Source organism: Ochotona princeps, chromosome 30 (genome assembly GCF_030435755.1).
Source record: "Ochotona princeps isolate mOchPri1 chromosome 30, mOchPri1.hap1, whole genome shotgun sequence".
In the NCBI taxonomy this organism is placed as follows: Eukaryota; Metazoa; Chordata; class Mammalia; order Lagomorpha; family Ochotonidae; genus Ochotona; species Ochotona princeps.
In genome coordinates, this window is record NC_080861.1 from 7,237,608 (window position 1) to 7,309,696 (window position 72,089).

The following is a 72,089-nucleotide window of genomic DNA, read 5'->3' on the forward strand; positions in this document are numbered from 1 at the left end:
GCCCAAAGCCTACCTGCTCTGAGCCTGTGGGGAATAAACCAGCAGACGAAATCACTCTTTCTCCCTTTCTCGGTCATTTTATCTTTCAAGTGAATAAATAAATAAAATGTAGTTAAAAAGTATTTTGAATGCAATACCAGATACGCTAGGATATTATACTGGCTCAAACAGTCATCAGTGGAGAGTGATTTCACAAATTCTGTCACGTGCATAAAGTAAGATGTTTTAAAACGATTAAAAAAGAATGACATAATATATTGTTAAATTATGTAATGTATAATAATCACATACTTTCATCATATTTAAAAAGCTTTTAAAATAGACAATCTCTCCTTAATAGTAAATAATAACCCTACATTTTGGAATACAGGGACAAATGCATTTTCAGACAGAATTTCCTAATGTGTTCATTTTCTGTGAGCAATACCCAAACTTAACAAACGAAAAATGAAAGAAGGGGGGAAAGAGAAAGACAAGGAGATAGGAATTAAGAAAAGAGAGAAGACGGAAAATGGGCAGAAAGCAAGCAGAGCTAAATCAGAGAATCCTACCATCAAGTAACCTATCAATAACTAAGGGAAGTTTTCTGACAGGGACAACGCAGCCTCGGAACAGCAGCATGTGAAGCTGCCATCAGCACGAATCTGCCCTGTGCCCTTTGGATACTGCAGGAAGTCAAGAGGAATAAAAGTCCTGCCTCTTTATCAGGAACCGACCGGAACGGCCAAGAGTGCAAGTACATGTGAGCCACTAAAAACACAGGCAGCAGCCGGGCAACACCATGACCGCCGGAAACAGAAATGCTAACCGCACATCCTACTGCCATAGAGAAGTCTGCTTACAGACAGGAAAAGTAAGTCACTCCTCCTGCAAGGCTGAGAAAGTTGGGCTTATAGGTTTTGACTCTTCACCTAGAACCGTTATGCTACCTTGCAGACATGCAGATTAGCACTCAGCACTCTACTGTATAAACTACAGTACACAGTCAGGATCTCAGCCCTGTGTTACAGTCATCTCTCTGTATATATGACGCTAATTTAAAAAATTCATGGAGAATGGAATTATTACTTTGTTGTGAAGGATTTTTTAAATCCCTAAACAGTTTCTCATGATTTTCATTTCCTATTATTATTATTATTATTTTGGAAAGGCAGAGAGAGAGGAAAAACACAGACCTTCCAGCCCCTGGTTCACTCCCTAAATGGTGACAATGGCGGAAGCTGGGCCAGGCCCAAGCCAGGAGTCTGGAACTCTATGTAGGACTCCCATGTAGGTGCAGAGCCCAAACACTTGTGCCACCTTCCACTGCCTGGGAGCTGGAGTGAAATAGAGCAATTTCAATTGGTATCCATATGGGATGCCGGTCTGGCAGGCAGAGCAACCTGCACCACAATATGGGTCTCCAGCATGAGCTATTGTTTATTATTTTATTTTAAAATTTTTAAAAATTTTTCATTTTATTTGAAAGGCAGAGCAACGGAAAGCGAGAGCTCTTTCACCTACTAGCTCACTCCCTAAATCACAGTTAATAACCAGGATTGGGCTAAGGCAAAATCAGCAACTCAGAGCTCAGTTCAGACCCCCTCTGTATGTCAGAGACCCAAGAGCCTGAGCCATCATGTACTGCCTTCCAGACCCATTAGCAGGAAGCTGGATGGGAGCAGCCGGGCCTCAAACTAAAAACAGATGTTCCAAGCACCCAACTCATATGCCAAACATCTGCCCCAACAATGTAAGGCTAAGGATGTAAAAACTAAACTGCCCTTAACTCATTTAAGGTAAAAAATATTCTTTCAAAGCAATCACCTCCAAGAAGGTGAAAGGTTACCACGAGTTCGTATAAATGCTTATGATAGTTTCACACAGCCGACCTGTCAATCTACAGGATGGACTGCAGAGGGAGAGGGACGTCAGGTCTGAATTCGGCGACAAGAGGACGTCGCAGATGCCACGACAGATGCAGGTCCTGCCAACATGCAGCTGAAGAAGCGATGGATCAAGGATACCCTTTTAACACAACAGCCCCACTTCGCTTTTAAGAATGAAGAAAGGATCTCAAACAATTATTTCAAACGCTTTCTAGAAATCCGTTCCCAAAATAAAGAAACTTTCTTTCCCATTTTACTCTGCATGTCACTGTGTTTCAAGCATTTACAAATTTGACTAACAACATAACAAAAAATGAGTCAACACAGCACATGATAAATGAGAGAACCAATGGTTTAAAACACTGCTTGTATGATAAAAATAAATTCCTCATATAAGGAGACTTTGAAAAGTGAATGCAAAAGTGGAATTAAAAGATAAACATCAGTACAAAAAATTAAAATTGATACAATTTTTCATAATACATTTCTCAGAAACTTGCTGAAGACTCCTTAGAAGTATGCATTTCAAAATTCCCTACATCAAAATAAACTGATCTTTCAATTTCACTTTTCTATGAATTTGCTAAAATATGCTTGGTATGAACCGATTAACTTACCATAAATCTAAAATACACTCTACAATCACTAATTCACAAAAAAAACTGTCACTGCACAAAAATTCATTAATCAACAGGAATATAAAACTAATAAGAGAAGAACCAGAAACCTTGGGACATTATTCCTAATTCTATCACTTCTTACTCCTGTGACACTAAGAAACTCAAACAATTTGACAACTTGATGGAAGTTCCCTCTTATAATGAAACAAGAAAAATTTTAGAGGGACCAAACACAATGTATAACACAATGTATAACACAATGTATAGACTTCAATACACCACCACCACCACCCGTGCATTTTCTAATTTGAGAAACAGAGGCAGAGAGCGAGCCCCATCTATGGTTAACCCTACAAAATCCTGTAATGACTCAGAAGCTCAATTCCAAGTGTCCCCGTTGGGATGCAGGAAACCAGGGACTTAAGCCACCTCTGTTGCCTCGTGGGTACACATTATTAGAAAACAATCAGAGGGAAAGCAGTGCTTTGAACCCCGGAACTCTAGCACGCGACCCAGGAGTTCCAGTCAACATTTTAACCACCAGGCCAAACATCTGTCGCCAAAAGCTATTTTTAATAGTAACACTAACTACATGGACAATTCTGTGCGAGAATTACAGATTGTCATCGTGTTAACAGAAATTATTCTAATTTCTCTTCAACTTGGAAACATACAAATTTGTTTCAGCTTTCTGCTCCTAATCCACCACCACCCCCCACCAAATTACTTGTACCGTCGCTCCAAACAGAACAAACACAACGTATAACCAAAATGATAATGCCATGACTGAGATTAAAATAACAAAATATTATCACTGTACCAGTTAAGGCTCCTGGTTTTAAATAACAGATTTATACTTTAGCTAATCCAGGTAGAAAAGATTCATACTCTAGGTGCTGAGTAGCTAGACACAGACACAAGTTGGGAGCATCTGACTTAGCCAGGAGCCAAGGCAGGCTGCCTCCACAGCTATGGAGCTGCTTCTCGGGAGGGAGCATGTCGCTGGCAGCTCTCGGGTCTCCTATCTGCCCCTCTAACTCCCCACGGGCAGGTCTTTAAAACGGCTTCAGGCCACACTGCTAGACTCCAAGCTGCTTCATCCTCAACAGGCGGTCTCCTTCCAGATTAGAACGGGTTCGGTAAGGCCCTGGGCAGCAGGAAGCACACAGGCCCTCTACTAGCATCCATATCTGCTTGCACAAAGATCTGACTTGCTATTATTTTGACTGAGCATCTTGCTCACATCTATACAATTTTGCAAATTCAAAGTTCACAATAACTAATTCAAATCTATAACATTATTTATTAAATTTGGTACAATTTCTAGTTGATTTCCACAGCAAAACTTCACCCTTCCTAAAGTGGTTCTAGCAACCAATACTAGACTAAGTAATTTGGACGGGGTCTAGCAAGTTTCTTAACATACTATAAGTATTGCCTCTTGCTTTATATTCTATCCGTCTGCTAATTTGGTTTCTTGCTTGCCTTTTTTGCTGCAGCTGTGCACCGGGTTAACTGTTTCAATGGTTTTCCTACAATAACTCACAAATTTTTTCCTGATCAGTGTGCTGTATGATTGGTTCTTTGTTCCTAAGATAATTATTTTACATTTGTCTACACTGAACTGCATTTGCCATCTGCTGGCCCAATCACCTAAACAATCCAAATCTTTTTGAATCTGATTGCATTGTTCTTCATTATTTCCCTTAGCTCCAATTTTAGGATCATCTGCAGACTCCAAGATCTTTTTTTTTTAAGCTTGGACACATTTTATTTTAATATACTCTTAGAGAGGTTTTTTAAGTGACCCTTTAAACACTCCAGCTGAAATCCTCCAACTTGAAAAGTTTCCATAAAGCTTTTCCACAGATATCTTTCCAATACCGTAACCAAAGCACTTATAGGAGTCAGGTAACTAGAACCCTTTCTATTTTGTCTTCTTCTACATTGTCACATTTTAGAAATTACTGTACCACCTAAGTTCTTCAAAGAATAAATTTTTAAGAAATGCAAAATCGTTTTGCATCATGGACAGTCCTAGTGAATTTTTAATATTTGTTTTAAATAATACTATTCCTAAGTACACACGGCAAAATTTTCAGCACTCCCTCCACATAAGGTATTCTTTTACTCACAGAAATGTATTTAATCAAAACAATACGACAGTAACCAGCACTAAGTTCAATGCAGTCTTAGGGCCTCGGTGCAACTGTTTCTCTCTCCAAACCTCAGCTCCCTACTAGCAAAGACTGAAGAAGGTACTTTAAAGGAGTCATCGTCTCCAACATTCCGAGGAACCCTTCAGCTACTGCAGTCACATCTGAGGATCTACCACTTCTAAAATTCTCCACTTCATATCTCCTAGGCTCCATTTATTTATACCCATCCAATAATTCATTTTTTCACACGTGCCAAACCTTAAACCAAACACTTATTTAGTAGGAGTCATCCTTCAAACTAGATTTCTGTTACAAATCTGAACATATTAAGTCTCCATTCTTTTTTTTTTTCTTAAAAATATCTATTTATTTTCTATTGGAAATTCAGATTTACAGAGAGAAGGAGAGATAGATAAAGTTATCTTCCAAACAATGGTTCACTCCCCAAGTGGTCATGACAGTCAGAGCTGAGCTGATCGGGAGTCAGGAGTTTCCTGCAGGTCTCCCATATGGGTGCAGGGTCCCCAGGTTTTGGGCCACCCCCAACTGCTTTCCCAGGCCACAAGCAGGGAGCTGGATGGGAAATGGAGCAGCCAGGACATGAACCAGCACCGATATGGGATCCTGACACAAGCAAGGCGAGGACTTCAGCTGCTAGGCTACCGTGCGGGGCCCAATAAGTCTCTGTTCTTAATTAGGAGGTTGAAGACCAGATAAATCTTTAGACCTGGCAAGAATTGTTCGCTTCACAAACTTCAGTAAGTTCTTAGCATGACCACATTTCTATTTAAAAAGTCATACCTGTTTAACTCATTCATATTAGAAAAGCTGTATTGATGTATCTGCTGCCATTTTGCTATTCCAAGATCATATGTTGAATGTAAAATTTACATTCATTAACTCAGTACTAGAAAAATATAAAAATACAGGCTAACTACTGCTATCCTTTACGACAATAAAGGTAAGATTACATAAGTGGTAAGAAGCATTATGGTAGTGGTCACATGGAAGTTAGGAAAAGGCAGAATTGATTTTCAGCTGCTGCATGAGAAGCTTCATAACATTTGGATAGTATCAAATATCATGACTTTTAAAAACTATGAGGGCCTAAGTATTGGCAATGTTACCATGGTAACTGTTTGCCTACAGTGCTGGCATCCTATATGGGCCCGTTTGTGTCCTGAATACTCCACTTCCAATCCAGTTCCCTACTAAGGTGGTGGAGGATGGCTCTGAGTGATGTGGCCATTTGGGGAGTGGAACAGAGAATTTAAGAAAGGACGCAATCTCTCCCTATCTCCTCTCTGGAAATTCTATCTTTCAAATAAAAAGATTTTTTTTTTTTTAAAAGTAAAGTCACTGATATTGTGTCATAGAAAACGGAGGCAGGTATACCATGAAATGGCAATACACTGCAGTATTAAATAAAAGATGGATACCCATGAAACTTCAAATGTGTCCTGACACTAGAATGCTAGACTTCATGCAATTTCCTAAGCCTACAATGTCAGGACACACTTAAATGGAGGAATGATGGGCCTGTAACGTTTGGTGAGTGACTGGACTGTTGTTAAAGGCAGAAGAAAACGGGGGGTGGGGGGCGGTATTCAGAAGGGGGGTGGAAGGGGAAATCCCTGAACCTAAGAATAAAGAATTTTAAAACAGGATAGATATTGAAAAACCAGGGAGTCAATGTGGAGGAAAAAAAGTCAAAATAGTATATAGTAAGGTCGAGTTACGCAAGTTCCTAAACATTTATATTTAATTTTTAATTGCAAATCACAGGGGAAGTCCTTTAACCCCCAAATTCTCTCAACAGGAAATGGATCAGGCCAAAGGCGGGAGCCTGTAAAGCGAGCCAGGTTTCACACACAGGTGGCAGGGAACAAAGTATGCATTACATACAGGAAATTGGAACCAGGATGCAAACACAGGCACACCAACATAGGCAGTAGCCATACCTAACTGCTTCTAAACTGTTACACCAAATGCCTTTGATGTTTCTTTAACGCTCTTATAACGGATACAGTAAAATGTTCTTTTTAATTTCTAAAATCATTATGTTGGCCAATTGTATACTATTTAATGAAAAGCTTTAATAATTGGTAATAAAAAATCAAGTCAGTAGCAAGCACTTAATTTATATTTTAAATACTCTAAATATATAAAGGCTCTAACATATTAAGTTCCCTTGCATTTTTTGAAAGAACCACTGAGTTGGGATGGGACAACTTTAAGGAAGAATTTGATAATGGTTTTAGTCCCAGTTGCTCCACTTCCCACCCAGTTCTCTGCTTATGGTCTGTGAAAGCAGAGGATGGCCCAAAGAATTAGGACCCCGCACCCACGTGGGAGACCCAAAAGAAGCTCCTGGCCCCTGGCTTCAGATCGGCTCAGTTAAAACCACTGCAGCATTTGGGGAGTAAACCAGCAGATGAAGATCTTTGCTTCCTCTCTCTATATCTGTTTTTCTGATTAAAAAATTAAATAATCTTTAAAAGAAGAGAGAGAGAGAAAGATCTTCCATTCTCTTGTTCACTAACCAAATGGTTTCAATGGTCACAGCTGGTTCAGTCACAAGGAGGCAGGAGCTGAGAACTCCAGCCAGCTTCCCCACATTGGTGTATGGGTGCAAGCACTTAGACCATCCTCCTCTGTTTTCCCACATGCATTAGCAGGGAGCTGGATTGGAACTGGAGCAACTGGGACTCAAACTGCTGCCCATATAAGATGCCAGCTGTACAGGCAACGGCTTTACATACCACGCAACAGGTCTGGCACCCTAGTATGAAGTTTTTAAGCCATTATAAAATGAAGCTGAAGTTGTTTCCAGGGACATGTTATTTATATTTTGAATAATACAAAAGCACTTAATACAACCATAAATAACTACTGACTTTCACTTCAAGCACTTCTGCATTCACTCTCCACTTTGTGTTGCTTCCTGAGTTCCCTGGGGACAAGGGTCTCTAACACATAGCAGGAACTTCACAGTGGTCAGATCTCAATTCAAGGCCCAGCTCTTCCACCTCCAAACTGAATCACCCAAGCAATCTGACCTCTTTATTACTCAATTTCTTCACCACGACAGAGATATTAATAATCATTTATTATTCAGAAATTTAAGTGACATAATCTATTAAATAACCCCATGGTCTAGCATCGGGCAGAGCAGATAAAGTCATGCAGAATCATGTCCCACCCGCCCCACATCCAATTCAGGGCTCTACTAATGACCCTGGGAAAAATAGTACAAGATGGCCCCAGTGTTTGGGCCGTGACATCTACGTGGGAGACTAGAAGTTCCTGACGCCCAGCTTCAGCTTAGCTCAGTCTTAGTGGTGGTGGCCGTCTGGGAAGTGAACCAGCAGATGGACCCTCTGTGTCTCCCTCCCTTCCCCCCCCTCAGTAAATCTGACTTCCAAACAAACAAATAAACCTTTTTAAAAAAATTAAATGTGTAATCAATTAAATTACTTTGATTGTTAAACAACATAAAACTTGGAATTTACCATAAAGACATGCATTTCCCTAATTCCATAGACTCTAAACGGAAAAAATAAATCACTCTGATTCTTATATGGAATAACAGTAAGGACAACATAAGTAGGCTCATGTTTCAAACTGGGTTATTGCATTAAAGACTTCTCACTTGTGACAAGCTTACAATACTACGTGGCACATACTAATCTCTGAAAACAGAGCTGTTGTTGCTAACAGTAATAGTAGTAGTGGTTGCTCCCAGAGGGCTGACAACATGAGCTTTCATAATGTTTGATGAGGAGAAGCAAGTCAGTGACTGAAATGCAACTGAATAGCACAGGGCCGTTTACAGTCGTAACTGTCCTCGCAGTGATGCCGTCTGTATGGAGAACCAGGGAACCTCAGTGTGCGCGTCCGTCGGAACATGCAGTGGCAAACCTCGCGGTCTAGGCCTGAACACAAATGACTGTCAAACTCTGAGAGAAACCAAGGAGCTAATTCTAAACATAAAACACGCACAATACATGCTGTTCATAATTTATATCCCGAGGAGTTGCAGAGTAAGTGGGCCTGTTTGAAGCCCACCAGAGCCAGAGAAGCGTAGCTTGCGCTATTTCCCAATTCTGGTAAACCTTTCCAGGAGCTTCAGCAGCTAAGCTTGAAGACCAAGGTGGAGAGGAACTTGTTATCTCCTAGGGCTCCCAATTCCAAACTCCGCCATCCAAGCAGACAATAAAGAAAAAGTCTGGCCAAGCAGTTCTCCACTAAATGATCCTGAAAAGGTGATTTGATCTTTAGCATACAAATCATCTCAGCTGAAGTAGTTTTTAATCAGTCTGGGAATAATAAAACATAGTGTTTTATTTTTCAAGCATTTAAGTTAACAAAAGATAAAGACAGTCTTTCCTGGCTGAAGCAGTATGCATAATTCAGATTCAACGCTGTGTCACAGAATTCCTTTCATAGCACTTAAAACAATGAGAAAAATCGACAAAATTTACTTAAAAAGAATAATTTCCTTTCCAGCCTAAATAAACTTTACACAAACTTGCCTTTGATAATCGGCTGAACAAGCTGCACCAGCAGCATCAAGGGAGGGTGTGCAGATATCTAGCAGGTGCTGCAGTTTATCACAAAACCGTCTAAAATAATTGGAAGTGACAACCAGCACTACCACAAATGATTTATTAGTCTTTCACTCAGCTTTTCAGCTTCCTCAGGGCCAGAATAAATAATTTACCAACTCTCTATCTTCCAATCATTAATTCTTCTCTACACATCCAAACCGCATTTAACTCTGCTAGGTTTGGTGGAATAAAACACACAATAGGAATATTTTTCCAAATACAGAGTTTATCTGACCATATGTAAAGACAAATTTTTCAATCGAGATGTGCAGTTCAGATGCAGAAGTGAAGGGCTCAAAGTGAGTGAATGCAGCGGACAGCAAAGGTGCTCATAGAACCAACTGACAAGCAAAAGGAAACAGAGCCAAGCAGCGTGCTTCTCTCCTGGATGGATGAGGACCAAGTGCGGAGACTGGGGACAAATGCCAAAGGGAATCGAAGCACACAGGGTGAGAGGGACTTCAAACCTCCAGTGTCACCATCTCACACAGCCGAATCACTGACTGCATTCGCCTACACTGTCCCAAACAGTACGGAAAATATTCAGTCCTGCCTCTTAAAAACGGGTAGAAACGTTGAAACAGGAATCTATTCGTAAAAGACAAGACACCTCATTTAAAATATGTTAGCAACTACTCCAAATGGATTTGTGAAATAATTACAAACTGCTGAATTACTTTAGGAATAGTGTAAATATCAAAAACATAACCCCCCCAATAAAGTCTGACAATGAAGTTAAAAGGTATCTCTATTAATTATGTAGAAAAATGCACAGAAGGCAGAACCACATCCTAGATCCATTTTTGACGTGAACTAGTCTTGTCTCATTAACTCAGCATCTATGATTGCATCAGATCACTTTGGGTACAGTGCGTACTACATTGTTAGAACAACATTTGTTTGCCACACACTGATAAACACCCTCAGCTTTCAAAACCACCTAAGAAACGATCCAGACTAAGAAATTCACTTAATCTTTTATTTCAAGAAGAAATACTTCCCTTGAAAGGATTAATGACATTAACAGACTGATATGCAGTATATACAAAGAATTTCACAGATTTTTCTGTAATGGTTTGAGAGTGCGCCACAATCTAAATTTTAAGTATGTATGTTCAAATATATTTTAGTTATATGACTTTCACAAAATATGCAACTTCTTCCAAAATATAAAACGCTTTAAAACAAGGTAGATGAGTAAAAATAATGTAAATTCAAAGCTGAAGAATACAAATTAGATAACAATTTAAAATAATCTCTAACAAAATTCTAAAATGTTCACAAAGTTAAGAGTGCGGACTTTTCAGGAATCAGTCTCTCACTGTTATCAACTAGTTGTATAATCACCTAGGTAGTACTCATGTTGTCCCTCTGAAGAAAAACCAAGTCTTATTTTTGCACAGAACTGCCATACATGTTGGTTCATGGCCTCTCACAGGTTAAAAGGTAAGTGTAAAAATATCACAAACATACTTTTAAATGAATATTAGTGAAACAAATACAAAAATTGAGATTTTATGTTTAATATACTGGGAGGCAGAAAACTTTTTTTATTTAAATAAAGGCAAATGTCATGTTTTTCATATAGCAGTTTCAAGAATATAATACTTCCTACTCTTCCTCCCTCACTCTCCCTTTCTTATATCTAGGTTTTGTGATGACATACGTTCAGCTTATATTCACAAGCTTAATCTCCCACTAAATAAATAATTTAAAAGGAGGTACACACAGACTCCTGTCCCACAGAAGTGTAGACAAGGTCTAGAAACAATAATCATATCCCACCATGTCAATTTCACTCACATTCACTACATTTTTTTGTACTCAAATTTTAGTTAGCACCAATCAGAGAACAGATATACTTGTTTGGGGGGATGGCTTATTTCTCTAAGCATACTGATCTCTAACTGCATCCATTTTGTTGGGAAAGACAGAACTTCTCTTTGGTGTGGCTGAGTAGTAGGTCACCATGTCACACCACATCTTTTCTACCCAGTCACCAGCTGATGGGCATTTGGGTTGATTCCATATCTTGGCTGGTGTGGACTAGGCTGCTGTAAACACTGGGGTACAGACACCTATGTTAATTGCATCTCCTTTGCATAAATTCCCAGACCTAGATGGGATTCGTCTACACTGCTCTGGATAGGGCAAACACAGTGAATTAGTGGATGGAAGATCTTTCTCCCTCAAATTTTCACATAAATAAATACATAAATCTTTTAAAAAAAGAAATAAGTGAGACCTAGTTTACCTAGCTCCAATACTGTCAATATTAAAAATTTTAGTATAAGAAATTAAAATTTTGATCATACACTACTTGATTTATTAACAAGTACAAGTGAGGTTCTCAAAAGACTCTATTTTTTGCTTAATTTCAAAAGTGAACTGAGGGTAAAATTCTACATATGTAAAAATTCTAGATAAATATAGAAAACATTCTGAGCAAAGGGCTTTTAAACAAACAATTCAATCATTTGTTCTGAGAACAAGCTTGAGAGCCTGACCTGTAATTCCTCGGCTCTGACTTCTCTGGGAGAAACTGTCACTTTATTATTAGTATATTCTTTTCTATTTGTTTTGCTATGAAATATTAAACATCCATTTGTTTAAAAAAAGTGTGGCTAACAAAATACTATTTTGAAAAAAATTCAACACCATTAAGACAAGTTTATTTCATTACGTATATCAAATTTGCATTCAAATTTAAGCTCAACCCCATTTCTTTATAGGCCCTGGAAAATGTGATAGGCCATCTATACTCAAGATGGGTAAGCTGCTTTTCAACATAAACAAGATGCCTCGCATTTACTGTATGCAAAAAAAAAGAAAAATAGAAGTTTAATGAGCTTAATGTGTTTTTGTCACCACGAAGAAAACATCAAAGATACCGTTAATTTTCATAAACCCTGATAAATATTCTCTCAAAGAAGCAACCATCTGATTTAAAGAATTACTGGCTTGTTATCTTAGACAAGAAATCATATCCAACTTATACTGATGTTTCCTATCTGAAGTATGTCATGCAATATTGTAATTTATCTCATAAATCTACTACAGTGTGATCAAATCCTATCAACTCTGATTGGCATAAATTTGAAACAATGAAGTAATCACATCTGTTAAGCAGTTCTACCTTCCTTTAGACAACATTTTAAAAGTTTATACAATAACATAATTATACTTTCATTCTCCATTAATGCCTTCCTGAACTTGATTTGAGCTTTCTATAAAGTTTTTGTATATACTTGCTTCACTGTAAACTAATAACAGGAAATAGAGTATACAGAATAACGACGAGAAAAAGAGATGAATGCAAGAGGGAAAAATGGAGTGTGACCTTGACACACTCAAGAAAACTTTAAGTCTAAATCAAGTGCATGATCTCAAGATGGGGGAAAACAGTGATTGAGAAAAAAACAAAGCCATGCCTAAATTTGAACCTAAAATTTCTCTTGAAAATGTTATCAATGTTGAATTTCAGTGAAAATGTAGTGCTACAAAGAAAAGAATGTCAACCATGTTCCTTTATGCAGCAAAATTAGGACACAGGAAAAAAAAACCCTGGTTACTGGTTTTTGACATAAAATTTACCATTTTAATCACCCGAATGTTATAAAATCATGTATGACTAATTAGCACAAACTGCAATATCCAAACGGTAATTCTACAGAGTTCTAAGAACATTTCTAACAAGAAAAGCTAAGCGTAAAAGTGACCATACCTTAGAAATATAGGGTCTATTGTTAAAGCAGAAATGGACATTAAATGTGAAATCACACTCATCCATGAGGGTGGCAGCCTCCATAACCTAGCACCCCCTGTTAAATAAAGCCCATCTCCTAACACTGTGGCACTGGGGACTCACTTTCTAGAACATGAACTCCAGGAGGCACACTCAAACCCTGATGCTCCTTTTCTCTGAAATTCTCAGCTCTACTTGGAAACCAAGCTTCATTCTAGTCATTTGTCATAATTATCCAAGTGTCAAACAGTACTAACCTTTTACTAAAATAAATAAATTTTATTACATTTTATTTATCATACACAACTGAGGAAAGATTAAATAAGAAATAATTTCAGGCTTCCTGACTAAACTGCACTGTTGCTACCTATTATCTCATTTATGTATTTTCTTGTTTTAATTCATTTAAGAACTATAATATCTTCCACAAGAATGCTGGTAAAAAAAAAAGACAAAATCCTATTCTAATTATAAGCAATAAAGATATAATTGTTATAACATGATATATAAAAAATGCTCCAACAGATCTATATAGTGGGTGAAGTGAGATGATTCCAGACTCAGGGAAAGCTTTCAAGGCCTGAACCTGGCCGGATGAGAAGCCAGGGAAAGGGGGCAAGACTGGACAGAACACAGAACAGCTGGCTCAACAAACACAGACTAGCTTCCCAGCCTCATCCCTTTTCCTTCCCACAACTCCACTAGAATGAAAGTTAACTTTTACTTCAAAAACATACACAAAAAAGTGGGAGTGGCAACAAGGGTAGGAAAGAAATCACCAATTTTTGGAAGACAGAAAAATAACTTGTCAAAGCCAAGTACTTATAGCAGAAAATACCATTAAAGACACTGAAGAGCAGCAAACCATTCTGCCCGCAGCCAGGCACTGACCTACTCTACTTCTGCCCAGGCGGGGAATGTGCAGCTAGCAGGCTGCAGAGAACAGGGGAAGAGCAACTAAGGGGAACATTCCCAAACTGAAAGACATTGACTCTCAAACGAAAAAGTTTTCTAAAGATTCAGCATAATTAGCAAATGAAACTAATTCCAAGATACATCATCATGAAATTTCAGAAATGAAAGATCCTAAACGCTTCTAAAATGAAAAAAATTTTAAAAATGGTAGAAAAAATAAAAGCAAAGAGGGGAAAAAAAGTGGCAATGGACTTGTAGTAGGAGCATTGAACGCTACAAAACAAGACTTCGAATATCTACAAGAAAACTGCCTATGAGGGGTTTAAAGAGAGAGCCTCTGGACACACTCCGTGCCTGTGTCCTGTCTACTCTGGATTCCAGCTCCCTGAGCACACACCCTGCAAGGCAGCCGGTGATGGCTCACGACCTTGGACTTGAGTTCCTCCCACACAGAAGACACCTGGGTTGAGCTCCTGGTTCAGCCCTGCCTGCTGTGACTGACACATCGAGCTCTAAAGCTTTCCTCAACGCATGAAAAGCATTATCACTTTGAAGATGAAAAAATCAAAAAATTCATACATTAATGCATACATTTGTTAAAACTGTCATCAATACCAGGGTTTCATGCTATAACTGGAATATTTAATAATTAGGTTGCTCTTAATAAACCAATAGCATGCCAAAATCAAGCAAGGAAATATTCTGGGATATAAAATTGTTCAAAAAGGTTGTCAATTATCACATCAATTAACAATATCAGAATTCCCCCCAAAAAACTGATTAGTTAATATTGACTATTTCTTAAGTTTTATATGAAACACGTCAAGATGGCTAATTTTAAGAAAACAAATTCTTATCTTTAAACACAACTTCATAAGCAAATGGTTTCTACTTACATAATACTAATGAAATTAGAGTAAGTGCCCATTTTCCTTACTGGAAGAGTGTGTACGCAGAGCCGATACTGGGTTCAACATGTACTCTTCAGGATTTCTCTCATCCATTTAAGGAGTGCCAATCTGCTCTAAGAGTACCTTCCAGGCACACAAGTGGACTTAGCTTTAGAAACAAGTCTACATTTCTTTTTGTTTTGGTTTTGTTTTGTTTTTTGGTTGGGAATAATAGCGAGGAGACACAGAGAGGAAGATCTTCCATCAGATGATTCACTCCCCAAGCGGCCACAACAGCCAGAGCTGTGCCTGTCTGAAGCCACGAGCCTGGAGCTTCTTCTGGTCTCCCACACGGGTGCAGGGTCCCAAGGCTTTGGGCTGTCCTTGACTGCTTTCCCAGGCCACAAGCAGGGAGCTGGATGGGAAGCAGGGCCCTGGGGATTAGAACTGACACCCATCTGGGATCCTGGCGTGTTCAAGGCTAGGACTTTAGCTGCTAGGCTACCACGCCGGGCCCACAAGTCTACATTTGTAACAAATATTCTTAAAGAAAGTAATAAGATTTATTTATGTATTTTAAAGTCTGAATTGGAAAAAAACAGAGAAGAGAGAGATTCATCTTCTACAGTGGCCAGGGGTAAGCCAGGCCAAAGCCAGAAGCTTTTTCTGCTCTCACCTACGGACACAGAGGGCCAGGTACTTAGGCAACCTTACATCACTTTCTCCAAGCGTTAGGGAGCTTGGTTGGAAGTGGAGCAGCAGGGAAAGGAACCTGTTACACCGCAACACCAGTTCCTGGAACAAAGATTCTGAATCCGATCAGATCAATGCCCCTTTTAATCCCTGTACCATCCTGAAATGAAACTTACAAATAAAAAGACTATATACCAAATTTTAGAATGAATTCTCCAAATATTCATAAAAAATTGAAAATAATTTACATGAAATACTTATTCAATTATGTAAATGATTAGCCATAATTACTAAAGAAGAATAAAACAGTTATTTGTCTACATTTTTATATAATGGATAATTTTTTAATGTTTGAAAAGAAAAAGTGCAAGTCATTCTCTATAAAAAGCACAGGGAAATGAGAGGCGAGGTACCACAATGAGTGCTGGGATAAATGAGTGCTGGGGTATTGGATATTGGAAACTCAGATGTACAGAGAGGAAGAACTTCCTTCAGCCAATCTGAAGCCAGGAGCCAGGAACCTGGAACCTCTTCTGGGTCTCCCACATGGGTGCCGGGTCCCAAGGCTTTGGGCCGTGCTTGACTACTTTCCCAGGCCACAAGCAGGGAGCTGGATGGGAAGCCAGGCTGCTGGGATTAGAACTAGTGCCCATATGGCATCCTGGCACATGCAAGGCAAGGACTATAGCCACTAGGCTGCTGTTCCGGGCCCTACTGATTCATTTTCAAGAGGAAATCGTCATAAGCAGACCTGGAAAGGATACATGGTAGGAATGCACTTGGTCTAGCAGATAGAATGCCAGTATGCGACCACTGTATCCCATCTCTGAGTGTCAAGGTTTAATCCTCAGCTTCATTTCCTGTTAATGTACATGCCGACATGGAGAAAACTGTGTTCCAAACAATGGGGCCCCTGCTATTCACACAGCACACTCACACTGTGTTTCCTGCTCCTGGCTTCAGTCTGACTCAGCAGGATCACTTCAGTCTTCCTCCCAAATCTCTCAAGTAAGTAACCCCCGCCCACACACACACATGATACAGTACTCTGGCCAATCTGTATGTAGTCTGGGACTGTCCTCTGCAATGTATGAAGCCTACGATGCCTGATCCTCACCTATTAAATGCCAAACACCACCCCAATTATTTTAACAAGGAAAACATTAATTTACTTAGGGTCCAGCACCACCTTTGTTTGAAAACCATTACTATGGAAGCCTTACTGTAACAAACACTATGGATATGAAAACATTATCCAAAAAAATAAGGAAAAAAGGAAATTGCTTTTCAGTTACATTAGACTTGTCAATTTTGTCATCTTGCTCCTCTAAACATACACATGTTTTCTATTTTTAAAAAAATAGAAACCCTCTCCAAAAATGACCTTGCTAATACTCCAAGTGCCATGTAGGAAGTCCACAGTGAAATCAAATGTAGGATTCCATCAACAGGCTACTCGGCCATAGGCACGCCTTGCTCATGGAATTTATGTAGGCGACAGTGCTTTCGTGTTGCTAAAGTTGTTAAGCTTCCACTGTTTCGGGCAGCAACAACACGAGCAAGCTCAGCATTCAGACTGTCCTCAATCAGGACAGCACTGGTATTAGACTCCTCGATGCTAGCACTACTCAGTGGTCTCAAAAATCCTTCATGTACAACAAGATACTCTTTTCAATTTTGCAAACTCGATTCAATAAAGTTTTACATATAATTTTTTCAAAATTCAAATATGTATTCACGTTAAATATTGCCACTTCACAAGTGGTAGGGGAAGGACAAACTCGAGGCTGTTCTGCACCATCAGCACAGGGGTTCAAGCCCTTCCTAGGAGACCCACAGCACGCAGGAGGCTAGAAAGGAACACTGCACTGAAGGTGACCTTTGGCTGTACTTTTACTGGTCCTAATTGGGAAGGAGTTACTGTGGAAGCACACACACAGACATTTGTCTGGTAACCAGGCAGTAAGTATTTCAGGAAGTGCCTCATCCTGTCACGAGCTGGAGGGGAAGACACAGATAATGCTCTCCTTTGTTCCCACTCAGAGCAGGCCTTTCTAACAAAACCGATTCTGGTACTGCCCACATGAGTCAGAATCAAAGCATCAGGATTGTTCGAACTTTTACTAAAGATGCCACTGAAGGTAACTGGTCCAATTTAATATAGCAAAGCATCTATGGTCTAAACACAAATAAAGTAGAAATTAAATTTTATAATCTAATTATAACTTTAATAATGTGAATTATCATGACAGATAACTACATGTCAAGAGTAACTCAAACAGAAAGCTACGCACGCCAAAAGTTCAAGCTGCTATTTCTTAGACATTTCTGTTTTTCAAACAAAATTCCACCAAGGATATAACTGCTCTGGACAATGTTTTTACCAAAACTGTCAACCTTATTGATATGTGACATGTAATACAGATTTTAAAGGCAAAGAAAAGTGACTAGATTACTCAAAATGAAATTACAAATTATGAAGTTCTAATATATAACATTATCTTTCTTTTTTTTTTTTTAAAGATTTATTCATTTTATTACAGCCAGATATACACAGAGGAGGAGAGACAGAGAGGAAGGTCTTCCGTCCGATGGTTCACTCCCCAAGTGAGCCGCAACGGGCCGATGCGCGCTGATCCGAAGCCAGGAGCCAGGAACCTCTTCCGGGTCTCCCACGCGGGTGCAGGGTCCCAATGCGTTGGGCCGTCCTCAACTGCTTTCCCAGGCCACAAGCAGGGAGCTGGATGGGAAGTGGAGCTGCCGGGATCAGAACTGGTGCCCATATGGGATCCTGGGGCTTTCAAGGTGAGGACTTTAGCCGCTAGGCCACGCCGCCGGGCCCAACATTATCTTTCAGTATAATGCCAAGTAGACTATCAACTAAATATTAGGCACACCAAAAAATTCTGTAATATCCAATATAAGGGGGAAAAAAACTTAAGAACTATCCTCTACAATTAGACAAACTTTCTTTTTCCTTAAATATAGGTTTCAAAAAGCTATAATGCATAAGTTACACTTAAAGTTATAACATCCTTGGTCAGCATAGCAAAAGACGAAAATGTTGGCTGTCATAAAATTTTTTTCTCACGAAGATCTTTTATTGTGTGTTAAATATGCAGCACACAGGACTATAGGAATAAATCAACAGCAAGATGAGATACTCTTCGTGTGACTACACTGACAATTTGCCCAAGAAGGTACTGGTTTATCCTTATTATGCAGCCATAACAATTCAAATTTTCACTCTCAAACAGTCTTGGATTAAAATAAATATTATATGAACATCTCTTGCTATCACAGTATTTCAGATTACCAAATTCATGTGTCTCAAGGATTTTATAACACTGTTAACTTGAGAAAGGTATCTGTCCTTACAAAATGATGTGCTTGGGCCCCGCGCAATGGCCTAAGGCTAAAGTCCTCCCCTTGAACGGACCAGGATCCTATACGGACTCCAGTTCTAATCCAGGCGGCACCGCTTCCCATCTAGCTCCCTGCTTGTCGCCTGTGAAAGCAGTCAAGCATGGCCCAAAGCCTTGGGATCCTGCACCTGCATAGGAGACCCAGAAGAACTCTGGGCTCCTGGTGTCAGATTGGCTCAGTACCAGCCACTGCAGCTGCCTGGGGAGTGAATCATTGGATGGAAGATCTTCCACTCTGTCTCTCCTTCTCTCTGTATATCCATCTTCCCAATGTAAATAAATATGTATTTTTAAAAAGTGATCTGCTTAACCCCCTGCCCTTCACATAGATGTGGTGACTTAAATGCATTCACACTCCCATCACCCAAATTCTGTCGTTACCTAATTCATCTGTCTCTAATTTGCCTCAAATATTTAATCAACACCCACAACAGAGGCTTCTCTCTTCAGGTAGCAAGTGTGACTGACAGACTTCAGCTTCACACCAAAGTCACAATCATTCCTTACTCTTAGATATGCTATGTAACCATGCCTAATCTCTTAAAAATAGAATTGGCTATTTTCTTATTCTTTTCAGTCACAGAACAACATGCTTGGCTGTGTAATAAAAATCGTATTTAAGATTGTCTTAATAGTGTAATTCTGATCATTTCTACCAAACTCTAAGCATCAGTCATTTAACCATTCTTCTAACTGCACAAAAACGTGTCTGATTTGGATGACACTGTTGTAAGGAAATCAGTTTTAACCGAACAAGAACCCTGGAAATGATCCCTATTAGTCAAAAGAGCTGATCTACATGTTGGAAAACTCCCAGGCAAACAATCTCCCCAGGGGACAAGTTTTTCTTCTCTATATATTTGCTAAACTATGCAGGATTACAACAAGAATCAAATCAGAAAATCCACTGAAACACAAGTCTGTTCTTTGAGATGACTAACTGCAACTCAAAGCGAATGCACTTCGCAAGGTGAACCCACCAAATTATATTCTCTAAAAGCATACAAGTTAAAAAAAACTAGCTAAAATTACATTATACTATCTACTGTTTCACACTCTAACAAGCTAAGAAAGACTCTTACCCAAGAATAAATTAGCACTAACTCCAACATCACCATTTACCCTAAGCTGTGCTGCAACGGGCAAGTTTCCTTCCACCTATTTCCCTACCCTGAAAGCGAAAGTAGCAGTACTTAACTAGAGGTGAAATCAGCGAACAACCCGGGTCAAAGAGCAGCACTGTGCCTGTGGCCAAGAAATGCCCTGAAGCTCGGCGCCCACAGCTCTGGGCAGACACTGAGGGCGTCAGACCAACACTTCACGCTCTGTGCGTGCACGCACACGCAAACATGTGTGCCCTCAAAGGGAAACATCAGATGACACAGTACTCCACCAATGTTAATAATGTGAGCTGGGTAGATTGTCTCAGCTGCCAACATAGCTCTTATTCAACATCAAAGAAGGAAATTTTTTTTCTTAAAAAGACTATACTGAATATATATAAAACTGAAAGGGAAAATTCCATTTCTAATTTTATCTGTCCTTGCTCATGTCTAGAATAGGAAAGTCAGAGACACATGTGAGAAACACTCCTCTGAATACATCCAAATAGATCCAAGGGAAACACATCGTTAAGGCAAGCACACAAAGATACCAAGGCAATATCCTAATTAAATATTCATATATTCAATATTTCAAAATAAGAAATTTGGGTGTATATACAAAATTTATGATTCTATAGTGAAACCTATCTAAAGAGGCCATTTTCACTATATTTCAATAGCAATTCAACTTGAAATGTACAGTACAGCTTCTCTCTGAAGTGTTAAAACTGTAAGGTACATACTAGTCCACAGCGAGAAAATACAAAATAAAGATCATGTTGTTCACCTGGTACTCCTTTCCCCAAGCAGCTCCTTAACCTACTCATGAAAAGCATTCACAAAGAGAGCTCTAAGAAGTGCACTGTGTCATGAAACAGAGGCAGAACAAAGGAGAAACAACCTTACTTGGCTAAAAATAGAAAGTTGGATATAAAAGAATTAGAAGCTAAAATTGCAGAAACTATATTTCATATTTATAAATATCTGTCCATTTAGTTCCATGAAATAAAATGATATAGTTTTCAATTAAAGATATGAATACATCATTGTGACTTACAAGAATCTGTGTAAGCATGTTATTTTCCAAATATCCATATAAATAGCGACTGAATCTATCAGTCAAGTTTACATCTCAGAGATCCAACTATAAGTTGCTGTTGCATCTGAACTTTGCTAAGAATATTCCAGTAGTTAAACAGATGTGCCACTAAAATAAAGTAACCAAGAGTCCCTTATATATTCTCCAGGAAGTTGGCAATTCAGACCTGTCCTTCAGAAACACAAAGGGTAATGTGGACTGAAGTTGACATGTTCAATCTCTGTTTACAGATGACAGGCAAAATCATTAATCTGTAAGTAACTCCACAATGAGTATGCACACAACCCACATTCTGTCACCACTAACCCTCAGCAAGTAAATTCAAAGCTAAACAAAGCACAACTGAAATTACATCTCCACCATAAATTACAAAAAAATATATCCATGGGCGCGCCAATGAACATACTCTTGCCTTAAAGCTAATACTTTAATTTTCAAGAACCACAAAGAAAAAAATCAAAACTAGTCAGTAACAATGCAGCGTCTAAAAGCAATAAACTCAAAATTAAGTTATAAATAATTTAAAGCATGTCATGAAGATGTATTAATAATTCAACAGATAAATAATTTACTAAATAATCAAATAAATAAATAATGAAATACATAAATAAATCAGCAAATAAATAATTCTGCAAAATAACCTAAACAATAAACCACCCAAACGAATCACAACCTACAAAAGTACAATGATTTTCTCGATTCTGGGAGTTTTAAATAAGCAAATGTACACAAACCAGATCAATCCTTATTAGAATTAGAAATATTTTTCAGTGTTGTTGGTAAAAAGCTTCATTCAATACATAAGATTGCCTTTGCAATGTTTAAAGTCTGTATAGAATTAGTTCTCATAAATTATTAATATAACATATCCTCCTCTATGTATTATATATACTATCTCAGCCAAATACTTTTTCCTTCAAGCAACTGAATCACCAAATATTCTTAACTTAGATTTCTCTGTCAAAGAAATACTTACAGTACAGAAGTGTTACCACGTTCTGAACAGCTTTCCTATCTTCACCAATTCATCAGAAATTTCCTGCAAGAAGAAATAAGAATACATTGAATTATATCATGGCATTTAATTTACTAGTTGACAATGGTTGGTAATTCTACAAAATACTAACAGGAAGTGGATATTACTTGTCATAAACTGTTACAAATTTTTAGAAGTCTTCAGTGAGCCAAGTTTTTTTTTTACATTATTTGAGCATGGATTAACGTACAATCTCCTAAAAATGCTAGACATGTCTTTTCATAAATTAAATAAGAAAATTATAATAAAGGTTGCTTTAGGTTCTTAAAGCATTAATTCTCAAATTCTTACCAAAAGCATTAATTTCTCAAATGACATTATTTTTCACTGATACCTCTTGTAATAAACACAATCACTGAGATCAAATTTACTGCACATTCAGGACTGATTTTATGACACAGCAGGTAACTGCTACCTGCCATGCTGGTATCCCTTACAATGTAAGTTCAAGTTTAGTTGCTCCATTTCTGATTCAGCTTCCTGCTAATGCACTGGGAAAAGCAGCACAATGGACCCATGTGGGAAACCTAAAAGAAGCTCCTGGCTCTAGGTACTGAAGACATTTGGGGAGTGAGCCAATGGATGGAAGACCTCTTTCTCTGTGTCTCTGTCACCGTCTCTCCCTTTCACTCTTTAACTCTTACTTTCAAAGAAATAAATATTTTTTTTAAATTGCTGCATATTAAGAGTGTCCTCATCTGAGATCCTTCACAAAATCTATGATGCTCTAAGGTAGCATCATTGTGCTTGTTTGTGAACCAAATGAATCATTTTTTCTATGTGCTTCTCTGATGTATTTTAATTGAATTTCCAAAACGATATCTTTCTGCATCACCCTTATTATTGGCAAAGTTCTATGTGTTCTTCCCTCAGCTTAATGTAGAAATAAAAAGCCAGAATCAGATGCAGGCAGAGAACAAGTTTTATTTGCAAAGCGCACAACTGAAAAACAAAGGAAGGAAGGAAGGAAAAAAGGAAGGAAGGAAGGGAGGGAGGAAGGAAGGGAGGGAGGAAGGAAGGGAGGGAGGAAGGGGGAGGGAGAGGGATATGAAAGGAAAAATGATTTGGAATGACCAGCTATCTCCAGATTGATTTTCCTTCCCTGAAGAAAGGATATGTCTTCCTTGAATGAGTTTAAATATCTCTACGAAATCAACAAGTCTTGTGATTTTGGATTTAAAGTAGTAAATGATGTTGTATTTTCTGCTACTTAAGGCAATTCTTTTAAATAAATTACTTACTCAAGAATACCTTCTTGTTGTGGCCGGCTAGGCTGGTAACATGGCACGAAGAAGGATGTGGGGATGAGGCACCAACATGGAGACCAGAGATGGTGGAAATGTCTCCCTCTGGCCTCTCTCGAGGCCTGCTTTTATTGCCTCCACTCTTGACCTCTCACCTAGTTCTTGTTTACGCTTTAGCCCACACTCTCAATATTGGATACAGCTGAGTTCCATTAGACCAGGTGCTTTCAGCCCAAAGCCCATTACCTGTAGTGCTCAGTTTAGCGAGTGCTAACCAACTCCTTAGTGCACAACAGGTCCCCTGTTTTTGTTTTAAAGCAGACTTGAATGTGCCTGACTTAGGTTGTGGACTCGCAGGTTATCAGCCTTACCCATCATCAGGAATCTCCATAGCATGATGGAGCCCCTGTCTTAGGATGGTCAGTACCCAGTCCATCTTAACCATCACTGGCTGCCATTCAACGCATTGCCTGCTACAGATGCACAAATCATACTTGCGGAGGCTGGTAGCCCTGTTCCAAGGCTAGGAGTGTCTTTACCTCAGTAGCAATGAGCAGACAGCAGTTCCTGGGCTCAGGGAAACATAGCACTACACAGGTGAAACATACATAAAGCATATGATGGGGAACAAGAGGCCCTGACCATAGGAGTATCTTTAGCTTGGTAGCAACGAGCAGACAGCAGTACCAGGGCTCGAGAAAACCTTTTGCACTTGCGTAGGTGATACACACAAAAAGGCATACAATGGGGTACAAGAGGTCTAAGCCAAATCTCACAGCATCTGCTGTTCCTCTGACAACAAATCAACCCGCAGTTACAACGCAAGCATGCCCACCCGCTCATGTTCATCAGTAAAGTCCTGTTGTGCGCAACTCTGGCAGTCTGTTCCGCGACCTTGGTCACTGTCACCACGGTAGCTGGTGGCGGCGGCTGTTGATGTACTGCTACGATGGTCGCCGTTATGCCAAAGTCTCTTTTTTTCTTTATCAGGCTAACAGAGGTCTCTCCCTCAGTCCCAACAGTCACAGGTAGGATTCAGGGCAGCTGCAGGATAACAGCAGAATCGCACTTGCCATTCCAGCATGTTGTCAGGGTGTACTGGAACTCGGTGTCATTCACTTCAGAGGCGTTTTTTGCTTGTCCCGTAGATCTTCCGATTGAAATGCCATCATCTTGGCCAGTACCCGAGCTTTCACAACACTCAGCAGCAGGAGCTTGCCGGACAAGCCTCTCAGGAATCCACCTGGGACCATGTTCGTCCTTTCCATCCTTTTCCTCTTCATCCTCCTCAGAAGAGGACTGAGAATCTTCTTTGCGCACTTTCTCCCAACTTTGTCTGGTTTGGGGTTCCTTCTTCTTTTTTACCCTGGTTTGCAGCTCTCTCCTCCTTCTAATGGACCATTTTTTATGGCGGGGTTGCCCCACTGCTTGAGGGGATGGCAAAGCACTTTTTGCCAAGCGCCTGAGAAGGAAGGTGACTACAATGAGAGCCAACCATGGGAATACATCGCAGACGGTTTCAAAAAAACTCTGCGAGGCCTTAAGCTTAGTGTCGGTGCCTTGTGACTGGAGCAGATCTCTGATTCCTTTAATTACCTGCACTTTAGCGAGTTCTTGCCCCATGATAAACTTTACTTATGCCCCTGTAAAAATTTCTAAACCTGCCTCTAGATTTCCAGGATCCCTAGATTGTCCCTCGTGCCCCTGAACGGGGAGAAGGTCTGGGGATGAAATTAATTATGCCCCTCCAGAGTTAAACCTGCCTCTGGATTTCCAGGGTCCCTCAGATTGTCCCTTGTACCCCAGAACAGGGAGAAGGTCTGGGGATGAGATTAATTATGCCCCTCCAGAGTTCCAGGGGTCCCTCAGATTGTCCCTCGTGCCCTAGCACAGGGAGAGGGTCTGGGGATGAAATCAATTATGCCCCTGCAAAATTCCTAAATTCTAAACTTACTATCATAGGTCCAGGGGTCCCTCAGATGTCGTTTGTGCTGTGCCCCACGTTGGGCGCCATTTGTTGCGGCGGCTGGTAACATGGCATGAAGAATGATCTGGGGATGAGGCACCGACATGGAGACCAGAGATGGTGGAAATGTCTCCAGTGAGCCAAGTTTAAACTGACAAAGTCCAGTTTCCTTACCAACTTTACCTTACCAACTTTTCTCAGCCTTTTAAGTTAAGCAGTACAAATATTTTGCCTGTTTTATAGCCCAAGAAAACCGAGACTCTGTAAGATTTCCCATATTGCCCACAGTGCCCAAACGGCAGGACAGACTGAGTGTCCAACTTTAGTGGGAAGTCAATGAAATCAGAGCCCTTAAGCTTGGGCCCAATCTAAAAAATACAGAAAATTCTAAAACATGGCATACAGCAGAGTGATGCTTCTCACCAAGGGATGATTTTTGTCCCCTCAAAAGACATCTGGCAATGTCAAGAGCCACTTACATTGTCTTGGCTGTCATACATCCTGTGCCGTATACAACAGAGTCCTACAACCAAGAATTATCTGATCCAATATATTTTTAGTGCTGTGGGTGGAGAATCTTGCGTTAAGAGTAAAAAGACCATTTGTAGATGATTTTCCAAAAAATACGTATTTGACTCAAAAATGTGGAATATTTTTCCCACACATAGTAAAATACCCTGTGTAAAAACTACACATCCTCGGGAGAGTCCGTCTAGAAGAACTCTGTCTTCTGCTCAACATAAACTCTAAAACGGTAGTTAAGCTGCAGCTTGGGTTGTCCACGTTCCTTGTAAAAGTCTTCTTTGCTCCACTTCCAGCCCAGCACCCTGCTGCTGGTGTCTTCGAAAGCAGTGGCTCGTGGGCCAGGAACGTGGGAGCCCACCACTCACCCGACTCCGAGCCTAGACTGACCCAGCCTCAGCCAGAGCGGCAATTTGGGGTGTGAAACAATACACAGACGATCTGTCTGTTTAGCATTCAAATAAATCTTCAAATATACTCGATATGCAACTCAATATATACATACAGATATATAAAATAGTGTACACACATATGCACTTGGTATATGTACATGTAGGACCTTCCTATACAGAGAGAGGGAGAGAGACCATTCACAATTTAAAAGGGCAGAATTAACTAGAATTGTATTGTTTAGCTATGGTTTAAGGAACTCTATCAAGAATTTCATTTGTTCCATATAGTTCATTACTTTCTAATTTTTCCACCATGAACAAATACTTTGCTGATTATTATTTTTGCAAAATTCAATTAGGTGCCATAAAACAGTAGTCAGTTTCATGCTTTAGTTTACCGGTTGCTATTTGTGCAATTTTAAACTGTTTTGGGGAATCTGTAACTGTGCTGTATCTTTTCCAACTGTAGTAAAATACACATACTTCCCTTTAGTTGGTAGTAAGAAGCCAATCTCTCTTTGCTTGACTTCTACTCGACTTACCATCATTCACATATCGCGTTTATCACTTGCGCACAAGTCACTCCTCGCCAGCTGCTGCATCCATCCTTCCTAACAGTCCACCCGACGTACTGATCACTCCGCTCATCTCACTCCATGGAACTAATCATTTGTCCTTCATGTATCTACAGATCCTTCCACTTTATAGATTTCTCAATCTAGCTTTTTCTTAAAAGTTCCATCTTACCATACATGTTTCTGATTACTTGTATGAGGATATTTTTAAAAGTTCAAGGCTAATACACGTTTACATTAACTTCCTACAGTAACCTATGTAACAAACACATCTAACTGAAACTGTATCTTCTATTGTTTATGGAACCTATTTTGCATTATCTTGAATTTTCCAGTTATTACAGATACTAACCCTATTGTCTCATACCTAACACCTACATAACCTTATAATTTAAAATCTTTTCAACTTCTCAACATTTCCTTTGGTGATAAAACTTTCTAAGCCCCTTTTATCAACCTCCCAATTGGAAAAACAGGTGGCTGGCACGCCAGCACTGCAGGCCCTACAGAACTAGCATCCCATATGGGCACTGGTTCATGTCCCAGCTTGCTCCACTTCTGATCCTGCTCCCTTCTTTTTTTTTTAAGATTTATTTATTCTTATTTGAAAGACAGATTTATAGATACAAGGAGAGACAAAGAAAGAAAGAGGTCCTCCAACTGCCGGTTCACTCCCCAGATGGCCACAATGGCAAGAGCCAAGCCTCTAGGTCTCCCGTGTGGGTACAGGTGCCAAAGGACCTGACCCAGTGAGCTGGGTAAAAGTAGAGCAGCTGGGACTAGAACCGGTGCCCATATGGGATGCTGGCAATGCAGGTGGGTGAGTAGCTTGCTAAACCACCATGCTAGTCTGTGCTCCCTTCTAATGGTTTGCCAAGGCAGCAAAGAAATGTCTAAATGCTTAGACCCCTCAACTAATGTTAGGATGGAAATATACAGAGAAGGGAAAAAGTGTGTGATTTCAACCAGACACAACGGTCCCAGGCAGGAGAACATTTGGCCTCCTAATAACAAACTTTGAAATTTAGTTGAACTTACTGCCAATTTGAATTCACTACCAATCCATTCCACGTAAAGAAAAAGGACTCATTGTACCTTCTAAGTTTTTATTCAATATCATAATAAAATTCTGAGTTATTAGCCAGCTCAAGTCTTTTCTGTGGTGAAGAAAGGCAGATTTTTAAAAACAAACTTACAAACATAAACACAATTACATCCAGAAAATGTTTTCATAATTGTAGGTTTTATAAGGCATATCACTCCTTCAAACTTGCTAGTAAGATGTTCTTTTAAAATTTTGTTATATTTCAAGAGTTGATCCGTACAACATATTACATATTGTATTATAGACTAATTAGTAATCATGGTATAGATAACACTTTTTTAGTAATTAAAGATTAACTCTAGTATTAAATCACAAATATTAGCAAGAAAATCAAGTGGAGATAGTTGATGCCTGTTGTCACCTTGTAAAAATATCTACAAAGGTTATATGACATATTTCAAATCCCATATGATTCTGGAAGTTATAATTATTCATAATTATATTTTTGAGTTTAAATTGTATTAAATTAAATCTTCTGACTTTAAATTATCTTTATGAATTTTATAATTAAGCCATTCTTATAAATCATATAAAGCCTTTTAACGAAAAACTAGATCTAATCTAAAATTTTAAATCCTGACTTTTTAAAAATAAAGTCATTAATTTTCAGTCACCTTTCGATTGCATTCACATTATGTATAAAGAGACAGAGGTTATCACTTTTGCATTTAAATTCTCTCTTACAAGAGTAAATAAAAATGATTAACTAAAGGTTATTTAAAGTATTTTAATTTAAGTTCCTGGGTTTTCTAAACTCTATAGTAACTTTTGGTAAATGCTCTTGGTTTAAAAATTATAAACTTTTATATAACTATAGATGAAACTTTAAACCGATATATAATTTGAAACAATTTAAGTTCAAAGACACGAATAATTACAAATTTTAATTGCACTGAATTTAAATTGCCTTATATTCTTTCAAGAACAAAAGTCATATGTCAAGCCCTGTATCCATTTCATTTTACTAGCAATATATTTTATTACATATAAAAACTGATTCTGATTTTCTGGGAAAAAATCATTTGTAATATTACATCCATTCTCTCCTATCAATAACATTTAAAAACCCTCCACAGTTAACTGTAACCTAGTTAGAAAACCTTTAGTTACATGGATAAACAAAAGGCTACAGAGTTGACAACTAAAATCATAAGTGAAGATGGGAACATTATAGTCAACCTTACAGTCGGCAGGTGTTGTGCCAGTGAGCTAAGGTGCCACTGGGGACACGGCCATCCCATTACAGAGTGCCAATTCAAACCCTAAAATTCAGCTCCCTGCTAATCTGCCTGCAAGGCAGAGGATGATGGCTAAGACCTTGAATTTCTGCAACCTACATAGGATATAAGCCGGAGTTCTGGCTCTTTACTTCAGCCCGCACCACCCCTGGCTGTTGTGGCTATCTGGCAATAATTCACATTTTTCAATATTTTAATACAATTTTTAAAAATTATCAATCTTATTTATTTATGTATGTATTATTGAAAAGCCGAGCTACAGAGAAAGAAGCAAAAACAAGAGAGAGATTTGATCTGCTGGTTCATTACCCAAATGGCTACAAGGACTGGAGCTGGGCCAGTCCAAAGCCAGAAGCCCAGAGCTTATTCCCAGTCTCCCACATTGGTACAGTGGTCCAAGGTTTTGGGCCATGCTCTGCTGCTTACCCAGGCCATTAGCAGTGAGCTGGACCGGAAGTGGAGTAGTCAGGACTTAAACTGGTATGGGATGCCAGCATCACAGCTGGCGGTTTAACACGCAACACCAGGGCACCAGACCCTTCAAGACATTTGTACGCCTAGATTTTATATTTTTTTAACTAAAGCATCTTTTAATTCTACTTTCCAACAACTTTTTTAAAGAATTCTAGTACAGCTAAAGAAATTCAAAGCCTAAAATTAGCAAATTTTTTTTCTCAAAACCTATAGTAGTTTCCCACTCACTACAGAATAAAACTCCACCTCTCCCCCGTTTGATCTGCAAAGTCTCCCATGAAACACACTCACGCCACCTACCTACGATGTCCTCCTGTTACGTCATTCACGAGCCCTAAATGTCATTCTCTTAGAGCATGTATCATTCATTTAGTGCACCATGGCTTTCTTGAGTGGATGCTTTAAATCCTTCATGGCACTTAAACAGCTTTGACCTATATGCTGTTGAGATACTAAAAATACAGCTTTCCACAAATTTAGAGATGCCATCAGATTTTAAGACATTTGCCAATTTTAGAGAAGCTAAAATGTGGAAAAGCGTGGCTTATCCACAGGGGAAAAAAAAAAGAGAAAAATCTCCCTTAAAATTCTCTCAATATAGTTTTTTTTTTATTTCTTAGGTCTTTATGTATTGCACTTTAGCTCTTGAGAACAAAAATGCTCTCTTGTTCATGTATATAAAATAGAAACCCCACTAGATTTTAAGACACGCTAGATTTGAGTGTTTTAAAGGACGAGAGGAAGGAAATAACAGTAATAATAACATCTACCTTATGTGTATTATCAGAATAAATTAGGGAATATACATTAAAAGCAATTTGTAAAATGGATCTTATTCAAGTGCAGGATTTTGATATTTTAAAAGATACATTTACTAAAACTTAAATGTCACACTGCAAATCTGTCACTCTTCAATATCAGAAACTACTTTAGGAAACAGAGGAAACTTTTCCCAACTTTGTGAAACCATTCCGTGTCATCACACTCCGTCACCTGGCTCCAGGGGAGCAAAGCAGTCGCCCGGCTCCCCAAGCAAAAGCACCGCTGCTCCCCTCCCTGCTTCCCGACTAGGACCGAACACCACTACGAGCCCTGTGTCAGGTCATCGCCCAAGAATAACACCAAAATATCCAAAGAGCTATGTGCAATTTGCCCGTTCTTATTTCAAATGACTCTAGATTATCAAATAATGTAACATAATTCTGTGTCAGAGTGGGGCATCAACTGAAAAGCTAGGAACTTTTCTTTAGCACCTACATGAAATAACACCTCAAGACATAAGGAGAAGCCAATGAAAATTCCTACACTTTCTATTGTCCAAACTACTGTAATAAGTTAATATTCCCAACCTCCAGGACAGCAACCCCTGAACTTACCTTATACACTCTGAAAACCACAATGAAAACACACTCTCACTCCGGCCCTTCAGTCCCATCTCAGGGTCCTTGCAAACTTGATGCTCCAGCAGCAGCAGGGACCTGACTCAGATTTCACACACACACACACACACACACGCACACACACACACTCACACACACACTCACACACACACACTCACACACACGCACACACACACACTCACACACACACACTCACACACACACACTCGCACACACACACACACACACACGCACACGCACACACACACACACACACACACTCACACACACACTCACATACTCTTTAATTGCCGTGGAGCTTTCACCTGCGTTCATTCATGCCTCCCCTTTCCTAGGAATGCCCCACCTCCTTCTTCGCCATTCTGACCAATCCTTCAGTGCTCAGCTCAAACTTCCTAATCACTAACCGTGGTTCCAAACTAGACCACTGAGTTAGATGCTTCTCCTCTGAATTTCACAAAAACATGCTTCTCTAAGTTATCACATTATCTATTCAAATAACATTTTTTAAAATACCATTTAAAAAATAAACTATGGGAACTGGCACAGTGGTCCAGCGGCTAAAGTCCTCACCTTGAATGCACCAGGATCCCATATGGAAGCTGGTCTAATCCTAGCACCCCTGCTTCCCATCCAGCTCCCTGTCTGTGGCCTGGAAAAACAGTTGAGGACGGCCCAAAGCCTTGAGATCCTGCACCCACATGAGAGACCTGGAGGAAGCTCCTGGCTCCTGGCTTTGGATCAGCGCAGCTCTGGCCGTTGTGGCCACATGGGGAGTGAATCATCAGGTGGAAGATCTTCCTATCTGTCTCTCCTCCTCTCTGTATATCTGACTTTGCAATAAAAATAAAATAAATCTTTAAAAAAAATAAAATAAAATAAATCTTTAAAAAAGAAAACACTCGCCACTGAAGACGGCTTACTACACAAAAACATTATTCTGAATACAGAGACAGGAAAAATACTATACATTAAATTCTTAAAAAGTAAAAGAATCTAACATGTTATTCATAGCAACAGTTTCCTCACTGAGATAAAATCTTTACTCAGCTGCAATATTTGCCTGAAATAAGTCAATCACTTATAACAAAAATGTCACTTTTTTGAAACCTATTTAGTAGAGGAAAATTGGAAGGATTACGGGATTTGGAGTCACTGCAGGCCAAGACATCTGTTCAGAGGGAAAAAAATGTTCAAGACCTCCTGTCAGTGACTTGCCATTCAAATCCACAAAACTTTTCAAACACAGATCCAACTACATTCATCAGTTTAAAAGATATACCTTTATTCATTAAGCATATTTCACACATTTTAATATCATAAAATACCAAAGTTGAAAAGAATCGCCTTAAACATAAGGAATAAGGGCACAATCTGTAAACAGTGTCAACAACTGTTAATTACAGGACTTCTCAACTCTTCGTTTGTGCAATCACTTTCCTTTAAAAGACCTAGTCTGATAAAATAAAAATTCACTATCCACAAAACATTGCAGAAAATTAAATAGTTGTAAGAGTGGAAGAACATGTATTAGTTTTTATTTTGTAAATAGCACTTCCTAATCCCTGAATATCCGCTCTTGATCTCCACATATATTTAATATTCCCTGAACTGCTGTGGTGCAAAGGATTAAGCACTACTTGGTACAACAGCATTCCCTATCAAGTGCCTGGTTCGAATCTCGGCTATTCCACTTCCAATCCAGCTTCCTATTAGTGGACACCGTAGGAGGCAGCAAAAGGCAGCTCAAGTATTTAGATCCCTTCCACCCATGTGGGAGAACCATTTGGGTTTTCAGCTTCGTGGCCTCAACCTGGACTACCCCTGGCAGTTGGGGACATCTGGAGAATGGACCAACAGCTACAAGAGGTGTGCGCACATCATCACAACTTTATCTTTCACATAGAAAAGCCACTTTAAAAAAATTTAATACTCCTAAACTAAAGCAAATGATCAATTACAATTACAGGTGTTGGAGGTTTGGGAGATACAAAGACACTCCTGATATTATTTATAATAACCATTTGCATGGCATAAAATTTCAGACATTTTATATAAGTCATTCAAAATCTCCAGAGGCAGTTCTCAGTGAGCATATGGAAACCCAACAAAGTCACAGCATTCTTCCAAGCTGTGCAACCAGTACACTCAGGTAAAATACAGCTCGGCCATTTCTGCCACTTGAGCATCTTTCATTAAGTATCCTCCCTCGCTTTCTCTGGACAAACAACCTCTAGCTGAATTTCAAGCTAAAAATAAAACAGAAAATCAAGGTTTTTTTTTTAATTTGTTTTTTAAACCTAGTATAAGTCAATCACTAGCTAATATTTTAAATACTGGGGCCCAGCGCAAAGGCTCAGTGGCTAAGCCCTCACCTTGCAAGCACAGGGATCCCATATGGATGCCAGTTCATGTAACTCTGCCTTTCAAATAAGCAAATAAATAAATCTTAAAAAACAAACAAAAAAAGAGCAATGCCCAATGATATTTCTATTTACTAACAATAAATATATATTTTTAAGAATTATGTGGGCCCGGCGGCATGGCCTAGCGGCTAAAATCCTCGCCTTGAAAGCCCCAGGATCCCATATGGGCACCAGTTCTGATCCCGGCAGCTCCACTTCCCATCCAGCTCCCTGCTTGTGGCCTGGGAAAGCAGTTGAGGACGGCCCAATGCATTGGGACCCTGCACCCGCGTGGGAGACCCGGAAGAGGTTTCTGGCTCCTGGCATCGGATTGGCGCGCACCGGCCCGTTGCGGCTCACTTGGGGAGTGAAAACATCGGATGGAAGATCTTCTTCTCTGTCTCTCCTCCTCTCTGTATATCCGGCTTTCCAATAATAATAATAAAATCTTTAAAAAAAAAAATTATGTGAAGTTAGAATTTTGCTGGAAGCCTTCAGCATGTAGCTGGCATGGTGGCACAGCAAGCTAATCATCTACCCTGTGTCCCCTGTATCCCATGTGGTCACTGGTTTGGGTCCTGGTTGCTCCACTTTCTTTTCTTTTTTTTTTTCTTCTTTTATTCTTATTATTATCATTTTATGATACAGTTCCATAGGCACTGGGAACTTCCCCCTTGTCCCCTTCCCAAATTCCCTCCCGCGCCACTGAGTTCCTCTCTATTATTACTATAGTATAGTTCTTCATAAACAATCATATGTCCATATGTCCATCATTACGGGCATGGACAATGACAGAGAGTCCAGTATCCTATTGTCCAGATATAGTAAACAATTTCTTCGGGAGTCCATCTTTGATCCGGAAGTAAAGATGCATACTGCATTTTATACTCATATCTGGATATCACAGTCTCCATTACACAGTTACTATACATCCCCTTATATGAAAAGCCACAACACAAAATCAACAACAGGAAGAAAAGTAATTTTTTACAATGCCATGAAGTTAAACAACAAGCTGCTGAACGTGATAGTCTCCATGACACAGTTACCGTACATCTCCTTAAATGAAAATCCATGAAGCAAAATCAACAACAGGAAGAAAGAAGAAATTAAAAACACCATGAAATTAAGTAACATGTTGGGCCCGGCGGCGTGGCCTAGTGGCTAAGGTCCTTGCCTTGAACGCCCTGGGATCCCATGTGGGTGCCGGTTCTGGTCCCAGCGGCTCCACTTCCCATCCAGCTCCCTTCTTGTGGCCTGGGAAGACAGGCGAGGACGGCCCAATGCCTTGGGACCCTGCACCCACGTGGGAGACCCAGAAGAGGTTCCTGGTTCCTGGCTTCAGATCAGCGCAGCACTGGCCATTGTGGCTCACTTGGGGAGTGAATCATCGGACGGAAGATCTTCCTCTCTGTCCCTCCTCTCTGTATATCTGACTTTGTAATAAAAATAAATAAATCTTTTTAAAAAAAGAAATTAAATAACATGCTACTGAATGACTATTGTGTCACTGAAGAAATGAAAATCAAGAACCTTCTTGAAGAAAATGATGCTACTGTTTGATCTATGAGTCAGTGAAAAATTTAATGAGAGTTTTGAAGAGATGAAACTAAAAAAAAAAAAAATCAAGATCCATGATATAGTTTCTGCTGATCTTTGTTAGTGAGATATGTCTCCTATAGACAACAAATAGATGGGATTTGTTTACTAATCTATGACGATTGATGAGTGTCAGTCACTTACATTTAGGGTTAATATGAATGGGTGGTAATTTGATCCTGTCGTTTCAGCAATGGGTTGTTCATTGATTTAGTCTTCTGTTGTTATTTTACTGGGATGTTCTTCATATTTACCTTTATTTTTGGTGGGTGCTATTTCTCTTCTCTGTCAAGAGAAGATCTTTAAGTATCATTTGTAGGGCAGTTATGGGAGAGGCATATTCTTTTAACTTTTCTTTACTGTGGAAGAATTTTATTTCATTTTCAAAGACAAAGGAAAACTTTACTGGGTATCTTATCCTGGGCTGACAACATTTGCTTTTAGAATCTGGAATATGTCACTCCAATTCCTTCTGGCCTGTAGAGTGTCCTGCAAGAAGTCTCCTGTGAGTTTGCCTGCCATTCCTCTATTTCAGTTTATTTTTTTCATGTGTACATTTAAGGATCTTTTCCTTATGTTCAATTGAACAGAATTTGATTATCATGTGTCGTGGTGAAAATTGCTTTTGGTTAACCCTGTTGGGAGTTCTGTACCCCTCCTGGATCTTGTTTCCCAATTCTTTCTCAAGATTAGGGAAGTTTTTCCTTATTATTTCATTAAATATCTTTTTAAAACCAGTATCTCTTTCTGCACCTTCTGGGACTCCCATAATTCTTGTATCTGGCTTTTTAATAGTGTTTTTCAATTCTTGAATATTTTTGTTTGTTTGTTTTTTAGCTTTATCCAGCTCTGCTTCCAGCTAGTCAATTATAGCTACTGGGATTTCTCAGTCTCTCTAATTATGAGAATCAATTACTTACAATAAATGACTTCACTAGGGAGATCCCATGAGCACCAGTTAGCATCCTAGATGCTCTGCTTCAGATCCAGCTCCCTGCTAATACAGCTGGGGAAACAGCAGAGACAGCCAAGATCTTGTGGTCCACTTTCCTATGTGAAGACCTGGATGGCATTCCTGGACCTGACTTAGACCTGGTCCAGGCATGGCTGGTGTGGCCATTTTGGGATTGAGGAAGTGATTGGAAGAACTCTGCCCATCTCTAACTCTGCCTTTCAAATAAATAAATAAATAAATGCATTTAAAAGCATTCTTTGGCTAAATAAGATATTGGCAGACATACTGGCTAATGTTTCTCCATTTGTTTAAACATGTCCTTACCCTATTTCACCATCTTGATTCCTCCCTGGTTACTCCACTTTCTTTTTTTTTAAAATTTATTTATTATTTTTAATTCATTAATTACATTGTATTATGTGACACAATTTCATAGGTACTTGGATTCTCCCCACTCTTACCCAAACCCTCCCACCATGGTGGATTCCTCCACCTTGTTGCATAACCACAGTTCAAGTTCAGTTGAGATCCCCCCATTGCAAGCATATATCAAACATAGAGTCCATCATCTTATTGTCCAGTCAAGTTCAATGGCTTCTTAGGTATACCCTCTCTGGTCTGAAGACAGAGCCAGCAGAGTATCATCCTGATCAATTAAAAGCTCCAACATACCATCAGCAAAAATTTACATCATTATGGAATTAATTGACATAGTAATGAGTAACCAATATGGTAAAAGTAAATGCGAGTTCTTAACCACCTTCTGTGACCATCTCATTACTTTCAATCGAGCTCCCTGATTATGGCATGGGAAAGTGGCAGGGGATGGTTCAAGTCCTTGGACCCCTACAGACCCAGAAGAAACTCCTGGCTCTTGCTCTGGATTAGCCCAGCTCTGGCCACTGTGACCATTTAGGGAGTGAACCAGCACACAGAAGATCCTCTCTATTTCTTACACTCTCTCCTTAAGATCTGCCTCTCAAAATATAAATACATCTTTAAAGAAGAGCATTCATCATAAATTCTAGAGTCAATAAGAGAAAACACACATATTTATATTTTAAAATTCATACTGAAAATGTCTTCATTTTAGAGAAAGAATTTTAGGCTGCCCATTTTCTCCCCGGCACATTGAGACATCACAGTGCTGTTTTCTGGTTCTTACTTCTGCTCCTGAGCAGTCTGTCTCAGCCACCTTCACAGTGAACTTTCATCCTCCCGCAACTCCTACGACATTCTCTTTGCTGCTGGTACTCTCCACTTGACTAGGTCATGTCTACATGTACACTGCAACTAGGCCATTTCCTTGCGATTCTCTCAGTTTCCAAATTCAGCTCTTGTCTCATCAAACACTGACTCCAATCTCCTATTCTCTCTTTAAAAACTAATTAAATACATAATATATGTATTTCTTTTTGTCCCATTTCCTTATCTTTGATACATTCTGGATCATTTCTTGCATATCCAGTTCACTAATTCTCTCTCTAGTAGCAGTCTAAAGCGCTGATAATCATATCCACTGCGTTCTTTTTTTTTTTTTTTCATCCTAATGATTGTGTTTTTCACTCTTCATTTTGTTCAGGTATTTATCAAGTCTACAACCATTTTCCATCTTCTTTAAAAATATTTTTTATTTGAAAAGTAAAGAGAGGGAAAGAAAGAGAGCAGGTGAAAATTAGAGAGAGAAAGGGAGAGACAGAGAGCAAGAGAACTTCCATCCCCTCATTCACTCAGTAAGGGGGGAGGGGCAGATGCACCTGGGAAAGTAGAGGGGGCTGGCCCAGGTGTTTGGGTCCCTACACCCACAGGGGAGACCTGGATGAAGCTTCTGGCTCCTGGCTTTGGACTGATCCAGTCCAGGCTGCTGCAGCCATCTAGGAGGTAAATCAGCAGATAGAAGACCAGTCTCTCTCTCTCTCCCTCTCTCATTAGAACTCTGCAAAAAAATCTTTCAAAAATATAAAGCAGTTGAAATGGCAGTGGAGAAGGACCCAGTCAACTCACAAGGTGCCCAGAACAGGATCAGCCAGCACCTGGCCCACAGAAGGGCCCTACATGGCCGTCCTGCTGGGTTCTGACAGCCAAGGACCTCAGGATATTTAAACTGCTTCTGAACCCACAGAATGAAAAGCGTCCCTATTGTTCTGATGCAACATACAATATCAACTCTAAATCTGAAAAAGCAAACTTATAAACAGAACTGCAAGTCTGATATACTTAGACAGAAGTTACAAATATTGAAAAAAATTAAGCATTGACTCACATTATCACAAAAAAAAGAAATATACTATAAATAAGGCTGCTTCCAAGAACTTAAGAACAACTTGTAATTATACTCAAACAATTCACTATATTAGCAGGACAAACAGGTGAAAATATTATTCCAAGAAAAGTAAAAAAAACACATTTGGTAAGAGTCAAAATGTATTCTTCATATAAGCTAATATGTGATTTTAAAGAGCACATGTGTGTGAGCATATACATCCTAGCCAAAGCCAGCACAGTGCTTAACACGGCAACATGTAAAATACACACCACTGAAGTCAGACACAAAGCAGGAGATCCGGGTACAAAACATTCAGTAAAGCTGCTCTGAAAGGAAATAGGCAAGTGGACCAAATAAGAAGCATAAATATTAGAAATGAAGAAATGATACTCACCAATATTTGTGGGTATTTTCTACGAGTAAAACAAAGAATTTTACTGGAAGAACTATCAGACACCATGAAAACAACAGCTCATTTCATCCAAAAAGATTCACAAAGAGAATAATAAGGCAGGCTTGGCCCTATTAAGATAATATGATGTACTAAGATGTACAGGAAATTGTTAGTGATGCATGAAGAATCAAGATGACAGAAATAGATCCTAGAACATAACAGCATTTAGAATCTAATAAAGGTTGTGGCTCAAATCTGTAGACAAAAGAAAAATAATTAAACAAACCACGTTACAAAAACGGCATTGCCATTTGAAAAATAAGAAATGTGAGCCCTCACATTCTTTATACACAAAAATATTCCTCACATAAAAATAGGAAATCACAACTCCACCCAGGTTTTGCATGTGGGTGACAAGAATCTAATTGCTTCAGTCATTCAGTTTCTTCAAATACAGTCGCTCTTGATTAAGGGGATATGAAAACCCACACTATAGATGATCCTCACTAGGAACGTGGTGATGCTGGAGCTGCCACTGTGGCAGAGAATAAAGCCACACCTGTGATGCCACCATCCGCTACAGGAGCTGGCTGCTCTATTTACAATCCAGCTGCCTGCTAATGGCCTGGCAAAAGCAGCACTCCCCATCTAGACAGAAGACCCAGACAAAGCTCCTGGCTTCTGGCTTCTGCCTGGCCCAGCCCTGGCCATTCTGGCTATCTGGGGATCAGAGTGGTACATGAAGGCCTCTGTGGTCCCCTTCCTGACTCTCTCCGCAACTGACTCTCAAATAGATAAATATATCATAAGAACGACAACAACAAAAACTGTGAGGCTAAACAACACGGTATTATTACAGATATCACAGTATCTTTACTTTTTTAAAAATAAATTATTAAATGAAAAGAGCAATTAAAAGCCTTCCCTTGTTTGAACTTGTAGAAAGTGCTTCTTCAGGTTTACTGTAAGTGGTAACTCGGCCCATTCAGCCATGAAGTCTGGAAACAATGGCAGATTAGTGTGGTCACACTCTATAGCACAGTACCAGGGTAAGAAATGGAGAAGTAGGCCATAAGCCAGCAGCCAGAATTCAAACACTACCCTAAGAGTCAAAGAAAAAGGACAGGAAGTTGGACAATTCTAATGGAAATCGGTCCTCCTTTTCACTCAGTTTATCTAGTAGTGTTACTTTAGAGAAAAAAAAAATTGCACAGACATTATTTAACTGCTCATGTGATGTCTGTAGAATGGTAAACATCTTCCTGCACACTTGAGTTAATTTTGGTTTCATTTTCTAACTTGCCCTCCCATCCGCTGGTTTATTCCTGTAGCAGCCAGGGTTGGGCTGGGCCGAAGCCAAGAGCCGGGAACTCAACCCAAGTTCTCTCATGGATGATGGTGCCTCCTGGGAAGCTGCATTAATTGGAGGCAGGATCCAGGAGCCACAGCAAGGACTCAAATCCAGACCCGTGTGGGAGGCTAGCGCCTGAACCACTAGGCTCAACCACTGCCTTGTAAGCCGACTTCGCCAATTATTTACAGCCAAGATTTGGTAATCCTTTCTTCCGAAACTCACATTATTCCAGAAATAAACAACTGGTGGCACTAGTCGCAGTCACAGGCCCTCCCTCCTCTTCCTGTGTCTCCCTGCCTATCTCCCACCACTTGTCTCTTGTTTCCCAGATTCTAGCACATATGCAGTACTTCATCCTAGCAATTTCTCCACCTTGAGAGAAGTGTCTCCATGCAGTGTGTAATACCCACTCCCCAGACACACTGACAACAATTTTAGTGGTCTGCATTTAAAGGGTTCAGAGGAGCTCAGCAAGTCAAGGCTGACATCCTCTAGTGGAGCGGCAATGGAGTCCCAACTAATTCCACTTCTGATCCAACTTCTTGCTAATGTGACTAGGAAGGCAATGGAAGATGGCCCAAATGCCTGGTTCCTTGCTACCCACATGAGACACTGGAAAGGAGCTCCTCGGGCCTTACTCAGCAAACACAAAGACAGTAACCTAGTTAATCCAAAAACCTAAATTTTAGTATAACAAATATGGAATACTAAGCATAAAACAATCCAGTCAGCCCTAAACACCTACATAATAGAATAACAAATACTAATTCTTGGGGAGGATACTGGGTACACAAAGGTAGGAGGCAAGAGGTGAAAAACCACCAAGCACTAACGGAAACGGAAACTACTGCAGCAAACAGTCACTGAAACTGGGACTGGGGCAGCACACGGAGAACAATTCCAACTGTGCAAACTGCAGCGTCCGGGAAGCGGAGCCAAACAGACCACAGGCAAGCCTCCGTGCACTGGTCCGTTCCCCCAAACACCAGCCACAGCCGGGGCTCAGCCAGCACAGAGCATGGAGCAAGAAATTCAGCGTCTCCCGCACGGAGCACGCAAGGTCCCATGCACGTGAGCCAGCACCTGCTGCAATCAGGAGAGGCCCTCGGCATCTCAACCAGAGGCTCCACTGCCTCCTGGAATACCTGTCCTCATTGCCTAACCTTAGAATATAATAAAACGGAGAAAACAAAGGAAGGATGACAAATCAAACTTTAAAAAATAAGGTTCAGATTTCAACAATACTAGGGAAAATGTGTTGGACAGTATCATTAATTTTCTTTCTACACGATAAATCCTTAAAGAAAATGAAGCATATATACAAGGTTGCTAAGAGCTTCCACTGTGCCATCAATCAGCCAGAATCCCAGCTCTGCGTTAGCTGTGTAAAACCACGTGTGTGATTTACTCTGTCCCTGCCTGTTTCCTTAATTGCTGTGGTAAGGATGAAAAAAGTTATTTAATGTGCTAAGAACAGTCCTGGTCATTTAACAGGTGCTTGAAAAGTAGTGATAAATACAACTTAATAAATACAACTTAATGAAACAATGGTGAAGGACTGGAGCAGAGAGTAGAAACATCATGGGATCAGAAGTAACTGATACTCTTCCAGAAAATTGTCAAAATGTGAAGTATAACTATTTTTATGTCCATAACGTGTGACACTTTTAAACATTTGCACTTACACTAGGAAATATTACATTAGTGGAAAAATGTGAATCCTGTTAGGAGAACTCAGATTTGTTTGCAAACGTGTTTCCCAGGCTCAGGGATGCAGCACTGCTCAGCTGTGGCCACAGATGAGCGGGAAAACGTCCACCCGACACTTCCAACAAAGTGCCACAAGCAGAACTTCCACCTCCACAACCCATTCAGACACACGAAAAAAACAGTCACTCAGCTCAGCAGGCCTTCCTGCCAGAGCTATCCCAAGCTTCTATGGGAAAAGCCACAGGCCACGCGATGATATGGCACCCAGCACACGGCGTCCGAACACCTCCAACCCCTCCCCTGGGATCCTCAGCGGCTCAGCCTGCTGAGAGAACACCTGCTCGGGGCTCTCACATCACCTCACCACTCGCCCATCCTGCCAAGCTACCTGTGTGAAGAGGTGGATCGCTGATATATGTTACCAGCTTAGTTCTTCACACAGGTCATCTTCCCCCCTCCCCTACTCATGGCTCACTCCCTGTCCAGGAGCTTACTCAAATGCAGAACAGCAAGCCGGGCCATAAACTCACTGCCACAGAATCTGAATTTCTTACAAGAGCCCCCCTGAGTCCTATGCACATGACAGCATGAGCACTGTCCTGGGTGACAGTACTGCAAAGAGCAGTGAAATGTTTCAAATGTTCAATTACATTTGAATTCAGAAAGTATGAAAATAACCAAGCCCCGGAGTTGGAAAAGCCCAAGAAAAAAACAGCCAATATACTGATGTATTTATTTGCCATTAATACCAATCGAAAGTACTCAAGACATTTATTTTTCAGCAATACCTACACTTAATACTTTCTGCTTTTAAGCATTTTGCGCAGCAGGACAACCGCTACAGTCTTATTAGGACAAACTTTTGAAGTGCAAAAGAAATGCCCGGGTCTAGAAGCTCTGACCCAATCTGGCCCAAATGTGTGCATTCTGCAGGCTAAAATAGGGATATTTAGTTCAATTCCGAGGGGACAGGCCAAAACTCTTTCCAAAAAAAATGGAATCTTAGGAAATACTAAACCATGCAGTTCACATTCCTGAAATGAAAATATGTAACAGTAATTAACAAACTTTTGGTTCGCCAAGGTCTTGTTTTTCCAAGAAAGAGGTTCCCCTCTGTCGGTGGGGTAAGGGGGGGGGGGTCGTGTCAACTTTCGTCCTTCTGTAAAGTTTTACTCCTATCCTCAAAGGCCTCAACTTGCACGTTCTCACAAGTGCATGAACTCAAGTCATACTACGAGTAAGTCAAAGAAATGGGGTGAGCGGGGGCCCTACCATGCTGCCAACGTTTGGGGGACTCGCGGGTCCCTTTCGTTTCCGGCCTGTGAAGGAAACTCGGGTGGCCCAGGGCGCCCCGAAAAACAACCAGGGCATTCACAAGCAGGAAGTGGAAAGCCGCAGTCGGGCCGCCTTGCTGCCAGCCCCGACTCCCGCCAGAGCCGCTGCCCGCTGCCCGCCCCGGAGCCCCGGGCGCCCCTCCCGCCGCCCACCCCACGCCGACAGCCGGGCGGCCGGTCACCGATCGCGGCCAGCGGCGGCCTCGGCCCTTCCAGGGTGGCGGCGCGAGGGCTGGCGGAGCCTGAGCGGCTGAGGGGAGGCCAGGCGGGGGCCACTGCACGTGCGGGCGCACTGGGGGAAGTCGGGATGCCCGGGAAGGGGTTGGGCTTCTTTCTTTCTTTCTTTCTTTCTTTCTTTTTTTTGAACGATCATCGTCATCATTTTGTTTTACCTGTGGCGCAGAAGGGCTCCCCAGCTCCTATTCCCTGATTTCTCCTCCTGCTCCTCCCCCTCCTCTTTTCTCTCTCTCTCAGTCTGTGCCGTGCGCTCGCGGAACCGACCGGGCCCGGGCCGACCTGAGAGAGAACAGGGCAGGAGGGGGTGGCGGCGGTGACCAGCGGCCACGTGACCACGCTCGCGCCGTTACGGCGGTCGCCTCCAGCCGCGCGCCCTCCCGGCGCTCCACCTCTCCTAACCCCGCGGTCCGCGCGCCCGCGCGCGCCGGGACGCTGCTGCGCAGGCGCCCGCCCGGCTGTACAGCCTGCGAGGGCGCGTGACAAGCAGGATCGCGAGGCCTGGGCCCCGCCGCGGGGACGTGGTGGCTGCGCATGCGCGCCGAGGGCTGTCCCCGCTCCTGGAGTTGAAACTCCACTGTGGCGCGGCCGCACGGTGGGCAGGTATCACTTAGTGTGAGAGTCTCCTCCCCGCCGGCACGTTCCGAGTTGGGACTGCGACGAAGGAGAAATGAAGACCTGGAAACCTTGGTGAAATGTTTGATTTTCCTGGTCACAGGTAGACTGCCTTGTGTTCTAACTTTCTGCTGCTGAGGTGACTTCCGGCCCAGCTTGCCGTTCATTTTCCTTGCGAAACTTACTCAACTCTTTGTGTTTTGACCCACGTGGAAATAAAGGTTGTGAAAGACCCTGTGCACAAACCCACGAGCGAGACGGGGTTTCTTAGCCAAAGACAGCCTCTTCTTAGCAGCCACCCACAGCATAAGCCATGCCTGTCCTTGTCATTCTGCCCTCAGCCTGTTGCTTTACCGTGATTTAAGATTCCCTTTAACCCAAACACGGAGGGTGCTGCTGTTTATTTTCCCAATACGAAAGCCTGTGAATGGGAATGCTAATTAGGGTAGTAAATGCTTCACCCTAGTAAAAAAAGATTTGTGGTCTTTCATTGGTCTGTTTTTACCAAAAGTCCCAAAGGAAATACTGTTGAGTTCAAAAATTTAAGAAAGGGAAACCAAGCGGGAGGACGGTCAGTTTTGGAGAATAGCTTTGCACATGTGTGCAAGAACTTTGTTCATGGGCAAAGCACTTCGTACTGCCTTGCTGATGCGGTATGCAGGTATCTAAGCCAATAGACTAAATACCCACTCCCCATTATGCTTTTCATTGTTACCAAGGTAACAGACATGCTCAATGTTTCCCTTATAGATAATGATAGAGAGATGCCAAGAGGCACAGTAGCATGAGGTTAAGTGCATAGATGCCAGAATAGAGTTGCCCCAGTTCAAATCCTAGCTCTCCTTTCCTGTAAATGGTAAAATTCAAGTTACTTCAGTTACTCAACCTGTATGTTTCAGATTCATCTGTGGGGTGGAGATAGTAATAGACCCTACTGGTTGTGTGAGCATTAAATAGGATCATCTGCAATAAGGTGTTTAGCACATAGTAACTGTTCAATTAAAAAGTAAATATGTTGAGATCTTGATTAGAATAGGCGGTGTGCAGCAAGAGCAAACAATAATTATAGAAATTCTGTGTTTTCAAACACAGAATAGCAAATTATAGACTATTTTGAAGATCAAAAAAGTAGTTCTTTTGCTGTACTAACCAAACATTTCCCATGAGAGGCTCACTTGTGTGCCTAATGGCATGGCAATTAATGTCTTAACTTTTATGTTGAAAGCACCTTGTCTCAAAACATTAACCTATAAGGAGAGAGCTTTTTTACAAATAAGATTATCAGCCTTGCTTTTCAACAATTTTGTGGAAGAACAATAGAATATGATGACAATTCATACATAAAGCCATTTCCTTGAAGTATTTGTTCTACATAATGGCAGTTATTTCCACTGGATTTCTTATCCTTGCCCAGGTATGAACAGACAGCACTTTAATAAACACTTTCCAATGATGATTGTACAGTGTGTTCATACCATGGGGTGTTTGGGCTTAAAATGTTGGACCAGAAAAAAGCATAAATAGGCAACATGGCTTTTACTAGTTCAAGCACCTAATCAAGTGTTGGTCCCATTATGTGAAGAGCAGCTACTGAATGAGTGACATTCCTTAGATTATGAGCTCCTCAAGGGTAAGCACTATGTAAGCTTCATCTTGAACCCTCACATTCGTAAGAATTGGCTTGCATTGCTCAAAATTATCTACTTGCTACATGGTTGTATAGTGTTTTATTTATCTGCTCGTGTGGCACATTAACACAAATTTAGCTAAAAACAACATATACGTATAAATTCAGTTTCTACAGATCAAGAGTCTGTACCTGACTTAGCTAAGTTCTTTGCTTCAGCATCTCCCCGTGGATTTACAGTCAGGTTGTTAGCCAAGTGTGAAGTCTGTCTCAAATCTTGATAAGAGGAAGATCTGGTTCTAGGCTTGTGTGGTTCTTGTACAGCTGAAAGCCCCCAGGTTCTTGCTGGCTGTTAGCTAAAGGCTGTCCCCAGTGTTTTAGCATGTGGTCCTCTTCATGAAGCTGCTTGCTGCATCAGAAGCAGAGTTTCCTAGCAAGATAGGCATTATGTAACAGAATCATGGAAGTGGCTTCCCATTTACCTCTGTAGTGTACTCTTTGGTAGAGGCTAGCCACAAGTACTTTCTACATTTAAGCCAAGGCATTACCCAGGGCATGCGTTAAGGACACAGGGCTAATGAAGGATACCCCAAAGTCTGATACAGACAGGAGTGTATACTTAAGATGTGAGCACATGCCAGACTAAAATTTTAAAAACGTGGTGAGGGATACATGCCAGTTCATGAATATGGTCAGGTGCTTGCTCAATATGGGAATGCTTCAAAATATGATGTGAAAGGAGAAGTGTCTGTCCTTTCAATGTGGTGAGCCATGACTCAGCAGGATTACTAACACTCCCAAGTTACCAGCCAATATGGATACTCTGAATACCCATCTAGAAATCCTTGTTAAAAAGGTAGTTAAATTTTGGACATTGAAAAGATATAGACCTTCTTTCTATTAAGCTTGGAAATTTGCAGCAAGAATCTCTCAGTTGGTCCTTGGCATATTCCACTTAATTGCATCCATTGCATGCACAAAGGAAGACAAATATGTGAGAACCAACAATAGGAAAGACAATAATTAGTAATTGTTGCAACCATGTCACATAACAAACAACCCCAATATTACAATGACTTGGGTTTATTTTTCTCACTTGCGGATTACAGGTTAGTTGTAATTCATATGATGGCATTTGGTACTGGCAAGGCCATACTGGGCCAGGCTGGACTCCAGGCTGTGGGTTTGGTTCAGGTTTGTTCCATGTGCATTCTTTATTCTGGATTCAGCAGCAACAGAGGTCATCTCAGAGGTGACAGAAGTAAAGAGTAGCAAGTGCAGATACTTAATGTCCCCGTCAGGCACTGGCTCATTTCTGTTCTCTTTCTATTGGCTTATGCAAGTCATATAACTAAGCTTGATGCTAATATCCTGTGGAAATGTAGTCTACTTACTCTACTGGAAGATAGTGCCAAGTCCTACAACAAAGGACTTGTGAATAAATCCAACATAGGGAGGGACTGAAGAATGAAAAACAGTAAGCATGGGCAAGCAAACACAGGCAGCCCACCCCCGAAGCTGGTCACATTGCCTGTGACATTATAGTGGGTTTAGATGAACAAGCCACAGCATTATGGAACCGATAACATAGACCATGTGTTGGTGCAGCATCGTACTGCTGCAATATGTGTGCATCTATGAAATACAAAATCTGCTTTAGAGTAATATAACAAAGGTAAAGATTTTACAGGCACAAGAGCTTTAAAAATGATGGTTCCTAAGGCAAATGTAACATAGCCTTTTGCGCCCATATACTGTATAGACAGCAGAAGTCCTAACTGTGAACAGTAATGGAAAATCAGGCATATTCAAGGATCTGGGTGATGAAAGACTTATGAGCTCAGTCAGAAAAATTACTTCTGGGATTTTATCTCATGGATGAAGCCTCAAGATATATATAACATAATACATCTGAATGTCTAATAGTGACTGGATAAAGTAATTTTCTTTCATTCAAAAAAGGCTGCAATGTTGTAATCTAGATAAAATGAAAAACATTTACTTGTTTACTTAGCTATCTTATGGACAATGATATTTTATTCCTGTGTTTGTGTTGCAGATTTTCATTGTTCTTCAAACAGATGATTCTTTGTTGAAATCTAGTTCCTCTTAAATGAGCCAGCCTCTTTAGCTGTCAAACTGTTCTTTTTTCCCTGCTTACTTCTTGACTCAAACCCACTGGTGATCATCTGTTTCCATCCACACATTTGTTTACCTGTACATTTAAAATGTATTAATATGAAATAATTCCCATGGTGTCATTTTAAAAAAGATTTCTTTGTCTTCATTTGAAAGGCAGAGTTTACAGAGAAGGAGAAGGATAAAAAAGACAGAGACAGCAAAAGTGTCTCCATCTGCTTGTTCACTCCCCAGATGGCCACAACAGCCAGAGATGAGCTGATGTGAAGCCAGGAGCCTTGAGCCTCCTTCGGGTCTCCCATGTGGGCTCAGGATCCAGAGGATTGGGCCATCCTCCGCTGCTTTCCCAGGCCACAGAGAGCTGGAATAGAAGTGGAGCAGCCACGACACAAAGTGATGCCCACATGGGCTACCAGTACTGCCAGCTAGAGGATTCACTTGCCGAGGCACTGTGCTAACCTCCCAGAGTGAAATTCAAAGTGCCTGTTTAAAGGACAGTAGGTATTATGCTGTATTTGATTTATTAAGTAAATTTTAATTTACTTTGCCATTGGAAACACCAGAAGAGGAAATACTGTTCCATCAAAAATACTTTTAAAACATAGTGCTAGTCCTTCAAATATAATGCTATTCCTTCCAAATTCTGTAGTGTCATAATACGAGTCACATATGTAGCCAACTCCCCTCTGATCTGCAGTTATCAATGCATTCATGTATGCCTTCAGACACGAACAGAGGCATTGCTGGAAATGTGCAGTACAGCTGAATCCCACATAGCAGAGTCTCTTCTCATTTACTTTGTTACCTTCTGGTAAATTATTGAAGGTATGGTCCTTTAGCAAAGGCTTTTAAAAACATGTTTGGGTTCACAAAGAGGCTGTCTGGAGACGTGTAAGAGGCCACCTTATCATTTCCTATGAAAATGTCTACCAAAGCACAGCAAGGTAGAAAAACTGGCACATTGCACCATAGATTTAGGATGAAAGAAGACAAGTTGCTACACAATGGGTGAAAATATTTTCTTGGGTCCAGTGCGAAGGCTTAATGGCTAAATCCTCATCTTGCAAGCCAGAATCTCGTATGAGCACTGGTCTATGTCCCAGCTGCTCTACTTCCAATCAAGCTTCCTGCTTGTGGCCTAGAAAAGCAGCAGAGGATGAAGGATCAAAGCTTTGGGACCCTGAACCTGCAGGGGAGACTCAGAAGGACTTTCTGGCTAGTGGCTGTGGATCGGCTCAGCTCTGCCCATTATGGCCACTTGTGGAATGAACCAGCAGATAGAAGATCTTTGTCTTTGTCTTCCCTGCTCTCTGTAAATCTGATCTATCTTTCCAATAAGAATAAGAAAATCTTTAAAAAATATTTATATATCTTACTAGGAATAAGCAGCCAAATAAATGTACTTTCTTTTTTTTTTTTTTAAGATTTATGTTTTATTACAAAGTCAGATATACAGAGAGGAGGAGAGACAGAGAGGAAGATCTTCCGTCCAATGATTCACTCCCCAAGTGACTGCAACTGCCGGAGCTGCGCCGATCCGAAGCCAGGAGCCAGGAGCCTCTTCCAGGTCTCCCACACCAGTGCAGGGTGCCAAAGCCTTGGGCCGTTCTCGACTGCTTTCCCAGGCCACAAGCAGGGAGCTGGATGGGAAGTGGAGCTGCCGGGATTAGAACCGGTGCCCATATGGGATCCCGGTGCGTTCAAGGTGAAGAATTTAGCTGCTAGGCCACGGTGCCAGGCCCCCAATAAATGTACTTTGAAGTGTTCAAATATTCTCTGGGCTTATCTGTTATCTTGATGCATGGAACCATTAATTTTTTTCATTTTGTTTTTAATTTTCAAGCATCAATTAAATCTTAGGTATATTCTTCTATATGAAATGCACCCATGTGGGCTTGAGCTGGGAAAACTCCAAGACTGAGGGGGCAGTCAACTGTAAAGGGCTAGAATCATCTAATGATTCGCATATGGATTGGAAAATCTCAGACCCACTGGCTTTCGAAGCACCTATACCAGGTTTCTTCATGCGGCTTGACTTTGTTACAGCACAGTAGCTTTAGGGTCATCAGACTTATATGTATCTGGCAGTACGGGATGCCAAGTGTGAGAGCTCCGGGAACGTATTCAAAGCTTTAGAAGTTGCACCTTTGGAAAATAAAGTTTGTCAGTTGGTTAAGCTGCTTGTGATGCCGACATTACGTTTCAGAGCATCAGTTTCAGTCCCAGATGCTCTGCTTCTTGCCCAGCTGCCTGTTAGTGCATCCTGGGAAACAGTAATTATGGCTCAAGTAGTTGGGTGCCTGTCACCTATGCAAGAGGCCTGTGTGGAGCTACAGGCTCGTGGCTGGTGTGGGCATTTGGACAGTAACCCAGAAGATATCTCTCTCTCTCTCTCTCTCTCTCTCTCTCTCCCTTTTTCTCTCTACCTCTCTGTCACTATGCTTTTTTAGGTAGAGCAAAATAAACATTAAAAAATTTTTCATAACCAGTCACTGAAATGACTTGTAGTTATTTTCTGTGATTACAATAACAATTGATAATACATGTAACTGCTTAGCCAAGACAAGTTATTTGTGTAAGTAGGTTGAAAGTTTGACACAGATTTTACCAGCCTAAAAGTGTTGGAAATGGGTATTCTTTTCTGGAGGCTCAAGGGAAGACTCAGCTTCCTGCTCATATGGTTGTTGGCAGAATTTTCTTCCTTGAGAAGTAGAACTAAGGTATCCATTTTTCTGCTGTTTGTCAGGTGAAAGCTGTTGCCAGTGTCCACAGGACACACACATTCTTCAGCCTGGCAGTTTCTTCCTCCCTCTTCAAAGCCAGTGATAAAGGTGGCACTGTGGCATAGCCAGCTAAGCTTTCACCTCTACTGCTGGCATTCTGCATGGACACTGGTTCAGGTCCCAGCTGCCCTATTTCCAACCCCTCTGCTTTTGGCCTGGGAAAGCGGCAGAGGATAGCTCAAATCCTTGGGAGCCTGCACCCACGTGAGAGACCTGGAGGAAGTCCAGGCTCCTGGCTTCAGATCAGCTCAGCTCCGGCATTTGTAGTGTGAACCAATGGATAGACAATCTCTCTCTCATTCCCTCTTCCCTCCACTCCCTCTCCCTCTCTCTGTAACTTTACCTTTCAAATAAAAATACAAGTCATCTTAAAAAAAAAAAGCAGTGACAGTAGCTCCAGTTCTTCTCACATGACACCTGTCTGACCCTTCTAGAACCATCTCGTCAACCACAGTGCAGAGGGTGGGCAGGCTGTCTCCTTTGAAAGAGTTGTGTTTGGATTAGACTCGCCTGGATACTTCTCTGCTCGCTTATTCTCAAGGGTTATCACCTAAATCAGATCTGTAGAATCTCACACTGGCCATGTAAAGCAGCCTGCTGTACCAGGCAAGGAAGACACAAGTGTTCTAGGGGATTCGGCATGAGACACAGTAAGAACCTCGTTTCTTGCCTCACATGAAAGAATTTTCAAGCAGACAAACTAGTTTTAAAGCAAGGATGATTTAAGGAGAAGAGAGAAGTGACTTCGGTCCTAGCTGCAGGAGGGGGCTCCAAGGGAGGAAAGACCAGTGCACAAGGGGAGTTAGTATCTGTTATACTCCATCTCAAGAAAGTTGCTCAAAGAACGAAGCAAAAAATGTGCTCACAATAGCACCTGGCTCTGAAACAAAAGAACCTCAAAAGAGTGGGACTGGTTGACCTCCTCTTGGCCTTCTAAGGATAAGCTGATCGCTCAGGCACCATCTCCTTAAGGGTGACCCAGAGATGAGATTAGGTGGGTCACTTTTGCTTCAGTTACAACTCTGAGATGGTGAATTGATACATTAATTTTCCCCTCTGTCTTTCCTCAAAGAAAGAGGGTGCCCTTGAAAAACATGCTCTTGAGAAGTTAAGACACGGGTGAGAAATATGATTTTATATATGTCTGTTTTTAAAGATTTACTTATTTTTATTGCAAAGTCAGATATACGGAGAGTCGGAGAGACAGGGAAGATCTTCCATCCATTGATTCACTCCCCAAATGACAGCATATAGCCATAGCTGCACCTATCCGAAGCCAGGAACTTCTGAGTCTCCCACGCGGATGCAAGATCCCAAGGCTTTGGGTCATCCTCAACTGTTTTCTCAGGCCACAATCAGGGAGCTGGATGGGAAGCAGGGCAGCCGGGATACGAACTTGTGCCTATATGAGATCCCAGCCCTTGTAAAGCAATGATTTTCACTGCTAGGCTACTGTGCCAGGCAGATTTTATATTTTTTAAAACGTAGCTTCACCAGGGACCAGAAACCCTAACTGCCTACTATCCTGTCTGACTCCTCACACATCCCCCCTCCCAGAATGGCGATCTCCTCCTCCACCCCACCCCAAGCATGACTGTCCGTGCAGCAGCAGGAGGATACCATCCTGTGCCCTGCCTGCCACGTAACCCATACTGCCTCTCTCCATTTGCCACTTTTCTCTGGGGGAAAGGTACTATCCCTGGCAAACATGCGCCACGATTGAGATTTCACACACCAATTTGACCTTCAGGTTCAGGTCTGAGAATAGTCAAATCGCTTTATTTATTAGCAAACAATAGACTGAAGCAATAATGTTCTCCAAATTCCAAAATAAACAGAACAAATCCAACTTAGAGATTGTGGCAGAAGAGAACAGAAGCACAGCATGTTAACACTTAAAGGAAGACTGCCTCAGGAAACAAAACTGTCTCTGAGAAACACAGCAAGCTTCTGCAGCATGTCTGCTTGGAGTGATCAGGATATGTTCATGGGCATGGCTTCTTTGTGAAGAGATTAGAAATGACAAGATGGACATCAAGATAGCTAAAAATCAGAGAAAATGTGGGAAGAGCCAAAATACAACAGCTAAATGAATAGATGGAGCAAGATGGAGGCTAAGTCAGGTCCCCCAGTATGGAAACATCAATGTGAATTGTTGCTCAGGCAAGAAACTACCAGAAAGATCCAGAAAAATCCAGTGGGAGATCACAGGATCCTGTTTCAACATAACAACAAAAGCTGTATTGAAAACGCCTGGGAAGAAAGAGCTACGTTTGGCATCTAAGCCAGCAGGCTAAAGACAAGCACCTATCACTCCAAGGAAGAGAGAGAACTAAGCATAGGCCTTAGATTTGGAATCTAGAAGCTGGAGAGGCAGCTCACAGTCACAGGCCAGATGTCTAATGCTGGCTAGCTTGCTCAAAGCTCACAGCCATTCGAAGGGTGTGAGTGGGAGTCGCCTCTTGCCATTTTCATGATAAACTGAAATGCCAGGCACTGTCTCTTTGCTTTTTCAGGTTAAAAAATTAAAAAAATGTGGGGGTTGGCACTTTGATCTGGTCAAAGACGCTTTTGGGGAGGGCCTTTGCCTACCCTCAGTGGGACTTGTTGAACTGTGTGTGTGTCTGTGTGTGATATAGAACTGGAACTCAGAGAGGCAGAATTCACATGCCACCCCACTGCCCACTTGCTATTCTTATGATGAAGCCAGGAGTCAGGAAGAATGTGCCCTTTTGAAGGGAGAAGATGGGGGAAAAGCCAAGATTTAATTTTATTTTTTAGAAGATTTTTAATTTTTATTGGAAAGTCAGATTTACAGAGAAGAGACAGAGGGAAAGATATTCCATCCACTGATTTACTCCCCAAGTGACCTTGATGGCTGGAGCTGAGCTGATCTGAAGCCAGGAGCCAGGAGCTCTTTCCGGGTCTCCCACGCAAGTGCAGGGTCCCAAGGCTTTGGGCCGTCCTCGATTGCTTTCCCAAGCCACAAGTAGTGAGCTGGGTGGGAAAGTGGAGCAGCCGGGACATGAACAGGCACCCATATGGGATGCTGGTGCATCCAAGGCCACTAGCCACTTTAGCCATTAGGCTACTGCACCAGGTCCCAAGATTTTCTATTTGTAACAGAAAATTTGACATAGCTACCTGTTATACCACCTGACTTCTTGCCAGATTACCTCTACCATCCCTCCCACAGGCTCAGACAGAATAGCAAGGAATAAGACTCAGGGACTGGTGCCGAGGTTTGCTAAGTGAAGTCACAGCCTGCTGGGGCATACCATTTGGGTGTCAATTTGAGTCATGGCTGCTTCATTTCTAATACAGCTCCCCGTTAAAGGCCAGGCAAAGTGTCGGAGAATCTCCTAAGTTCTTGGGTCCCTGTACTCATACAGGAGACCTGGAAGAATTTCCTGGCTCCTGACTTCAGCATGACCAATCCCTGCTGATGCAGTCATTTGAAGACTGAACCAGTTGATGGAAAAATCTGTCCCTCTCTCCGTCTCTCCCTCTCTCTGTATCTCTACCTTTAAAACAAATGAATGGATTTAAAAAGAAATAACAGGATAAAAATACAAACAAACTCCACCACCTTGGGAATAGGAAGGAGAAGTGCATGACACTGCGATGGAACGTCGTGCCAGGCCAGCGAAACTAACATCCGTTGGCTTCCCATAACCCGTACCGTTAGACCAGCACCAGCTGAAGTGACATCTGGGCCTGACCCAGTTCGAGGCAGAGACCAGCAGCTCCAGAGAAATGTTCTTGTGGACTTGGACTCTGAGTACACTCCAGCGGCAAGGAGCCAGAACAGCGTGGGCCTTGGTCCTGTCCTTGTGCTATCCTTGTCTTGGCAGGCTATGGGCTTTTGGTACCAACCAATGTTGAACTGTGGAACTGCCAACCCCATCCCTTTCTTTTTTTTTTTTTTTTAAGATTTATTCATTTTTTATTACAGCCAGATATACACAGAGGAGGAGAGACAGAGAGGAAGATCTTCCGTCCGATGGTTCACTCCCCAAGTGAGCCGCAACAGGCTGATGCGCGCCGATCCGAAGCCAGGAACCTGGAACCTCTTCTGGGTCTCCCACGCGGGTGCAGTGTCCCAATGCATTGGGCCGTCCTCGACTGCTTTCCCAGGCCACAAGCAGGGAGCTGGATGGGAAGTGGAGCTGCCGGGATTAGAACCGGCACCCATATGGGATCCTGGGGCGTTCAAGGTGAGGACTTTAGCTGCTAGGCCACGCCGCCGGGCCCAACCCCATCCCTTTCTCAGTCCCAAGTGGCACCATGTGAAGACAGTATTTGTCTACTCAGGGCAAGAAGGAGCTGGAGTCACTGCTTAGGAGCCTTGGGGCAAGCACCTCCATGATGCCAGGTAAAAATCCCATGGCTGACATCAAGGTGGTACCTGAACAAGGTGGCCCAGTCCAGTCTGACCTCAGGTAGAAACTTTCAAAGGCAGATGACCTTTTTTTAGGTGCTCCCAGAGTCGATCCTGGACAATTAACCAAGTGCAGATTTTCAATACATCTGGGCTGAGGGTGCCCTCTAGTGCTGGTAGGGTGGCAGCACACTGACTGTGAACTGGGCATACTTGAATGTAGGGTGCCACCTAGTGCAAGAGCATCAGTGACCACAGATTCAGAAAAAGTAAGCAAGCCTGCCTAATGTTCCAGGACAGGCACAAACAAAGCAAGAAGCTATAATAAAGACCTCATCTTTCCATATGCAGATGTTGTGGGCGTTAAAAACTCAGGGAACAATAACCAAGTGTCAGAGACTAACCATAGAGCAGTTAATATGCACAAATTCTCAGGCACACATCTCAGGAACTCAACAAGCACAGAGAAACGATTGTATACTTTATCAGAGAAACTTAACAGAAAGATTGAAGTCATTTTGAGAATCAATTAGAACTCCTTGCTGAAACAAAAATATGGTAGAAAGCATTAATACCAGAACAAATCAGCATCAAGAAAAAAAAAATCAGTGAGTTCAAAGACAGGCAACTTAGGGCCCCAGCATAATACCCTGGTGCTGAGGGTCCTTGCCTTGCATGCACTGGCATTCCATATGGGCACTGGTTTGTGTCCTGGCTGCTCCAGTGCCCGTCCAGCTCCCTGCTTGTGGCCTGGGAAAACAACAGAGGATGGCCCAAAGCCTTGGGACCCTGCACCTGCACGGTAGACCCAGAAGAAGCTCCTGGCTCTTGGTTTTTGTCAGCTCAGCTCTGGCTGTTGTGGCTACTTGGGGAGCGAACCAGTGGATGGAAGATCCTTCTCTTTGTATCTTCCTCTCTCTCTGAATCTGAGTTTCCAATACAAATAATTTAAAAGGGGGGGCAATTTAAAATTATACAAATAGAGGAAGAAAAGAAAACAATGAAAATAAATGAGGATCCTTATGGGAACTTTGGAATAACATTAAAAAGAGCAAATATTTGGGTTTGGGAGGTTCAAGAGAAAACAAAGAATGACAAAGAGGTAGAAAAGCATATTCAAAAGAAATAATAAAGGCACGTCAGGAAAGAGGTACATGTATGTGGATGCTTGTATAGGAGGGACGAAGATTGCCAATCACACTACCTCAGCCCATGAGAATCAAACTCCCAAAGGTTCACGACAGAGTTTTCCAGCTAGAAAGAGAAAGGAAAAAAATGAACAAGAGAGTGCCTTCCAGCTCTCATGACAGCAGAGTGCTCAGTAGAAACCTCAAAGACCAGAAGAAAGTGGAGTGGAAGTGGAGGAGTTTTTGAAAGAAAATCACACTGCCAGCTGGGAATAATATATCCAGGAAATTGATGCTTCAAATGAGGGACAGATAAAGGAAATTTTCTGACAAACACAAGCTGAGAATTTGCCACCACCAGATCTCTCCTACAAGAAATGATGCAGGAGTTCTTTAAACTTAGAGAAAGCAATGCTAATGAGTAAGAAAACACAAACTCCACAGGTAGTGGTAATTATACAAATTCGCATTACTGTAAATATGGCAAAGCATTTATGTCTTCAGTACAAATGGTTATTTTGAAGAAAGGAAACAAGTTTAAATAATAACTACACTAGGAAATATAAAAATGATGGAAAGTGGAATATGAAAAATTCAAAATATGGAGACGAGTCAGCTGAAAGTGTATGAATTTAAACATTTCTTTGAAGAAAGGATTTATTTGAAAAGCAGACTTGCACAGTGAGCGGGCCAGACAGATCTTTTGTCCATTGGTTCATCCTCTAAATTAACATGATGATCACAGCCAGGCTGGTCCAAACCCAGAAGGCAGGAACAAGGACCTTTCTCTGGGTCTTCAATGTGGATGTCAGGGGTCCAAGCACATGGACCATCCCCTGCTCCGTTCCCAGGTGTAATATCAGGGAGCAAGTTTGGCAGTGGAGCAGTTGACAGGGGTTACAGGTGTCACAAGTGGTGGTTTTACTTGATGTGCCACAATTATTGGCTCTTCAACTCCATCAAAATGTGAATATTTTCAATGTCATCAAACAGCGTTTGAAATAGTTATCTATTTATTTCTCCGAAGATTTATTTTTATTTATTTAGGAAAGACAGGTTTACAGAGAGAAGAGACACAAAGAAAGATCTTCCATCCGATGGTTCACTCCCCAAGTGACTGCAATGGCCAGAGCTAAACTGATCTGAAGCCAGGAGCCAGGAGCTTCTTCTGGGTCTCCCATGCAGGTGCAGGGTCCCAAGGCTTTGGGCCATTCTCTACTGCTTTCCCAGGCCACAAGCAGGGAGCTGGATGGGAAGTGAAGCTGCCGGGATTAGAATCGGCACCCATATGGGATCCTGGCATGTTCAGGGCGAGGACTTTAGCCGCTAGGCCACACTGCTGGCCGCCCCCCCCCCCCTTTTTTTGAGAGAGTTTTTTAAAATTCAAAGTCAGACCCAGTAATTCTACTTCCAGTTATCTATTCAAGAAAAACAATGAGTAATACTGATAAGGATTTTGTAGGAAGATGTTTATCAGAGGATTATAAAAGATAAAGCACTATAAACAAATTGCATACTGACTAATAGGAAACTAATTGTTTTGGAGAGAGAGAGAGATGATGTTTATGTAGTTGAGAAGGATGCATGCCCATGTGGACCACTGATTAGGGTGTGCAGGGTCAAGGAACAGAGAAAAGTGGATGAAACCATTGTTTCCAACATTCTTTTTCAAGTTCCCGTATCCAGAGGAAGTGGGGACAGAAGGGGAGAAGCCACATCCAGCCTCCCAACCATCTCGGTACCTGGGGTTTGGGGACAGCCACCCAATGTCATCTCAGGGTCCCCAATGTGGAGCATGCTGTGAGCGTACTGACATGCTATTGGTTTTGTTGCTGAAATTGGCACTCATATTGGATACTGGTATTGCAAGCGGCGAATTAGCTTGCTAAGCCACCATTCTGGCCCCGTCTTCTACTCTGCTTTATTTGTGAAAAGAATTATTAGTTGTGAATTTCTAAATCTGCAGTTGGTATGAATCTCCATAAATTAAACTCACTTAGATGGCTTTATAAATATGAATATCTGGGTTCATCCATCTCTTCTGCTTTTCCCACGATCAAAGAGTCTTGCTCAATTGATTGGAGGAAATATTGGGATATCATAAAAAGTTCTGGAAATTCTGATTACATAGCAGGTGTTGAGAAACACAGGTTTAAGTTGCATAATCCTGTCTCAGTTTTCATCCCTCAATTTGATAAAAACACCACTTAGATTTTTTTTTTTAAAAATATTTTTGTTTTCAAAAATGTTTTCTTTCTTTTTGTTGTGTATTTAAATGGACCCTGCCAACAAACTCAAAAACCAATAAGGCTTGCACATACCTTCAGACGTGGATAAGCTCATCTGAGCAGGCAGATCCAGGCTCTGTTTCTCAAACTTCCATGTGGATGAGAACTTCCTGGGATCCTTGCTGCAAGGAAGATTCTGATTGAGAATGTCAGGGGTGAGGCTCAAGACCAGCATTTGGAATGAGTTCCTGGGCAAAGCTAGTGCCGTTGGCTTTTGGGTCATGCGTCACATCAGAGATGTTCTAGTTCTGTTTTTTTAAGTTTTGTTTTGGTCACTGGATGCTTCTGTGTCTCCCTCTGTTCAGTTTTGCACAAATCCTGATAAGACAAATGATATTTTCTTTTGTTCCTATTGAAAGGACCAGTGACTTCCCGATTTAGGTTCAAGCTGGCAAAGAATCCTCTGCTCAGTGTCTCATGGCAGATACAGGAAGACACTATGTCCCAGACCAGGAACCACCCACTTGGATGTGGCAGTAGGAGTGTGTCTCCCTGATATTGATGTCCCATGTTGTGTAGGGACACACGTGGGCATGTGTGTGTGTCTACTTGTAATACAATAAATTTCCATATTGTAAGTATTTATTTTAATCACTGGAATTGAGTAGTCCTTCCACGCTGTGGAATTTGTGCTTGAATTTAGCATTACTTTGTGTTGCTGTGGTTCGTTTCTAAGTCTTTTTTTTTTTTAACTAGCTTATAAGCAAGAACTACTACGCTTTGTTCATTGCTGCCTCAGTTCAGAATCTACTGTGCACTTATTGAAAGTTTTTTGGTGTGACTAATTGTTTGAATTTTTAATTACTATGATAATGTTCAGTGGTACCACTTCTTCTAATGTTTGTCACTAAAAGTAATGACCATTTGTGTAGCTCATGTTCTGTAGATCTGTGATTCAGGTTGGGCTGGGGAGTTCTTTTCAGGTCTGATAATGTCCTGTTGACTGCAGCAGAATACCTGGCCAAACCCGAGTAAACAATCAGAATCATTTTTGCAGTCAATCTACCACACTGTTTTTCTTTGCCCTCTATCTCTACAATATTATCCCTAAGTCTGAATTTCCTACAATGTGAGGAAACAGCATCATGACATTGAAGCCCTTCCTGATTTTAATTTTAAAACCACAACTTAGTTTTACCACAATAGATGCTTGATCTTAAGTGATTTAGTCAAAGACATGAAGATCCTGATTTTTACTGGAGTGCAGCCTGTGTTTCATTATAGTCCATTCTCACGTCAGGTGTATCAGCCACAATCCTATCCACCTGCTAGTGTACGATCCTTCCAGGCACTGGGCCAATACGCAGGGAAGCAGACAACCATGTGTTTTAATTAGCATCTGAATCTTGATTTTTGTGGGGGTTGCTCTTTGAGCCATGTTAAACAAAAACATAAAAATTACCTTAAAAGCACCTTGATGAGAAGACACTGCTATCACTTTTCTCTTCAGATGGGAGGAAAATTCTGGACGTGGGGATAAGTGGCCAACAGCACTATCTTCAATGAAACCAAAATAAAAAACCTAATAAATGCTTAGCTTAACAAAATGATCATAAAGAAACCATTGATTGTAATGAAAAGAAAAACTAAACCATCAACATCACGCTCAGTGTCCCCTTACTCTTCTACCACAAGGAAATACATTACATGAAACATATGCACATAATTGAGGGTCAAATAGAGTTGCTTAAAAAGAGACACTCGACTGACAGCAATAAAATTTCAACCAAATATTGGAAAACTATTAAGCCTAGTGGTAGCATTGATTAGATCATTATTTTCTTATTTCGTTAGTCCTGGGAGGACCATTGAGTTGCTATTTTGGTTGTGCTGGTGGAAAGGTGAACTAATCTCATTTATTGGGCAGAAGATGCAGAAGTGGTGTTTTCTTTATTGCAAGGGATGGATCAGGGGGTAGGTAAGGCTTCAGGAACATTAGTGGGCTCAATACGTTACTTATCTCCAGACAGAAACAGAGATACACACCTTGGTTTAGTGAAAAAAAATCTTCTGCCAGCCCCATGTAAAACTGTGAAGTAGGTCAACTGGATTTTCGAAATCACAGCCTCAAGCCTTTCCTCCAGGAGATACTTTGTCACAAGTCATCTTTCGGATCTCAAGTAGAGCCATCTGACTCCTCCTCCCTATTGAAGATATTGATAGCTTACTTTCAAGGAGACATTATTAGATAATGCATTCGGAGATAAAAGTATTTACCCACAAGACCAGTTTTATTGGTGAAGACAATCCAGCATCAATGGCATCCATGCAGTGGTACTTTAGCAAAACAGGACACTGAAGGCTAGGGTTTACTAGTAGGTACCAAAAGAAACAAGAAAGTTACGTCAACAATCAGAAGATCAAAGTTTGAGAACTATTGCTCAAATACGGCAGATTGAAGATCTCAAATAATTCTCCTTTTCTAAAATTTCACCAGAAATTCAGCAAAGACTAAACCCCAAAGATGAAAGCAGTAGGAAGGGAGACAATGGCATGCGAAGAATTAACTAAATTTTAAAAGACTGAGAGCAGAAACACACATGTGACTGAACTGCATCAGCTGTCTCTATCCTGCCTGTTTCCCAGGAGATGGTGTTCATGGTGGTGGTGGATGTGGAGGTAGAATGCATCCCTTTCCTCCAAATCATAAGTTCCCTGAAGCCAGATAGAACTCATCTTGGGCACACTGAACATATTCACAAAGGCTGAGGAAGTATAAATTTTGTGGGAAAATGTCTCATGATTTATACTTGGGTGCAAGTAGGTCAGTGTGGCACATGGATGTTGACAGAAGTCATGAGACTTTCAGTTAAGAGTCAAAGAATTTATAACTCATGCCACATAGTACTGTCTGCTTATTAATCACAGAAGTTTCTTTAGTTCCCAAGTCCTGCAAGTAATGTTGACCAGATCAAGCCAATGCATATATGTGGGCATTTGTGTTATGGCTTTGGAAATGTTCATTGTTCAAAATATCCTTTATGCCACATGCAAGGGAATCTGCTCAACCTTCATGCTGGAGGGAAGCAGGGTTTTTCAAAGATAATATAGTTTCCCATTTGTGTGTGTGTGTGTGTGTTTGTGTCTGTGTGTATGAGAGAGAGAGAGAGAGAGAGAGAGAGAGAGAGAGATCACCCATCCATTGGCTCATTTCCCAAATGCCTGCAATAGTTTAGGACTGGCCTAGGCTGAGGCTAGGGACCTGAAACTCAATCTGGGTCTTCCATGAGTGTGGCAGGAATGAACTTGAGTCATTGCCTGCTGCATTCTAGGGTGTGCATCCTCAGGCAGCTGGAATCAGCAGCAGAGTTATGCCTCAAACCCAGGCACTTGAGACATGGGATATTGGTTTCCCAAACCAGGTCTAAGAACAAGTGCAGGCGCCAAATCAGACTGATGCCAGAAGCCTGGAACTCCATCTGAGTCCCCCGCATGAGTGGCAAGGACCTAAACACTTGAGCCATCAACTGCTATCTTCTGGTATGCAATTGCAGTAAGCTGGAGCAGAAGCTGAAGAGCTGGGGTGCAAACTCGGCACTGCAATACAAGACATGGGCATCCCAAGTGGCTACCGAAGCCATTCGCTTTAAGATACCCATCTCAAGAATCCTTATTATGTTGGGCAGCAAACATTCCATCCATTCCAAAAGGGTGATACTGTCTCTGCTGTTTGACTGTTATCCTTGGAAAAAACAATGCACCATAAACAGTGAGCACCAAGATAGGCAGGAATAGGAGACCCAAGGAAATCTGTCTCCCACTATTTCCCACAGGCTCATGAGGCTCTGGCAGCAGTGCTCACATACTCTGTTACCTAGTCTCCCAATGCCATGACTTCAGCTACTAACTGTAAAAGCAGGCAAATTTACTTTGTCGGTTGTTTGGCTGCTTTCCTCAGTTCCAAACCTGCTTATTCCTTAGGCTGCTGTGGGACTCTGGGACTTTCAGCTTACTTCTAGAGTGTAGTGACAGGAGGTGGTGATGGAGGCTGGAAGTCAGGAAGAGGTAGGCGCAATGGAATGGACTCCTGGCTTCTGGCTCAGGATTACCTCCCCTATGCAGGAGAGGACAGTCCCCAATGGCAGCTTCAGGCTTCTCCCGACACCCCCAAACCAGCTCTACAGCGCCCTGCAGAGGGGCTTGAACCAGCTGTGCTGCTGAGCCTTATCACTGTCCCGCTTCCTACCTCTTCTACTTGCCCAACACTTGCCATATGATGCCCAGAATCCCTTTACCCTGTCTTCCATTGCTATCTCCTTGGCCTTCCAGTACCAAGCTAGCTACACTTTCAGCCCTGAGGCATGAGCCTCAGTACATGCAGAAGCATAGGAGGAACATTCTATAACACAATCAAAGCAATATATGAAAAACCCAATGCTAGCATCATTCTAAATGGGAAAAGACTGGAAGTTTTTCCAGTAAGATCTGGGACTAGACAACAATGTCCACTTTCACCACTGCTACTCAATATGGTATTGGAAGTCCTTGCCAGAGCTATTAGGCAAGAAAAACAAATTAAATTACCCCTGTTTGCAGATGACATGATTATCTACATAGGAAAACCAAAAAGATTCAGTCAAGAGACTATTAGAACTCATAAGAGACTTTGGCAGGGTATCAGGATACAAAATTAATGAACACAAATCAGTGGCACTAGTGTACACAAATAATTCCATGGCTAAGAAAGAAATTGTGCCTGGGAAGCAACAGACAGTGATTTCCGTGTGTGGTCCTTGATCCCTAAGTTGGAGCTCTGGAGGGAATTTCTGTTCAACCTGGTCTGTTTTGGGCATTTGAAGGTGGTGAAGCAGCAGAAGAAACGTGGTTCAGGTTCCAGAGAGCCTCAATGCCCAGGACTTGACCAGGCTGGAACCAGGAGCCCAGAGCTTCTTCCAGATCTCTTATCTGTATATCAGGGGTTCAGGCTCTGGACCCATTCTCTATTGTTTTTCTCAGGTCTTTAGCACAGAGCTGGTTTGGAAGTAGTAGAACCGGGACCTGAATCAGCGTCCATGTAGAGTATCAGCTTTGCAGGGGCTGGCTTCACCTCTACACCACAGCACTGATGCCTGTGCTGATTAATTTTAACAAATGCTTTCAAAGATGTGTATTAAGGAAGCATGCCAGTTGAATATTGCAAATGGTCTCTTAAGATGAAATCCTTTAAATCCTTCAAAAGCGTATAGCCATTTTAGTATTATAAAATGCCAGTTCAGTGTATTTCAGAACAAGGAATGAAATATTTGGGGCGCAACTAATAATATTCAGACCTTGCTCACATTGTTTCATGACAGTCTACTTTTTATGAAGCAAGTCTTATCTGTATGAATAATTTGTTCCATAACCCGGCTCATTCTGTTGGTTAAAAATTTGGGTATTATTGCATAATCTTATTGAGAAAAATAGAGTAACATCTCAAACAGCCAAGTACCTCTTTTATTCATTTTCAATAATAATGTGAAAATGAAACCATAAATTGATTTATTCATGTGCCACTATTTGAAATAAAAATGAAGAGATCTTCTCTTTTACAGGCTTCAATTCTTCAAGGAGTTGAAGCAAAAATTTTCTCTGCTTTCTCTGCTAAAGTTTTGTTAATCGTTAACCAATTCTTTACACCTGTAGAATTTCTGATGAGATTTTTCTTTTAAAAAAAGGTTTGTACAGTTGGCATTGTGATACAGTGTGTTAGGTCACCGCTTGCAATGCTATATCATCCCACATCAAAGTATTGGCTCGAATCTGGGCTACCCCACTTCTGATCCAGCTTCATGTTTACATGCCTGGGAAGATAGCAGGGTACTGGGACTTGAGCGATTCTCTACTCTTCTCCCAGGCCATCAGAAGAGAGTTATATAGGAAGTGGAGCAGCTTGGACATGAACGTGTGCCCATACAGGATGCCAGTGCTACAGGAAGGAGGATTAGGCTGGCGTGCCATGACATCCTCCCCAGGACACAGTAGATTGTTATTAACTCGAGTCACCATGTTGCGCTAGAAAGATTCAAATAGTCATAGAAAACAGAATTAGAGAATAAGTTTATTTTGTAACCCATGCATAGTTTTTTCATAATACACATTTTCCACAAAATTTTGGAAACCTTATGTATGTGAACATCAGAATGATTTCACTAAAGCAAACTTATCATTTAATTCCGTTTTCTATGAATTTTTAGAAGTGCCTTCCTGTGTTAGATCTCCAGAATAACAAATCTTAGGCTCTTTGGCTAATATTTTCCACACACACACACACACACACACACTCACATTTTCTTTATCCATTCATCCATCAATGTAAGTTGATTTTGTATCTTGGCTGTTGTCAGACATTTCTTCAACATATTCATTTCATTTCCTCTGCATGTATGATACACAGTGGTAAAATTGATGAACTTTATGGTAATCCTATATTTAGCTTCTTAAAAGCAAGAATGATTAATTTATTGAATTTGAGGAGAGATGATCATTTGTATATCTTTTATTATTATTATTTTTAAAGATTTATCCTGAGGGTCTGACGTGTTAGCCTAGTGTCTAAAGTCCTTACCTTGCATGTGCCAGGTTCCCATATGGGTGCTGGTTTGTTTACTGGCTGCTCCACTTTCCCTCCAGCTCCCTGCTTGTGGCCTGGGAAAGCAATCGAGGACAGCCCAAAGCCTTGGGACCCTGCACCTGCATGGGAGACCCAGAAGAAGCTCCTGGCTCTTGGCTTTGCATTGGTGTAGCTGCGGCCGTTGTGGCCACTTGGCGAGTGAACCAGGGGATGAAAGATCTTTCTCTCTGTATCTCCTTCTTTCTGCAACTCTGCCTTTCCAATAAAAATAAATAAATCATAAGAAAAAAAGAGATTTATTCTGAAAGTGAGAGGCCCTGACTCCCCTCCCCTCACCCCATAGTATTGAGCACCAACCAAACACTCGACCCATCCTTCACTGCTTTTCCTGGGCCTGCCCCCATTTATCTCCAGGTATTTATTGATTCACTTCATGATCTCTTTGGGGCACTGGTTTTTAGAAGCACATTTTTAATTTTCTATATACATGTGAATTTTTCAACTGTTATTGATTTGTAGTTGTGTAGTAAGGTCAGAAAAGACATTGACATGATTTCAATCTTAGTTTTGTTAAGTTTTATTTTGTAGCCTAATATATCATACATGCTGGGAAATGCTCTGTATGGGAGAGAATGGAATGGCTAGGCTGCTGTGTTTGCAGGAAATGTTCTTTAGATACTTACCATGTCCTTGTGGTCTTAAGTATAGTTCAAACCCAGTGTTTCCTGACTGATTTTCTGTCTGGACGATCCAGTCAATGTTGAAGTGGAGTATTTAAATGCCCTAGTATTATTGTATTGTGTCTTTTTCTCCTTTGCTTTTATACTTGAGTGTCCAACGTAATGTACATATATACTGACAATTGCCGTAGCCTCCTGATGAATTGACCTCCTTTGATTCTTGTCACAGGTTTTAATATGAAGTCTGTTTCCCCCTCTGATATAACCACCTTTGCTCTTTTAGTCGCCATTGTTGTGAGATACACTTTTTCTTCCCTTCACCTTCAGCCTATGTGGGTCCTTGGAGCTAAATGAGCCTCTTGTAATCTTGAATCTTTTAAAAAAATTGTGTTCACTGTATGTCCTTTTTTAACTCTATATTTTATTGGAGAATTTAATCCATTTCTACTTAAAGTAATTATGGATAAATAGGGATTTAGTACTGGCATTTCTGAGGACCATCGCTGTGGTGCCATGGGTTGAACAGGTGCCTACAATGCCAGCGGAATGCTGGCTCAAGTCCTGGATGGTCTGCTTCCAGTTCAGAGAGCTGCTAATGTGTCTGGGAAGGCAACAGAGGACGGGACTTATAGGTGCTTAGTGCCCAGAAACCCACATGGGAAACTCAGATGGATGCCTGGGCTCCTGGTTTGGCACGGACCAGCCCCTGCCATTTTTGGCCACTTGGGGAGTGAATAAGTGGACGGAAGATCTTCCTCTCTGTCTCTCCTCCTCTCTGTATATCTGACTTTCCAATAAAAATAAAATAAATCTTAAAAAACTAATATTTTCTGATTGTTTTGAGGTTCCTTTGTTCCAGGATTCCTTTCTTGACTTGATGATTCTTGGTAGTAATGGACTTTGATTCTTTCCTCATTACCTTTTCTGTAGGTACTGCGGGTTTTTTCCTTGCGGGTGTACTGAGGTTTACATAAAACATACTTATAATAGTCTGTTTTAAACTAATAACAATGTACCAGGCACAAAAACTCTTTAATTTCTCCCTACCTCACATTTTATGTCCTTGATGTCAAAATTTACATCAATTATATATCATTTATCCATTAGCAGGTTGCTGTTGCTATAGCTGTATTTTTAATACTTTGGTTCTTTAGTCTAGAGTTAAAAGTGATTTATGTACCATTATTATATAATTAAAGTACTCCAAATTTGACTGCACTCATATGCTTTACAGTGAGTTTTGTATTTTCATGGTGTTAGTGTACCTCCGTTAAAAGCTAAAGAACTTCCTGTAGCATGTCTTACAAGCAGGTTTTTACGGGATAAGTACACACTGCTCTTGTGGAAGTAGGGAAGCACAGGATAATCTTTAGTTTTTCTTCATATCTTAAGAATAGCTCTGCCAGTTATGGTTGTCTTGGTTTGTGTTTTTTTTCTTCCATCACTTTGAATATTTCAATCCATTTTCTCCAGGCCTGCCAGATTTCTGTTGGGGAATCCACTGATAGTATAATGGAGGTTCCCACACATGTAGTACGTTGTTTTCTTCTTACTGCTTTTGAAACTCCCTTTCACGTGAAAAAATTTGATTAAAATGTGTCTCAGCAAAGATCTTTTAATATTTAGCCTATTTGTGGTTATTTGGGTTTCATACACCTGAATATTCATTTTATATTCCAGATCTATTTTTGGGGTATTATTTCTTGAAATAAATATTGTACCCCTCTCTTTTCCTACTACTTCTTAGACCCCAATAATGTGAAAATTGATTCACTGGATGGTGTCTCACAAGTCCCACAGGCTTTCTTCGCTTTTTTCTGTTTTATTTTTTTTAAGATTTATTTTATTTTCATTAGAAAGAGTTACACAGAGAGAAGAGACAGAGAGGGATAGAAGGAGAGATCTTTCATCCACTGGTTCATGCCTCAAATGGTTGCAACTACTGGAGCTGTGCACGGGCACACGCAAAAGCTGGAGTTGGGGAGATGCCTGGCAGGAGAGCTGTGGCCACTCCCCAGCTAAGTTGTACCTCCTACCATGAACAACAGAACCAAGACAGGGATTGAGCAAGGTAGAGCTAAGCTGCAGCATCCATGGGTATGCATGAGAGCTGGAAGGAATCTGGGCTGGGCCAGCATACACAACAGCAGAGGCTAGCACGTGCAAAAACCGGGACTGGGGCAGGCTGGAGGATGATTGAGGGCATCTGGGTTGGGCTGTGGCACTTACTGGTATGCATGAGGGCCAGGTCTGTGGCAAGCTGTCTGGGTTGGACTACAGCACTCATCAGTTCACATGAGGTGTGGGGTTGGGAACAGAACTGAGCAGGCAGCTGCATCCCCACCAGTGTGTGAGCTGACTGGTGCAGCTGATGGACCAAACCTTACCCTGCACTGGCTGGTGCATACAAGAGTCAAGTCAGAGGTCATCACAGGTGATGTTTCTCTGGGAACTCCCTGGCTAGACAGTGGACTCAGACCCTGGCCACAGGGAAAATCAAAGCATATGTGGTCTGACACTGGAATGCATGTATCAGGACTGGTCCTCAGTTGCTGATGCCTGTGCATTGGACAGCGTGCCAACATTCACACAGGGGCCATGATGACCAGCTCATTTAGACCAGCCGGGTGGGATGACTGCCTTATCAGAGTATGGAAAGATGAACAGGTTGGATAATTCTACTGGTCCACCTAGCAACAAGTTCCCTGGATCTGCAAGGTGGACTTTGTTAACCAACAGAATTTGGAAAGATTTTCTCAACCCTAGAGCAACAAAACCATTGTTTCTCAGAGTTTCTCTTTGATTCTGGTCTCTGGTTTCTTGCTTTATTGCATCGCTAAATTTGTTTATGTACTGTTTCTAATTTTGTTGAGCTGCCTGTGTGCACTTACTGCTCACTGGACTTTTTGGAGGTGATTATTTGAGTCGAGTCCCTCATCAGATAGTTTGTAGGTCTCCACTTATTTGTTCGTTGATGGTGCAGTGTTTCCCTAATCATTCACAATCGTGGTGCCTTGTATTTGTGTCTGCCCATTTGAAGAAGTAGAAATGCTTCTAGTCTTTCCAGACTGGCTTCATTAGGGAAAGTGCTTCATTGGTGCTTCATGGAGATGCTTCTTTGGTGAAGTTTGCAGGTGAGCTTGCTATCAGAATCCTTGAATGGGCTGGCCTGGTGCCATGGAGGCCATCCTGGCGTCATGTCATGGATGGGGCCTGGATCCAGGTTGGACGAAGCTGGTCTGGCACTAGGTTCCGCCAGGATGGACCTGGGGGCTGAGTCTTAAGGGCTGCACTAGAGTCTGTGTTCACAGGGGCTAGCCTGAAAGCTGGCCATATACAAGCTGTCTTAGAACCAGGGCTGATCTTGATTCTAAATCTGAGCATGGGTCAAACCCTATATCTACCAGGTCTAGCCTGGTCATAGTGTTCAGCAAGAGAATACTGGAGCTTAGGTCTCCTGGAACCTGCAACATTAAGGAAAAGACTTGTTGGGGTGGATTTCCAGGGTGGGTCTGTGGGCACCAGCCTGCAGCTGGGGTCTCTGGAACCCCTCTAGAATCTGGGCCTTTACAGCTGACCTGGTTCTGGGACAGGCTGGGTATCAGGGCCCACAAAAGTGGACCTGGGCCTCGGACCATGGATGCTGAATTGGTGTCAAAGAGCCCTGAAACCTGAGTGTACAGGGGATGATGCCTGGTGCTAGGGGCTCGCCAGGGAGTAACTGGTGGTGTGATTTGTGGTGAAATCTACACACAGAGGGTGTATATGTCCACATTGTGCCTTAAGGGTGAGGTGGCGCGTGCCATGTGAAATTATCCTTCTTACCACTTCAATGCATTCTGTCTTATTTCTGTGCTCTGGCTGCATGCTATACTCTCTTTTACTAAGATTCCTTGGCTTTGGGGAAGGTATCTACATGTATGAGTAGTTGTTCACATGAATGTTTCCATTCTGGAAACTCCAATTCTATTATTTGGCTGTCATCAATCTCCTTTCAATTTTAAAGGCATTTTCTTACTAAGAAGAAGAAATTTAAGATTTTGGTTTCTTTCCTGCAAACTGGTAAATCTAAACATTTTTACCACCTTTCTAGATTTACGTCCTCATGTAGTATATCTTAAAGACATTTCTTATCTCTTCATGATCCAGCCTTGTTTTGGATAAACTGTTGGTTCTTTGAGCTTTCTCTTTTATTAGGGCACTTATCCACTTACTAGTTTTATCTGAATGTTCATAGGAAAATTTATTTTCTCTATAAAAATAATTGGCTCTCTTAACTGCAATTTTATTCAATAGTGCCTAAATTTGTAACATTTTTCCATAAGGTTTTTACTAGATGAAATTTAACGTCTTCTCATTTAAGCTCTTTTTAGGGCAGCACAAATTTCTTTACCTTTGGCATTTCCAAGTTGTTAGTCAATGACCAGCGATCCATCTGTTAGGCTGCGTTGGAAACGTCTCCTAAGCTATAATGTGATGCAATGCTATGCTAAATTAAAATTTATGTATTCTTTGATTTTCCTTTTAATGGCTATTAGAAGACTTTTATCCTTGAGTAATGGATTATTGAATATCCAACATGATGTCTTTTTTATCTTCCTCTGTTCATATTATCTGTATTAATCCACTTCTACATGACCAGATGAAAGGAATTTCTCCATCTGAATTTCTAATGGGCTCCTAAATACATTTTTTTGCATGCTAAGATATATATTCAGCATAAAGAAAGGTCAATGAGTAAAAAAAAGGTTACCTGTATTCCCATGTTTCACAATTTTACTGGAATCTACTGGCAGTATCTAAATCATCTGTATTATACTAATTTGGTTCATGATATAGAAACATGAGAGAGTCAGGACTTTCTTCTTTAAAACATCAATTAAGAAAAATGACAAATTAAATTGATACTTTTTAAGCTCACATTCTGTGTTTCTTTAAAAAATAAAACACACACACACACACACACACAGAGCAAATCTCAACTCTGATAAGACTGGGATGTTTTAAAAGAAAGCCGTAGGACTGACGTTGGAGTATAGTGTCATTGCCTGAGATGCTAGCATCCTACATGGGCCCCAGTTCATGTCCCAGCTACTCCACTTCTGATCCAGCTCCCTGTCAATGCTTCTGTGAAAATTAGCAGAAATGGCCCAGGTCTTCGTCCCCCCACCCCAAAGGCATTTGGGAGATCTAAATTAAAGTTCTGGCTCCTGGCTTCAGCCTGGCCCAGCATTGGCCACTGCAGCCGTTTGGGGAGTGAATCAACAGAAGGAAGATCTCTTTCTCTTGTTGTTTCTGTGTTTCCCTCTGTAATTCTTTCTTCCAAATGAGTAAAAATAAACCTTAAAAAAATCCAAACCTTTCTCTGCGATAAAAAGCATGAAAGTTGCCACTTTAATGGATCTTACGTTAATTATGTTTCAGTAAATTCATTATGTTGTACAACTCTTGTCACTATCTATTTCCAATGTTTTTCTATTTCCTTATCCAATTCTTTGTGTTTGAAGCCTGTCGGTCTCTCTCTTGTAGTTCTCTAAACCATACCTAACATATTGCTGTAGAGTTGCCCTACTGAGCTGTGAAACACTAGGACTTACCACTCCTGACTCTGTTTTATTACCCATCATCCAACCTTCTATCCCCACCCATGCTTCACAACTTCTGATAATCACTGATCTGCCTTCAGATCGAATTTTTAAAACTTCCTCAGGTAAGGGAGAATAGCATTTGTCATTCTGTGTGGTTGATTTCACTTGCCATCATCACCTCCGGTTTGATCCATTTTGCTCTAAATATCAGAATTTCGCTCCTTTGTATGACTGTGAGATACTCCTTGATGTATGTACTTGGCATTTTCTTCATTCATTCGTTGGTGGATGCTTATGTTCATTTCATGTCTTGGCTGTTGTGAATGGTGCTGCAATAAACATGGGAGGGTAGGTATTGTTTTAACATGCTAATTTCATTTCTTTTGGATACATACACAGAAGTGGGATAGTTGGGTCATTTACTAGGTATATTTTTAGTTTCCCTGTAATGACCCTGCTCATTTACATTCCCACGAACAGTGTCTAAATATTCCCTTTTCCTCTGTATCCTTACCCGCATTTATTATTTTTTGTCTTTTTAATAATAACCATTCTGACTGGAGTGAGAGGATGTTTCATTGTGGTTTCGGTTTGCGTTTCCTAATGGCCAGTGGTGATAGGGAGCATTCTGTGTTTATTTTTATGAGAAACAGTTAAATTGTTTTCCATAGGGGTTATAACATTTTACATTCCCATCAGCAATGAACTGGAGTCCGGTTTCTCTGCATCTTTGCCAACATAGTATTTTCTGTTGTTTGCTATTTAATTATTGCTATTCCAATAATGCGGAGTGGCATCTCATTGTCATTCTGATTTGCATTTCCCTGATGACTAATGATGTGGAGTATCTTTTCATGTGCTTATGATTTACATGTACAAATGTAAATCTTCTTTGCAGAAATGTTTATTTATGTTGTTTGCCAATTTTCTAATTAGGCTGTTTGTCTTTGTTATTGAATTATAGGAATTCCATATATA

At 41.1% G+C, this 72,089-nt stretch overlaps 1 long non-coding RNA gene across 1 annotated transcript; it reads right to left on the minus strand.

The window, feature by feature from the left end:
- Window positions 1-862: 862 nt before the first annotated feature.
- LOC131478343 (uncharacterized) lies at window positions 863-43,779 on the minus strand. The gene is made up of 3 exons (XR_009244417.1): window positions 43,489-43,779; window positions 22,104-22,166; window positions 863-1,316 (listed from the first exon to the last, which is right to left on the minus strand). It is a non-coding gene; the product is annotated as an uncharacterized LOC131478343 (long non-coding RNA).
- Between the last annotated feature and the right edge of the window lie 28,310 nt (window positions 43,780-72,089).